Raw genomic sequence first — 72,089 nt, forward strand, 5'->3', positions numbered from 1 at the left:
AACTGCTTTAGTACATCAATGAATTTTAAAACATCTACCGGTAGTTAAAATCATCTTTCTATCTATAGAATAAACCACAAATCATAAATTTTATTTTTTAATAAATTAGTCATGTTTTTGTAAGCAATGGTATGTCCAGGCGGCGCAACCTCAAAAACAACGTTTTTTCCACCTAAGTGTAACTAAGAAAAAATATTTTGATATGACCATTTGACATCCAAAAATCCCATTAATTAAGGTTTGTGTTTAGACCCAACTGTTCCATAAGATGTGAAATCTTTACTTCATTCTGGAAGTTCTATGAAATTTCATCGTAAATTTTACATGAAGTGTCCAAACAAATATTGCTTTGAAATGACGTCAAAAAAAGGGGGGGGGGGGGCATTTTCCAACATTCTATAAACTTTTGTCCCTGGAAATACTGGTATACACCTAGGAAATGTTTTAAATTGGCTATGGAGAAATAATATGCATCCAGATTACTTGTTTTTAATGCCAAAATAGATTCAGAGAGAAAAGGAATGCAGAGTTAATGTCGATTTGTAGTCAAGGTTTGAAAAATTATTCATGTCAAATATTGACATTGATCATGTGTTTTAGCTATATTGAACTCCAAAAAACAAAATATGCTGGCACAATCAAGCGAGGATCTCTCCCAATATATAAATCAATTTGCAATAAAATATATGCATTGAAAGCCACTGTTCATGACATTGTTAAGTCATATAAACAAGATGGATTAAAGTTCTTACTCAGCTCTAGGGAATCGCATCAAAATAAGTGTACAAGGTAGAAGCGGACATTGAAAAATAATGACTTGTCGGACATCATGAAACTAAAAGGCGATGGCGCCGGGTGATCATATAATGTCATTTTTATTTTACAATAATTTGGGAAATAATGAACGTATCAAGATAAAATTTTCAATATTTCTTTTTTTGTTGGTGTTTTATGTTCCTTATAAATTTTGTAAGCTCAGACAACATAGTACTGATTTTATAGCCTCAGTCCACGAACTTTTTGATAACCCTTCGTACTTTAAAATACACTTATAAAGCATCTTATAAACTTGGATCACGTAATGTTATGACAGCATGCAGTGTAGCTATTCCAGAAAAAGTGTACAAAGTTTGAAAAAAAAAATGTGTTAAAAATTGGTTAATCAGTCAGAACGTATTTCGGTTAACCGATTAGCAATTCTGTATTCTATTGCCATCCCTAATAAATACAGGTTCCTCAAACGTCATAAACGTTCGACGTAATTTCTCTGTGAGGTCAGAAAGATTCTTTTCCTTTTGATCTGTCAAACCTCTCAATCTCTCAAACTTTTATGAAGATTCATTGAACTTTAAGAGATTAAGAGTCATTTATTTTTAGCTCTACTGGTCAGAGACCAGAAGAGCTTATGCGATAGTAATGTGTCCGTCGTCCGTCCGTCTGTCTGTCTGTCCGTCTGTCTGTCTGTAAACAATTTTTCAAAATGCTACTCCTCCTACAGTTTTGGTCCGATTTCAATATAACTTGGCACTCAAGTAGACTACACTAAGATACATAATTTTATGCATCGGTTTTTGATTTCGATGAACGGTGTTGCCGTGGTTACTAAAAATAGAAATTTCTTTGAAATTCTTTCAAAATGCTACTCCTACAGTTTTGGTCCAATTTCAATATTACTTGGCACACAAGTAGACTACACTAAAATACATATTCTGTGCATCGGTTTTTGATTTCGATGAACGGTGTTGCCGTGGTAACTAAAAATAGAAATTTCTTTGAAATTCTTTCAAAATGCTACTCCTCCTACAGATTTGGTCCGATTTCAGTATAACTTGGCACACAAGTAGACTACACTAAGATACATAATTCTGTGCATCGGTTTTTAATTTCGATAAACGGTGTTGCCGTGGTTACTAAAAATAGAAATTTCTGTGAAATTCTTTCAAAATGCTACTCCTCCTACAGTTTTGGTCCAATTTCATTATAACTTGGCACACAAGTAGACTACACAAAGATACATAATTTCTGTGCATCGGTTTTTGATTTCGATGAATGGTGTTGCCTTGGTTACTAGAAATAGAAATTTCTTTGAAATTCTTTCAAAATGCTACTCCTTCTACAGATTTGGTACGATTTCAGTATAACTTGGCACACAAGTAGACTACACTAAGATACATAATTCTATGCATCGGTTTTTGATTTCGATAAACGGTGTTGCCGTGGTTACTAAAAGTAGAAATTTCTGTGAAATTCTTTCAAAATGCTACTCCTCCTACAGTTTTGGTCTGATTTTGATATAACTTGGCATACAAGTAGACTACACTAAGATACATAATTCTGTGCATCGGTTTTTGATTTCAATGAACAATGTTGCCATGGTTACTAAAAATAGAAATTTCTGTGAAATTCTTTCAAAATGCTACTCCTCCTACAGTTTTGGTCTGATTTCAGTATAACTTGGCACACAAGTAGACTACACTAAGATACATAATTCTGTGCATTGGTGTTTTTAGCTCTACTGGTCAGAGACCAGAAGAGCTTATGCGATACTGAAAGATATTTCATATATTTTGCTACTTAGTTGTTTCATTTCCGTCCGTCTGTCTGTCTGTCTGTCCTGAAAGTCTGTCTGTCTGTAAACAATTTTTCAAAATGCTACTCCTCCTACAGTTTTGGTCTGATTTCAATATAACTTGGCACACAAGTAGACTACACTAAGGTTCATAATTCTGTGTATTGGTTTTTGATTTCGATTAAAGGTGTTGTCGTTGTTACTAAAAATAGAAATTTCTTAGAAATTCTTTCAAAATGCTACTCCTCCTACAGTTTTGGTCTGATTTCAAGATAACTTGGCACACAAGTAGACTACACTAAGATACATAATTCTGTGTATCGGTTTTTGATTTTGATGAACGGTGTTGCCGTGGTTACTAAAAATAGAAATTTCTTAGAAATTCTTTCAAAATGCTACTCCTCCTACAGTTTTGGTCTGATTTCAGTATAACTTGATACACAAGTAGACTACACTAAGATACATAATTCTGTTTATCGGTTTTTGATTTCGACGAACGGTCTTGGCGTTGTTATTAAAAGTAGAAATTTCTGTGAAATTCTTTCAAAATGCTACTCCTCCTACAGTTCTGGTCTGATTTAAATATAACTTGGCACACAAGTAGACTACACTAAGATACATAATTCTGTATATCGGTTTTTGATTTCAATGAATGGTGTTGCCGTGGTTACTAAAAATAGAAATTTTTTAGAAATTCTTTCAAAATGCTACTCCTCCTACAGTTTTGGTCTGATTTCAATATAACCTGGCATACAAGTACATAATTCTGTGAATCGGTTTTTGATTTCGATGAATGGTGTTGCCGTGGTTACTAAAAATAGAAATTTCTTAGAAATTCTTTCAAAATGCTACTCTTCCTACAGTTTTGGTCTGATTTCAGTATAACTTGACACACAAGTAGACTACACTAAGATACATAATTCTGTATATCGGTTTTTGATTTCGATGAACGGTGTTGCCGTTGTTACTAAAAATAGAATTTTTTTGTGAAAATCATTCAAAAAGCTACTCCTCCTACAGTTTTGGTCAGATTTCAATATAACTTGGCACACAAGTAGACTACACTAAGATACATAATTCTATATATCGGTTTTTGATTTCGATGAACGATGTTGCCATGGTTACTAAAAATAGAAATTTCCTAGAAATTCTTTCAAAATGCTACTCCTCCTACAGTTTTGGTCTGATTTCAATATAACTTGACACACAAGTAGACTACACTAAGATACATAATTCTGTGTATCAGTTTTTGATTTCGATGAACGTTGTTGCCGTTGTTACTAAAAATAGAATTTTTTGTGAAAATCATTCAAAATGCTACTCTTCCTACAGTTTTGGTCAGATTTCAATATAACTTGGCACACAAGTAGACTACACTAAGATACATAATTCTTTGTATCGGTTTTTGATTTCGATGAACGGTGTTGCCGTTGTTACTAAAAATAGAATTTTTTGTGAAAATCATTCAAAATGCTACTCCTCCTACAGTTTTGGTCAGATTTCGATATAACTTGGGCACAAAGTAGACTACACTAAGATACATAATTCTGTGTATTGGTTTTTGATTTCGATGAACGGTGTTTCCGTGGTTACTAAAAATAGAAATTTCTTAGAAATTCTTTCAAAATGCTACTCCTCCTACAGTTCTGGTCTGATTTCAATATAACTTGGCACACAAGTAGACTACACTAAGATACATAATTCTGTGTATTGGTTTTTGATTTCGATGAATGGTGTTGCCGTGGTTACTAAAAATAGAAATTTCTTAGAAATTCTTTCAAAATGCTACTCCTCCTACAGTTTTGGTCTGATTTCAATATAACTTGACACACAAGTAGACTACACTAAGATACATAATTCTGTATATCGGTTTTTGATTTAGATGAACGATGTTGCCGTGGTTACTAAAAATAGAAATTTCTTAGAAATTCTTTCAAAATGCTACTCCTCCTACAGTTTTGGTCTGATTTCAATATAACTTGACACACAAGTAGACTACACTAAGATACATAATTCTGTGTATCGGTTTTTGATTTTGATGAACGGTGTTGCCGTGGTTACTAAAAATAGAAATTTCTGTGAAATTCAATCAAAATGCTACTTCTCCTACAGTTTTGGTCTGATTTCAATATTACTTGGCACACAAGTAGACTACACTAAGATAGATAATTCTTTAAATTGGTTTTTGATTTTGTTGAACGGTGTTGCTGTGGTTACTAAAATAGAAGTTTCTGTGAATTTTTTTCAAAATGCTACTCCTCCTACAGTTTTGGTCTGATTTCAATATAACTCTAGGGAATCTCATCAAAATGGCACACAAGTAGACTACACTAAGATACATAATTCTGTGTATCAGTTTTTCACTTCAATGAATGGTGTTGCCATGGTTATTAAAAATAGAAATTTCTGTTAAATACTCTCAAAATGCTATTCCAAATACAATTTTAGTCTGATTATAATATAATGTGGCATGCAAGTAGACTACACTAAGAACATAAAGAGACTTAAGCAAGGATCATTATTCTGTTTATTGCTGTTGAAAAGTTTCAATTTCCAACTGCTTAAGTACTTTTCTCTTCCTTTGCTATAAGTACAAACCAGTAGAGCTTCAGTCTCGACAGAGACTTCTGGTTTAATTAAAGACTAGAAAATGTAGTAAATTTTGTCTTTCAAATGTTTGGTGGATTAGATGCTTTTTAAGATGCTTTTTTAAATGTGTCTGTCTTTTTTCATTCCAACAAACTACACTTTAAAACGTGACATTTAGTTGTGACGCGGCAACACCCCTATGTTTAATGTTTTAAACATCTATAAAATGAATTACGGTAAACATTATGAAATGAAATTTTCAATTTTGATTAGATTTATTTTTATGCATCTTTTGATACATTATATTTGATAATATGATGCCAAGTATTAAAGATACAGACACAGTGACATTACTTTTGGATCAATTAACTCTCGTATAATCAATATATGTGAAAAAAAAGAAATTAAGATCTATGAGATGAGTTTAGAAGAGTTCTTTACAGTACACAATACCAATGTCAATTTGATCCTGAACAAATTCCTGTATTTTAGAACTCCTTATCAGACTTGATGACAAAGATCCAGACAGCCACTCCACGGATAATACGCTGTATCAGACCCAACATTGACAGGAAACCCCTCCATTTTGTCCCGGAATATGTGCTGGCTCAGATGAGGTACACCGGGATCACAGAGACGATCAAGATCAAGAAACATGGATACTGCTCCCGACTCAAGTTCAGGGATTTCCTAGTAGTGTAAGTATTATCCAGGGTAACCATGGATACTGTTCCTGACTCAAGTTCAGGGATTTCCTAGTAGTGTAAGTATTAACCAGGGTTACCATGGATACTGTTCCTGACTCAAGTTCAGGGATTTCCTAGTAGTGTAAGTATTAACCAGGGTTACCATGGATACTTTCCTGACTCAAGTTCAGGGATTTCCTAGTAATGTAAGTATTAACCAGGGTTACCATGGATACTGTTCCTGACTCAAGTTCAGGGATTTCCTAGTAGTGTAAGTATTAACCAGGGTTACCATGGATACTGTTCCTGACTCAAGTTCAGGGATTTCCTAGTAGTGCAAGTATTAACCAGGGTTACCATGGATACTGTTCCTGACTCAAGTACAGGGATTTCCTTGTAGTATAAGTATTAACCAGGGTTACCATGGATACTGTTCCTGACTAAGCATTAACCAGGGTTAACCAGGGTTACCGTGGATACTGCTCCTGACTTAAGTAAGGAAAATAATATGGTTACCATGAATATTGTTCTCAACTAAAGTTCAGGGACTTTATAGAAATGTAAATATTAGGAGAAATTAAAATGGTTACCATTATAGATACTGCTCAGTTAACAATGAATACTTCTACTCAAGTACAGGGATTTTCAAGTTGTGTATAGAAAAAAAGTTGCAGCGTCACCATAAATGCTACTCCTGACTTGCGTGACTTTTTAGTTACCTGGTAGTACCAAAAACTTCATTAACTATTTAACCATTCCTTTTACTTTTTTCTTTAGTTATAGTGTTTTTTTTTAAATTTTGCTGTACATTATATGTTGGATATTGTCATGATAATTTTGAATATTGTATTGACGGTAAACTTTATCTCCAGAATATAAAATTGGATATGATCAGTCATGTAGCTTGCTGTAAAAAAATCAGTATGAAAAGAAAACAGAAGATTAAGATTCTATTTTAATTTTTTTCCTTTGTTTTAAAAAAAAAACTTTGTTTCCTTATCTGCCACCATATTAAAGTTATTTTGCTATGTGAAAGCACAGGTATGAGACACTCAGGACCTTCCTTGTACCACCTCACAGCATGAATCAATGTTTTACACAGAAATATATAGGAAAAATCTTTGAAAATCTTGGACTCAATACAAACTCTGCCAGAGAAAGGTAACACAACTATTGGAAGTATAGGAGTTCTTGATTTATCAGAATTGTTTGGAAAAAATCTGTGGGTTTCATAAACTTGTTAGAAAGTTTCACTAGTTATTTTGTAAAAAAAAAAAATAAAAAAATAAAGAACCACTAAATAAAAAACTGAAATAAAAAAGGAAATTATGAATATTGAATAAATTTTTTAAAAATTCACAAGATGACATATTCCCCAAAAATTTGTATTGCTGGGAAAGCAAATTTTACACAGAAATATATGAAATTTTGTTTTTTATAAATAAAAAGACAAATGCATCACATGAACTTAATTTCTTGTATATCTCTCAAGATTAATAATCCCTCAATTTGTTTACACTTGTAAACTTTTTGCTTTTGTGGTGTTTTATAAAAAAAATATGAAAATTAAAATTATAATAACCAATTTCAGATTACCTTTTGATGGGGTATTGACAGATTTCAAATCACCTATTTGAATTTTTTTTGGCCATAAATGCTAAGAGGGTTATCTCTTGTCTGAGGGTCATTGAACCTTAATTAATGCAAACTTTGTGTGCTGTGCTCTTGAATTTGCTGTAATGATTAAAATATAATTTTCATGATAATTTTGAATATTTATGTTTAATCTTTGAATCTTCACAGAATATAAAATTGGATATGATCAGTCATGTAGCTTGCTGTAAAAAAATCAGTATGAAAAGAAAACAGAAGATTAAGATTCTATTTTAATTTTTTTCCTTTGTTTTAAAAAACAGAAACTTTGTTTCCTTATCTGCCACCTATATTAAAGTTATTTTGCTATGTGGCGACAGGTATGAGACACTGAGGACCTTCCTTGTACCACCTCACAGCATGATCCCCGACGAACAGAAATGTCAGGAAGTCATCCGCTACTGTGGACTCAATACAAACTCTGCCAGTCACAAGGTAACACAACTATTGTCTGTATAGGAGTTCCTGATTTATCAGAATTGTTTGGAAAAAATCTGTGGGTTTCATAAACTTGTTAGAAAGTTTCAGCTAGTTATTTTGCCAAAAAAAAAAAAAAAAAAAAAGGAAAAGTATAAAAATAAATAAATAAATTAAAAAGGAAATTATGAATATTAAATAAATTTTTTAAAAGTTCACAAGATGACATATTCCCCAAAAATTTGTATTGCTTGGAGCATTTTCCCACAGGGATTGAAATTTTGTTTTTTATAAATAAAAAGACAAATGCATCACATGAACTTAATTCCTTGTATATCTCTCAAGATTAATAATCCCTCAATCTGTTTACACCTGTAAACTTTTTGCTTTTGTGGTGTTTTATAAAAAAAATATGAAAATTAAAATTATAATAACCAATTTCAGATTACCTTTTGATGCAAAATTGACAGAAATCACCTATTTGAATTTTTTTTGGCCATAAATGCTAAGAGGGTTATCTCTTGTCTGAGGGTCATTGAACCTTAATTAATGCAAACTTTGTCGTGCTGTGCTCTTGAATCTCTGTAATGATTAATAATATAATTTTCAAATGTTATTAATTTATGTTTAATCTTTGAATCTTCACAGATAGGAAAATCTAAGGTGTTTTTCCATGAGGAAGATTTAAGGAAAATTGACCAAGTGTCCAATGAAGTAAAGAAGAAAATTGTCCTTTGTCAGTCAGGTATGGGAGGGTTATTTTAGTCAAGGTCAAATAGGTCAAGGTCATCATAGTCCAGGATCAGATCCTTTTCAGATACTGTGGTTTTATCAATTTTCATTGGCAGCAATTTTTGTGTATTTTGTAAAAAGACCGTTTTCAAGGATATGTAATTTTGTGGATAAAAACATTGCCTATACAAATGAATAACATATTTCTTAAGTCAATGAACATTTAATTTTGTGGATCTGCTAAACAACAAATTCCTCGAAAATTGATGCTCAAAGAATATTGATAAAGCCACAGTACACCAACACCTATTTGTCATCTCTGTCAATCAAAGTCATCATATATAGATTTTTGTAAATTTTAAGTCAATAGTCAAATTTTGTATTTCAATTAATTTTCAAAGTATAAAAGAGCAAAAATGAGCATGTCTGACAGTCTGAATTTTGATGAGTTAAACAATTTCTTAATGTTATATAATCTGCCTTTCCAAAGATTTTGAGATTCAATATTGTTTTTAAAGCTATCAGAAGATATTTGGCCAAGAAAAAATTTGCTGAGCTTCAGAGAATTTCTATGGTGAAGAATGAAACAAAAGTCCAAGAAATGTGTCACCAGATGGCACTCCAGCATGATAAGGTGACTTCCTGGATACAGTTTCAGCAGGAACATGATGAGGTCAAAGTTCACAAGAATCCAGTAAACTCAGAGTAAGAGTCCTAAAGAGTAAATCAGAATGGTGCTGGTGTTCTTGAGAAATGAGAGATCCAAATTGTCAAATCTAAGTGCAGATATATTTGTGTTGGTTTAAAATTCTTAAGTCCATGGTAAGGGATAAAATTTAGGTTTTGGGGGAAACTACCCTTTCTGGAGAAATTGGGAAATTCAGAAGGAGGGCTGGGGGCCACTCCAGATCTCCAGAGGGTGCAGGGCGAGCATAATATTGGGGGACCCAACTGAATTTCATCATTTTTATGATCATTTAGAGTGGGTAAATTAGCAAATGAAAATCATATTTTACATCTTCTGAACATTTTTACTTTAAATTTCCATTTTTTAGGAAGGAAAAATTTATTTGAGTTTTTATGTTTATCATTGTCAAAGAAATTTTTTACTCTGTCATCAAAAGGGGAAAATGGGATATTCAGGGGGAGGTTTCTTTTGGGGAAAAATAATGAATATCGGTGGTTAATATGCCTTTAGATTAATCCCTGATTGTGTTCAGGACACAAATGGTAACAATTGAGGCCTTTTATGAAGAAATGTGTGAGCAAAATCTTCTTTTGTTTTCTACAAAGACAACAGGGTTAGATATAAAATTCAAATACAGTCATCTTTAATTGTTAATCAGTGAGAATTGATTCAGGGAAAGGTTGATAATTTTTTATGTTGAGTTTAAAATAAAAAAAAACAACCAAACTGAAAAACACGGCTTCAAATTGTAAAGAAAAATAAATCACATCACTGTATAGTAAGACATCCATTAAGTTTTGAATAAGTTTAAAGCCATTTGGTGTAAGCTAGGAGCAGAGTCTACTCATTTTATATTTGCATGTTTTAATGTAATTAGTGTTCATTCTAATTGGACAAAGTGGAAATAATTTTTTAGAAATTAGTAGGTAAGAAGAGAAAAAGCTAAAGCATGCTCATAAAGCTATTTTTATAGTTCAGTCAAACATAATCTGGTCTAACCTTTTGAATTTGATAACTTGTGATGCTGAAAGAGGGACAACTCTGATGACAACTTTTCAATTCCAGCATTCTTTTGATGCTCGTCTATTAAAAGAAATGAATATGCTAAAGAAAAGCATTTCCTCTCTTATTCTTTTCAGATATTGATAAGTTATAAGGTGTTAATGTAGCTGTATATTTGTGTTTTTCAGAGAAGCAGCTTTGCAGGAATCTCTGGATAGTCTGGATGATATTCTGGACCAGTATGACCAAGTGACAGGAAATCAGTCTGGTCAGTGTCACACTTATATCTCAATCATTGTCTATCTGTCTGTATGACAGGAAACAGATCTGGTCAGTGTCATACTTATATCTCAATCATTGCTGTCTAACTGTCTGTATGTCAGAACACCGGTCCATTCAGTGTCATACTTATATCTCAATCATTGTCTGTCTATCTGTCTGTATGTCAGAACACCGGTCCATTCAGTGTCATACTTATATCTCAATCATTGTCTGTCTATCTGTCTGTATGACAGGAAATAGATCTGGTCAGTGTCATACTTATATCTCAATCATTGTCTGTCTATCTGTCTGTATGACAGGAAACAGATCTGGTCAGTGCCATACTTATATCTCAATCATTGTCTGTCTATCTGTCTGTATGTCAGAACACCGGTCCATTCAGTGTCATACTTATATCTCAATCATTGTCTGTCTATCTGTCTGTATGACAGGAAATAGATCTGGTCAGTGTCATACTTATATCTCAATCATTGTCTGTCTATCTGTCTGTATGACAGGAAACAGATCTGGTCAGTGTCATACTTATATCTCAATCATTGTCTGTCTATCTGTCTGTATGTCAGAACACCGGTCCAGTCAGTGTCATACTTATATCTCAATCATTGTCTGTCTATCTGTCTGTATGTCAGGAAACAGATCTGGTCAGTGTCATACTTATATCTCAATCATTGTCTGTCTATCTGTCTGTATGTCAGGACACGTTCCAGTCAGTGTCATACTTATATCTCAATCATTGTCGTCTGTCTATCTGTCTGTATGACAGGAAACAGATCTGGTCAGTGTCATACTTATATCTCAATCATTGCTGTCTAACTGTCTGTATGACAGGAAACAGATCTGGTCAGTGCCATACTTATATCTCAATCATTGTCTGTCTATCTGTCTGTATGTCAGAACACCGGTCCATTCAGTGTCATACTTATATCTCAATCATTGTCTGTCTATCTGTCTGTATGTCAGAACACCGGTCCATTCAGTGTCATACATATCTCAATCATTGTCTGTCTAACTGTCTGTATGACAGGAAACAGGTCTGGTCAGTGTCATACTTATATCTCAGTCATTGTCTGTCTGTGTATCTGTATGTCAGGAAACAGGTCTGGTCAGTGTCATACTTATATCTCAATCATTGTCTGTCTATCTGTCTGTATGTCAGAACACCGGTCCATTCAGTGTCATACATATCTCAATCATTGTCTGTCTAACTGTCTTTATGACAGGAAACAGATCTGGTCAGTGTCATACTTATATCTCAATCATTGCTGTCTAACTGTCTGTATGACAGGAAACAGATCTGGTCAGTGCCATACTTATATCTCAGTCATTGTCTGTCTAACTGTTTGTATGACAGGAAACAGATCCGATCAGTGTCATACTTATATCTCAGTCATTGTCTGTCTATCTGTCTGTATGACAGGAAACAGATATGGTTATAGTGTCATACTTATATCGCAGTCATTGTCTGTCTAACTGTTTGTATGACAGGAAACAGATCCGATCAGTGTCATACTTATATCTCAATCATTGTCTGTCTATCTGTCTGTATGTCAGGAAACAGATCTGATCAGTGTCATACTTATATCTCAATCATTGTCTGTCTATCTGTCTGTATGACAGGAAACAGATCTGGTCAGTGTCATACTTATATCTCAATCATTGTCTGTCTAACTGTCTGTATGACAGGAAACAGGTCTGGTCAGTGTCATACTTATATCTCAATCATTGTCTGTCTAACTGTCTGTATGACAGGAAACAGGTCTGGTCAGTGTCATACTTATATCTCAGTCATTGTCTGTCTATCTGTCTGTATGACAGGAAATAGATCTGGTCAGTGTCATACTTATATCTCAATCATTGTCTGTCTATCTGTCTGTATGACAGGAAATAGATCTGGTCAGTGTCATACTTATATCTCAATCATTGTCTGTCTATCTGTCTGTATGACAGGAAACAGGTCTGGTCAGTGTCATACTTATATCTCAATCATTGTCTGTCTATCTGTCTGTATGACAGGAAACAGATCTGGTCAGTGTCATACTTATATCTCAATCATTGTCTGTCTATCTGTCTGTATGACAGGAAACAGATCTGATCAGTGTCATACTTATATCTCAATCATTGTCTGTCTATCTGTCTGTATGACAATAAACAGATCTGGTCAGTGTCATACTTATATCTCAATCATTGTCTGTCTATCTGTCTGTATGACAGGAAACAGATCTGATCAGTGTCATACTTATATCTCAATCATTGTCTGTCTATCTGTCTGTATGACAGGAAACAGGTCTGGTCAGTGTCATACTTATATCTCAATCATTGTCTGTCTAACTGTCCGTATGACAATAAACAGATCTGGTCAGTGTCATACTTATATCTCAATCATTGTCTGTCTATCTGTCTGTATGACAGGAGACAGGTCTGGTCAGTGTCATACTTATATCTCAATCATTGTCTGTCTAACTGTCTGTATGACAGGAAACAGATCTGGTCAGTGTCATACTTATATCTCAATCATTGTCTGTCTATCTGTCTGTATGACAATAAACAGATCTGGTCAGTGTCATACTTATATCTCAATCATTGTCTGTCTATCTGTCTGTATGACAGGAAACAGGTCTGGTCAGTGTCATACTTATATCTCAATCATTGCCTGTCTAACTGTCGGTATGACAGGAAACTGGTTGGTCAGTGTCATACTTATATCTCAATCATTGTCTGTCTGTTTGTATGACAGGAAACAGGTCTGGTCAGTGTCATACTTATATCTCAGTCATTGTCTGTCTAACTGTCTGTATGTCAGGAAACAGATCTGGTCAGTGTCATACTTATATCTCAATCATTGTCTGTCTGTGTATCTGTATGACAGGAAACAGGTCTGGTCAGTGTCATACTTATATCTCAATCATTGCCTGTCTTACTGTTGGTATGACAGGAAACTGGTTGGTCAGTGTCATACTTATATCTCAATCATTGTCTGTCTAACTGTCTGTATGACAGGAAACAGATCTGGTCAGTGTCATACTTATATCTCAGTCATTGTCTGTCTGTGTATCTGTATGACAGGAAACAGATCTGGTCAGTGTCATTTTTATATCTCAATCATTGTCTGTCTAACTGTTTGTATGACAGGAAACAGATCCGATCAGTGTCATACTTATATCTCAATTGTTGTCTGTCTGTTTGTATGACAGGAAACAGATCTGGTCAGTGTCATTTTTATATCTCAATCATTGTCTGTCTAACTGTTTGTATGACAGGAAACAGATCCGATCAGTGTCATACTTATATCTCAATCATTGTCTGTCTATCTGTTTGTATGACAGGAAACAGATCTGGTCAGTGTCATTTTTATATCTCAATCATTGTCTGTCTAACTGTCTGTATGACAGGAAACCGGTCTGGTCAGTGTCATACTTATATCTCAATCATTGTCTGTCTGATCTGTATGACAGGAAACAGATCTGGTTAGTGTCATACTTATATCTCAATCATTGTCTGTCTGACTGTCTGTATGACAGGAAAGCAGTCAGTGTCATACTTATATCTCAATCATTGTCTGTCTGACTGTCTGTATGACAGGAAACAGATCTGGTTAGTGTCATACCTATATCTCAATCATTGTCTGTCTAACTGTCCGTATGACAATAAACAGATCTGGTCAGTGTCATACTTATATCTCAATCATTGTCTGTCTAACTGTCTGTATGACAATAAACAGATCTGGTCAGTGTCATACTTATATCTCAATCATTGTCTGTACAACTGTCTGTATGACAAAACACTACATTTATCATCCTTTAAAATATCATCTTTGTATATCTCTCAAAGTTGAGAAAAGAGTGTGAGTTGAGTCAGATGACTCTCAAGCCCTTTATGCCTTTGGTTTTATTTGCTTCAAAAAACAGAAGGTTGTCCCATTTAATTAATATGAGACTTTGCACATTACTAGAAAATTCAGCACAATCTTCTGAAATATTGGCTGTTTACCTTTGAAGTATTGAAGGACTTGGGTTGAACATTATAAATTTCAATCTGATATCTCATTTAATGAAATTCATGACTACCAAAGTGAAATGTAAAAGGTTAATTTTTTTGGCCATCCTTGTGTAATGGACTTTTAGCATTGTTACTAAATCCTTCTGGATGATCTAAAATGTTTTCCAGCAAGCATAATGTATTTTTGATGGAGTTTAAGAAGATAGCTGTTACACATATTTTGAAACCAAACTAAAAATAAATGAAGTCTCATTAAATACCGTCATATCTGGTTCTCTTTGATATGCATTGGTTGAGGGGTGGTCTTTCCGAATCTATTCTAACCATTTCGACTAATTCTCTTTTCAGTTACTTTTCATACAGTTATTTCGTGACATTGGACCAAGACAATAACAGAAACAAACTTGATCAGATTAACCCCAGTAAAAGGTTTACGAAGTCTGAAAATACAGTCAATAAAAAGAAGACTTTATTTGTTTTGGCGTGCTTGTCATGGCCATTTAATAATAAATTAGATATAACACAATGTATGCGCCGATCATTATGATTATATGGCAGCATAGGTAAATGAATATAGATGATGAGCAAGAGAAATACCACCTTGATCCAAGGAGTCTGGAAAAAACAGTACCCCCCGGAGACAGCATTCTTTGCAAAATTATGCCTAACAAAGTCAATAGCCACACGCAACTGGAACATTGAAGGTCCGCAAAGCACATCAACATCGAAGGTCCGCAAAGCACATCAACAAGCTGGTGGATCCTATTCAAGATTCGATCCATGCCATGACGCTGAAACGAGAAATTAAAAGAAAACGAAAAAACAACCGGAAAAAAAACCCAGTTGTAATGAAAATGCATTAGAAGAATGGCAGAGGTGCTAAAGGGGGATAAAATATAAAATTAAGGGGAGGGAGGGTGGGTTTTAAAAAATCTTTGCGTCTGCTTCGTTCAATTTACAGATTCAAAAGGAATATTCTAGAAGACATGCGCATACAAGAAATATCAAGATTTTTTTTAAGCACCGAGCCCGATGATTTATGACGTTCAATGTTAAGAAACTAAGAGTTATCTATCTTTGCATGTAAAACATTAAGCTGCACGAAATAACCAGGTTTATCCATATTGGATAAACCCCATTATTTCGTGACATGGACCAAGACAATAACAGAAACAAACTTGATCAGATTAACCCCAGTAAAAGGTTTACGAAGTCTGAAAATACAGTCAATAAAAAGAAGACTTTATTTGTTTTGGCGTGCTTGTCATGGCCATTTAATAATAAATTAGATATAACACAATGTATGCGCCGATCATTATGATTATATGGCAGCATAGGTAAATGAATATAGATGATGAGCAAGAGAAATACCACCTTGATCCAAGGAGTCTGGAAAAAACAGTACCCCCCGGAGACAGCATTCTTTGCAAAATTATGCCAAATGGGTCAAGGGACAAAGTCACGTGACCCATCCGCCACAAACTAAAATTGGGGCGGCAATTTTGCGGCCCAAAGTAACAACAGCACAAATCGTGCACAAATTAGGTACAAATCGTACCAAAATATATGTATTAAGCCAAATGGGTCAAGGGACATAGTCGCATGACCCATCCGTCTCAAACTAAAATTGGCACCCAGATCAACAATAAAAGCACAAATCGTGCATAAATTAGGTACAAATCGCACCAAATAACCAAATTGGTAAGTGAAAGGCACAAATTGCGCCTTAAGATTGAAATTTGAAAATTAATGCAAATTGCATTGAAAATGATAAATGTGCAACTCGCACACAATGGGGCTCATGACAAGCATCGCAGAAATGTTCACAAAACAAAATTACACAATTGATATCATTTCTCAAAGTATAAATAAAATTGTTTCCCAAATCTGAAAAACTCCAGTATCTCCCTTGCAATGCGTCCTAATATGTGGATAACTGATTGATGCACCACGACCCTTAAACTTACTTACCACAAATGTAGCACATGCACTATTAATCCTATGTCTACACTTCTGTCATTCTAAATTTGCAAGGCAATTTATCAATTATTTTGAGGCAAAATATGTGACCATATATGTAATAAAAGTTTGTGGGAATACTAAGTAAATGTCAAAGCAACATTTGAATTTCAAAGTTGTGTCATAATATAAAACATATATATAAACAGAAGGTAAATTTACAACAATGGTCTTATGTAAGATTTGCAGGCTGCTGACTGTAGGGTTCTATCAATTTATCGACACGTATCAATATACAAGAAACATATCGTATCGAAAATTTACTTCCAATACGTATCGGACAGGCATTTTTTCTTCTAATTCTGTTAAAAAGATTGGAACTTCAATCACCAAAGATCATATTTCACTAATTAAATCTGTTAAATAATCATTCAATTTTTTAAGGCAATAACACAGTTTTTAGAATTATTACTAAAGCATAGACAATTTTAATTTAAAATGTTGATTTTACAGTCATTAAAAGTTTTGATTTGATAGTCATTAAAAGTTTTAATTTGAGGTTTAAGTTGTAATGACAATGAAACACTTAATTTTTATGAAATTCATATGTTAAATGATTTATAAGCCTTTTATGATTGACTTGTAATAGAATCCAATATATCGCATATATCTTTAGAAAAAAAAAATTATTGTATCGTATCGTATCTAATTTTTTTTTTAATTTTGCTCAATACACAGCCCTGGCGCCCAACTGCCACCTTCCGATCTGCGTAATATTTTCCTCTGTAAACACTTTTGTATACAAGTGGGTTGCAACCCCAATGTGAAAAATCAGTACGTCTTAACTTCAGTTGACTGAATATTCAAAAACTGCAAAGCTTTGTTTAAAGTTTATACAATGTATAACGACCATATTTTGTACCTAAGAAATAAATAGTCCAATATTTTAAATCATGGTAGCAAAATATTTTGATTGATTAATTTTTATTGTTCTACGCCAAGTCGGCAATATTTTAGTCATAATTTGAAGATGTTGTCAAACGAAAATGTTCCAACAAGGAATTTACATGTTGATTACTAACCAATTAATTGCACCTTGATTTTAATATTAAAGTCTATGGACAGCGCATATGTGTTTGAAAGATATTTTAAGAAGTAATCTGAATTTCAAACTAATCCGAGTATTATCTCTTGATGAAAATATGCGTTTGTTTGTTTATTAAAATATGATATAAAGTGAATAATACCGAAGAAATTTAGATAAATAATTTTTTTTTTTTTTTAATCAAGGCCAGGTAACTCTTAGAAACTTTCAATGTGCAAAATGACCGTCTCTGTACATGTTATTAGTCTAGCGAATTTTGGTTCATTTCACTTTTATCTTTATCTAAAATTGTCGAAAATCCCTTCATTATACATTGAATACCTTAAGATGGACGGAAACTGATATTGGGATAAGGGTTTCGAGTTTAAATGTGAAAATTGAGACGCCCTATCAATATTTGTACATAATACAGCAAAATTCTGCAAAGATTGAAACAATCATATTGTAATATTTTTCAAAATGCAAACATGTTCCCGAACCAGTTTGGCCAGTCTAAAATGTTGTAACAAAAAACTTGAATGGTATCACAAGAGACAATTATATGCTTGATACCCAAAGCCACTATTTTACTCACTTTTAGTAATGCAAAGAAAGCTCATGTAAAAGCAGACTTAAATGAAGCCGCTTCAAAATCATGTAAAAGCAAACTTAAATAAAGCAGCTTCAAAATCATGTAAAAGCAGACTTAAATAAAGCAGCTTCAAAATCAGAACACAAATCTGGCAAAACACTGACAATGTTATCCAACATAGGTAATATAATAGTTTTCTTATATCCTGAGACGCATTAGTTATTACATCTCTTGTAACCAACCCATATCTTATTAATAATAAATGAATCGATTGGATTCTGTCAACCATGCAAGTTGATGACAAAACTGATTCCTGATAAATAACATTTGACGGTAGAAAAGCCATAATACTCTGACATATATATGCTATAAAATTAATCATATGATCAAAAGGAGGGGACCAGATCTGCTGAAATGATACCTGTTGCCTGAAATCGAAAAAAGACTTTTGCTTTCTGTATTTTGAGATACACCAGTTTGAAGGAGACTGGCTACAGCTGGCTCCTAAATAGTTAGATGCAAAACTGAATAGGTACATGTACATGGAGGTAAAAGGTACTGTAATGAAACCTGGTCCACATAAACCGAGAAATAGTATATGGAATTTATTTATTATCATTATTTTATAATATACCTTGTATATGTTGCTTTTAAATGTACATTAAACTTAAAAAATCTGCATAACTAACATCCCGACTAATGCCATAATTCTTTTTTTGGATGATTTGTGATTAAATTGCTATAAACCAAAGAAAAATTGTCAATATGAAGTTTCTCTTTTTTTTTTTTTTTTTTTTTTTTTTTTTTTAATTTAATTTAAACTTTCAGCCCAGATCATAATCCTTAGTACAACAGATACAATTTCTAGGAAGGCGATATCCCTGCATTACTCCTCAGGCCAGTCAACCGCTCAATGTGGGCAAGACCAATGTTTACTAAACACCACACGTAACCATTGAACTATCTAAATAAAATTGAAGTGCATTAATTTTATAGATTATTCCTGCCATACACGACTAGGAAATGGTGTGACGTGTCCTACAATTAAAATTCCCAAGAAATAAAATTAATATTAATTACAAATCAATAAGTCTAGAATACCTTATTTTTATTTATTTATTTAATCATTTTGGGAGTCGTTTAGAAAAACAAAATATTGTTAAACGTTTAAATATTCGATTAATTCAGTTATTAAAAAATTAATTCTATGTACATGTATAATTTAGTGTATATTTAAAGAAATTAAATGTTTATGTACACATGTAATGGGACGAGTTTTTTTTTTTTTTTTTTAACAAACCCCGATATTTTCATTGAAAATTATATAAAAATGGCATTACTAGATCACCGTAGAAAACATAACGAACGATGGAAATCCCAAATTATTACTATGTGAAGCCTAGATGGATAGTTTATAGACTATTTATGCAGGGTTTTGGTTTTTTAAATCAAGTTTGTAATTCTGGTTTAAACCACGACGGATACACGTGCATTAGATTTAGGCAAATTCCCAAATGTGCAGAAATACACAAAACACTCGATATTGGTTTTGGCAAATAGCAATGGTGGAAAAAAGGTATCATATTTTGTGAAAAACATGCATAGGGTTCCCTTTGATAACAAATATGACGTCATTTGAATGTTGCATTGTATGGAAATTCGTAAAAATTAAAAATATGATAATTAATAAAAGGATTTGGGTCAAATTAAACTGTACCTCGATTATGTTGAGCTGAATTAGCAGGTAACAGGTAAACTAAGGAAGTTACAGTGACTCTGAGTCAGGTGCCTGCTCGACAATGGCGACATCATGTTCAGAACTGCATGAGTTTCTACAGCTAGGCCTTCTCTATGTTTTAGGTCTGGATACGGAACTTCTTGTGATTTCTCTGAAATAAGGTCTTCTGGCCTTCGAAGCTCTTGATACACGTAACATATTTACTTGTATTTGACAATAAATCAACAGATGATGATCGATTAATTCTTTTAAAAAATCTTTGCGTCTGCTTCGTTCAATTTACAGATTCAAAAGGAATATTCTAGAAGACATGCGCATACAAGAAATATCAAGATTTTTTTTAAGCACCGAGCCCGATGATTTATGACGTTCAATGTTAAGAAACTAAGAGTTATCTATCTTTGCATGTAAAACATTAAGCTGCACGAAATAACCAGGTTTATCCATATTGGATAAACCCCATTATTGTCAACCACTTCTTGAACAACCATAACAAGATTTCTATCTTTCTGAAAATAAGTTTTCTTTTTAAATATTTTTCATGGTTGTATACCCTTTACTATAAGTAATGTCATCAATCCAGTCCAAACATTAAATTCCATTATGTTCCTTAATGGGCCGTACATATTACCAGTATCATGAAATGTTATTTTTTTGGCCTTTACAGTAATTGACTTTTACATATTAGACACCAAAAATTTCATAAAAACTGATGTCAGATTATTGAAAATTTCACAGATACTCGTAATGCTGAAAATAAGCTTACTTCAACTAGAAACTAGTAACTATAAGCCCTGTCAGGACCAAACTGGCATGGATGATGCATCAAGGTATGGACACTATCAGACTTGCTTTGGATGCTGGGTCTGACCTATATTTTCAAGATGAGTGACCAGGTTAAAGTTTTTTAAGCAAGTCCATTTGCAAGCAATTAAGTCTTGTCAAAAGAAATACACTTGTGAAATTATGAATGTCATATATAGCCCCATCCATTCAAAAGTTATACACCCAAATTTTACGGCGGGGGTGAGCTTCTCTTTTTTGGTATCAATCACATTTTACATGTATTGGGAATTGATGGTTAAAAAGAATAGTGAAAATTTTTAATAAAATACAGTGCATCATTTTCATACATGTTGCTTCAAGTCTACAATTTATGTTTGGGTTGCCTCATTAAATTACATCTAAGTGTGAGATATATATACTATAATGTGAGGATTTGTTAGGGAGTGTGAATGAGATTATCCATAAAGAATGTGTAAGTGAGAATAGAGTACTCATGTACTAATTAGTGATAATTTGGGTGAGTTTTTGTTTATTCTGATTTGATGAGGGGTTGGAAAGGTTTCAGCCCCCCCCCCCCCCCACCCCAACTGCTACTTCAGGAGAGGATCCAGGTGTACAGCTGATTCTAATGGATCACAGCTGACATTTGGTTAAATCAATCCTCCAGTTTCCCGGTAAACATCTGCTGACTCTATCTTAGATATTTATTTTCAATGCACTGAAGCATGACCGTTTTTGCTCCATTAATTGCTGAGAGCACTCCACAGAGAAGACAGCTAATGACATTACAGCAGGATCAATAATGACAAACGCAGTAGCTCCCACAATCCATACAGTCAACTCTCCCTAGCATGTGCATCTTACTGCATGAGGGACCTCCCCCTGTCGCTGTGGAATGGTACGGCCCACTTAAATATCTGTGGGACTGTTAGAAAGCACATGTCAGTAATTATAGAAAATTGAAGAAATACAGACTGTGGTGTATTGGTGCACAGCTCTTTGTTGTCACTGGGTCATCTGGGGTCATATGGTGTATTATCCAGGGATTGTCACTTATATATATGTACAGGTAAGTCAAGGGACTCTTATGGGGAGGGACCAGAGGCTGTGGGGGGCCCTTTGTTCCTGTCATTGATTTCTGAATTCTGTAACTGGTGTCTCCTCTTCTTATTCTCACATTCCAGGATCAGATCAATGTCATTTAAAACTGGTCAGTAATGCACAGTGTGTTTATCATGTGTATAAAGCTAATATCAGCAGGCCTAAAAAAAAGCATATAACCTGCAACTTATTGGTGAGTTTCTTGATGATAAAAGAGTTTTAAAGCATCAGACTTTATATGTGACATTGTAAGATGAGAGGCTTGGCTTTGTTACATTTTGCCAGGATTTACAGATTTTCCGGAGGAGATGTGTATTGATTTCCATTATCATGACATGAAAGCTGCTGCATGAAATTCTTTCAGACATGTTTCTTGTATCAATCCATCAAATCTGGCATTGAGGGCATAGGGTAACACAGACAAACATGTACATCTGTAATGGAAACTGCAATATTTTTTTTTCTTTTTAATTTATTACAAATAAAATAGAGAATATTTTTTTTTTGTCTTTTTAATTTCTTGACTGAATGGAGAATGTTAAATTAAATTTAAATGTTCATTGTTTAAAGTCTAGAAGGCTCTGTAGTAATGGGACAGGTGTATTGTATCAGTTGTTAATTCATTCTGGTGATTTTAACAACATCCAGACTTCTAATTATGCTGACAAGGCTGGGGCTTCCATAGGAATGTCTTTGATCATAAAAAGATAAGTCTGAAGCATGTTTGTATGTTAGGCACAATACAGCAGCTCTTATGAAAAATGAAGAAATCTGGAGTAACAATAATTTGTAGGATAATTATCTTGCTTAGAAAATACCTTATACATTATAAAAAAAGTTTCAACATTAAAAAGTTTCAATATTTACTAATTCAACAAAAAATAAATTGATAAAAAATGAAAATGTAAAATATAAGAAGAGAGTCATTTATTAAGTACATGTATTAATAATTCAATAACTGCCTGTGAAACGAGAAAAACGTCAGGAAGTAGGTTACACTGACTTTATTTTTACTTACGGTATGAAGAAAACAAAGTACACAAGTGTTGTTTGTGTCTCAAATAAGAGAAGAAAACTCTCCTTAGAATGTGTTTTCTTTGTGGGAAGGAAACACTCTAAATGTTTTAACACAGGATAAAAATGTGTCGGGGATTTCCGTAGTTTGTCAAGTTGTTCTCGGCTTCTCTGCAAAAGTGTAAGATTAAAATCTGCTTTAAAATAAAAAACAAATTTCAGAATATCAATAAATTTTAGAATCTGCCAGTTGTTTTTTATCACCAGATTGTTGCATTAGGATGAATCTAGTTCAGCTGGGCTTTCAGAAGGGTTCGGGTAGACCCATCATCTGTCCAGGTATTTTACTGTTAATTTTGGAAAATATGTATCATCTATAAATTCCAAACTACATACAGTAATTACACAAGGTGATGTACTTGTACATGTAATGTGTAGAAGTATGGGCTTTAAGGACCATGGATATCGCCCTGGATAGCTCGGTGGTTAGAGCACCTGACTGCAGGGGTCCCGGATACGATTCCCGGTCCAGCCATATGTTTTCTTCGTGCATTTCTCCTTTCCTACTACATTTGGTGGCCAGTGTGGGGGTCTTGTTCAGGTTACAGTGTATGTGTAAATTAGTGTGGATATTGGCCTGGATAGCTCAGTGATTAGATCATGTAATGCAAGGGTCCCAGGTTTGATTCATGGTCCAGCCATATGTTTTCTTCATGCATTTCTCCTTTCCTACTACAAATGCAATATTTATGAAAGACTTGGTCATCTTTGATGGCTGTTAGCTGCTTTTGATGTGAGCAATAAATCTAAGGGAAGATGATGAAGTCATGTTCCTTATAGATGTACTGTTGACAAACAAAATACTCACCTGTTATATAACTGAAATTCAAAACACAGTATTAAAAACAGTATTAAAATGTTTATGTTATTTTCAAAAATGTGAAATACTATATTCAGAATTTAAAAAGCAGTTTTCCTGGCTGTAATTATATTAAAGCTCATTATATGGAGGATTCAAACAAAAGACAAATGATCAAATTTTATAATTTTATCAAATTTTTATGATAATTGTATATCTTTTATAGTTCTGTAATATATATTTGTATGATATTACATATATAACTTTCTGTTATTTCCTTTCCATTGTCAATGTGTCAACAAAATACTGTAGCATCTAAGTATATAACATTACTGTGTGACTGTGTATACAATTTTTTGTTTAGTTTATTTCTCTCACTGCGTAATAGTGGTAAAAGTAGCTCATAAAAGTAAATTGTTTAAAACAGTGGCCTGATTCAGAGTGCTGTGTTGTGTTTTAATCAGCTACTGAGACAGCTGAGATACAATTGTGTGTGAACATTTAGATAAATGTGACTGAAACTGAGATGATGTGATTATTGATAATTTACAACTAGATATTAGAATAAACGTAAAGCTCAGGTAGAGTATGATGATGGACAACATTGAACCTCTAATTTTTTTTTAACCTGGAATCTTGATTACAGGAATATTATAAGGCCATGCAAGCTTAAAAAATTCTTTGTTTGCTGTTGCCAACCTATATTTTTTAGAGTGGGTCTGTACGTACAATGTAGGTATGATTTTTTTTTTCCTTTAGATTTTATTTATCAATTTTTAATTTTGTTAGAGTACAAATCAAAAAAAAAATTTATAGGGTTACTTAATGTAAATAAAGCTGTAATTCTTTTATGCAACTAAATTATTGACAGAAACAAAAGTCAAAAAATAGAAAATTATATTGTTTAAAAAGTGTCAATATCATATTTATTTGAAACTTCCAAAAAAAAATTCTTTTCAAATAATGGCTACAAGTCGGGTGCATTTTTAGTGGGTCGTTAGGCAACTGCAAACAAATCATTTTTAATTTTTTAATAACTTTCAATCCTTTTACATGTTGAGGATTATGTTAATGTGTTTAGTCTTTATAATGGTTATCATAGTTTTTCGATATCAAATTCAGTGTATTACATTGAGGCACTGACAGATTTAGAGGGGGAGCATGGCCCCCCTTTTGTGTCCAAAATAAACATAAGATTTAATAAATCAATTTTTTGGTGTGGCTGTGGACCCTAACCCTGATGTAAAATTGGTCAGCCCTTCCCTCTTTTCAAGATTCTTGGATCCGTCACTGGATGGTAACAATGATTATAGTGATGACGTTTAATTTTAGATGATAATGATGATATTTATTTTTGTTTCAGAAGATGACAGCAGTGATGAGGACTCATCTTACGCTGATGTCGCCAATGTAATGTCAGATATGAGTGTTCAGCAGAGACGTGGGTTACCTGCCCCTCCCTGCGGGGCGTTTATCTCCCCTGACGCCCCACCCCTCAGTCCCAGGGAGATGTACTCCCAGTCAGGAACCCCACCCCTCAGTCCCAGGGAAATGTATGCCCATTCAGGAATTTATGATGTCATTCCAGGGGAAAAGGTAAAACAACATAGAACACCCTGAAATAAGTAGATTATTGTTATTTTTTTCTGCCAAGTAGTACAGAATTTACATACTCAAAACAGTAAGAGATCTTATCTCTCTTCATGATTTAAAAAGAAGATTGCATGAAAAAGATTTTTTTAATTTATTTTAACAAAGTGTGTACTTAAGTATCTCGAAGGGAAAATGTGTATTTTTCCTCATTCTCTGCTGAAAAGAATTTGAATTTTAGGTCACCTGAGTTACTCAGTTGACTTATGGCTTTCTGATTTGTGTTGTGAATTGTGCATTTTCACTTCAAGCTTTTTATATTAAACCACTCAACCAATTTCAATCAGTTTTGGCATATAGCATCTATGGGTGAAGAGGAACAAAAATTAGGAATTTCCTTGTCCCTGCCCACCCACTGAACCCTAGGGTCTAAGGAGTGGGGCAAAAACCACTAGCAGACCTGCTGAGTGTATAGTTATGAATGGTGCTTCTTTTTAAATTCTGAATGTTATGACCTAGCTGGTTTAAAACACGAACCAAATTCAATAGTTGGAAAGTTATTATATGATACTCAGGTGACCTATAAGGCTCTTGGTCCTCTTGTAAATTGTCATAGCTACTGTAATTAGGAATTGAATATATTATAATAATGATTTCTCATTTTGATCTTTGGGAATTTCAGTCCACAAAAAGACCTGCCCCACCAAGAAGAAGTGCCAGTACACGTCTGAGCTCAGGAAGGGATCGGGTAAGATAATCCTGATATTACAAGACTGTATAAGCAGTTGATGGAATTGAAGAAGAAAATTTTGCTATGGAAATACTAAATAAGCTCAGGATGGGATCAAGTAACTGAAGGTATTTTTGCTGTTACAATACTAAATAAGATTGGGATGGGATTGAGTAAGAAAATTTTGCTATAACAGTACTAAATAAGCTCGGGATGGGATCCGGTAAGATAATTTTGATGTTACAAAATAAAACTAAGGTCTGGTAGGGGTTGATAAAGTTACTTTTAGTCTGTTACAAGACTAATCTCATAGATGTTATAGGGATTGGCGGAGTTACTTTTGTCTTGACAAGACAGAGGTTTGGTAGCTAGGGAACAGTTGAGTTACTTTTGTTCTTTACAACACTCAGCTTTAATATATGAAAGGATGGAGACAGCATGTAAAATTGTAGCAAAGGATGAGCTTTGCTTAAAAGAAGGCATCCTTTTTTATATATTCTTAAAAGAGGGTTTGATTTATCCTCATGATGATAGTGTGAGTCAACTCAACCTCATAACTTGAATACTATTAGGTCTAGGATTATCAAACTTTGTTAGCTCACCTCAACGGTGTGTCGCGCACAAAAAGTAGGTCGCTATGACCTTTAATAAAGATGCTATGGCCAAATATGGAAAAATCCCAAATCATAAGGTTAAGTTTTTTGGAGCAGTTTTCTTGGCAAAATTACTTCTGTGTAGAAGGTGTGTAGACATGCATGGAAGTCACTGTGTTTTATGTGTGTTTTTTAAAAAAACAAAGTCTTTTAAATTCTTAATTGCAATTTCAAAAAAGGAAATATAGTTGTTAAAAAATGTTTTTGGAAAAGGTTATTTTTTCATTTTTTGTGCAAATGTTTTTGGTGTGGGTTTCATTTCCAAGTAACTATAAGCCCTATGAGAATTTGATACAGAAATTTGCATGTCAAATTAGAGAGAAATTAATGGGTTTATTGTCGGGTGCTGAAGCAACCTATATTTTGATGGAGCTGTAATCTAAATTAAATCTCTTGGGAGTTGGGCAAAAAGAAATAACTATAAGCCCTATGTTGACCAAACTTGCATGGTGTAATGTAATTAAAAACAAATTGGTGTTTTAGTGATATGATCTAAAACTAAATTTTATTGTATAACAGATTAAAAGTTTTTATATGTGTTCATTTGAAAAAAAAATTATATTTCAATTTTTATATATTTGCATGGATGATACTATAGCCAAATATGAAAAATCCTGGCTTGCTTCATAACTAGAAAACTCTGACCTACATTTTCCAGTTGAGTGAACAGGTTAAAGTTTTTGGTGTAGGTGTGTCATTTCCAAGTTCTATAAGCACTATGTTGACCAAACTTATGGATGAATTTAAAAAAAACTACAAAGTTTTTTAAATTTTTAATCTGACCTAAATTTTAGTTGTATCGAACAGGTTAAAAAATGTTTTTGGTAAAAGGTTTTTTTGCATTATATACTTTAAGCAATATGTTGACCAAACTTGCATGGATGATACATCTAAGGATGCACACTACCAGGCTTGCTTCAAGAAGAATTTTGAATCTGACCTACATTTTCAAATTAGAGAGAAATTAAAAGTTTTTGGTGCAGGTTTCATTTCCAAGGAACTATGAGTTCTTTAATGACCAGTCTTGCATGGATGATAAAAGAAATGGATGCATACTTGCTTGTGTTAATTAAGAGTGCTGAATCTGACCTATCTTTTTGTGGATGTAATTAAAAATGTTGATGTTTTAGTGTATGATTAAAAATAAATTAGTATTGTATAATGAGCAAACTTATTATACATGTAAGGATGCAAAAAAATGGATGTTTCAATTTTTATATATTTGACATACATTTTTCAGATAATAGACAAGGTAAAAGTTATGTTTGATTTTTATCAAAAACTATAAGGCTTATATAACATTGTATAAACCAAACTTGCACAAATGCTGCATCAAGAGATGAAAACTCTAACACAAATTTGCTTCAGATGCTGGATTTTCATTACATTTTCATGAAGAAGAAGTAGTTTAAATTTTTTATGTAGGTCTATTTCAAAGTATCAGATCAAAATTGCTTTAAAATATTTTCATTTTTGGAATGTTACTTTATATATTGGTTAATTGTGTGACTTTGCCTTATGATAAAGACAACAATCGTTGAGGTGAGCTCTGTAATCTCTGATTACCTATTTTTATAAATACATGTATTTTCAGTCAGTTAAAAAACATGTTACTCCAGTTATAAAAGCATTTTAAGTTGTATATTTTTTATTTACTTTAAATATAAAACTGATAGGTTTACAGGCTCCCCTCATTCGATTAACCTTGCTGAATTTTTTTTAACTGGTTGAGTAATAATTGCACTGAACTCATATGAGATTTGTTTGGTAATATCTAAAATGATCATGTCTCCTCATTAAGTTAACAAAAAATTGAGTTTATATTTAAAAACTAATTTTAAATTTTACCAAGTGAAAATTTCCTTAAAATTTGATAATTTTTATTCGAATTGTTCAAAGTTTTAAATTGCTATATTTTAGATATTCCTTAAAGGAATTCCCAAATCTTTTACCGTATACACAATACAAACCTTAATGTACTTGATGTACTTCATCTTGATCTTGCTTGACATTTATCATTGTAAAGATAAACTTATCAAAAGAAGTGGCTTAAATCTTTTTTAGAAGTTCACAAGTTAATCAAATTGTTATCTATTTTTTATGAGGGATATTTCTCAAGATGAAAATTGATGCTTTTGATAAATTGGTATGAGTTTTTCACCCCCCAAAAGAATACTGCACTTTATTCGTAGCTGAAAAAAAAATTAACATTTAATATAAGTATAGTTTGAAACTTAAACAAAAAAAAAATGCGAATTATGTAAACAAGTTTTTGTATTCAAACAAATTTATTTCCAGATTTCAACTTCTAGCGATGATCCCGTTTTCTTGGACGACCATAGACAAAGCAGTCGCCATTCACATCACCAGACATCGGGCTTATCAACATCCCCCCAACAATTACGTCATCCCCAGGGTAGAAGAGACTCATCACCAGGGAAGCCTCTCCCCTCCCCAAACCAGTCACGACCCTTCTCCTATGTGTCAGCCCTACCCACCTCTCCACAGCATGCAAATTTAACCTCGCCAGGATCACCAACATACGAACCAATCCAACAAGCTTATCCACACAACGGACATCATTCTAATGGTTACCATGGACACCCTATGTCTTCCAATCAGGATGTCAGGCCAGTTCAGCCTTCCCATAGTGCTCAGTACCAGAGGACCTCAACAGGGGGTTCCCCCAGCTCACCACGGAGGCAGTCCATTCCTGTAACACCAATTACCCCACCCCACCACACAAGAAAGGGGCACTATCCACTGAGTGTAAACCCTGTACCTCACTCCCAATATAATATGTTTCATGGCCAAGCACCAGTAGGACCTTCTACTAAAAAACACAGAGTCCCAAGCTTTCCTGCCCCTCCCCAACCTCATTTTGACAGTATTAGATCCCATGGAGGTATGCGGTCCCCCTCTCCTCCCTTACCCCCACCACCCTTGGAAATGGGCAGAAACCAGAGAGTTCCCAGTCAGCATTTTGAATCGAGACAGATTCCAGCACAAGAACCCCCCACACCACCCCCTATCTCTAAAATCCCAGGGACCAGGTCCTCTGTGTCCACATTTGAGCTGGGTATGAGAAGAAGGGAGGGGTCTGTGGACACCAGTCCCTTACAGTCCCCCACCCATCTCACCGGTCAGTCTGGTCTGGCCGCCCAACTCAACAAAGTCCAGCTTAAAGCAGCAACCAATGAACAACAGGAAAAGAAAACTTCCAAACAGGTTGCCATGGGGATAGCTGCGGAGCTAGGGAAAGTACATCTGCGGTCCAATCCTAAAGAGGTAGCTAAAACTAGGTCACCAGAAGAGAGTCGAGAAACATCACCAGAAGTGCTGCTCTTAAAACTTAACCCAGTCAAGAAAACAGGTATTTGACAAAAGATTTATAAATTAAAAAAAAAAATGTTGAATTAATTCTTTGAAAGTGCAAGATGAAAATTTGTTCACTCAATGAATTTATGATGTCATTGAATTGTTTTATTTTCAGAAAGAATCAAGAGTACCCCAGAGAAAGAAACTGAAGCAGGGGTGAATTTTAAGGCAGTGTTAAAATCAACAGGGGGACCAAAACCATGGGAGAAAGGTAGTCTCAAATTTAGAGACAACACATTGAATGACAATAAATATGAATTCATGATTGTTAAAATTTATTAACAAATTTTAACCTGTGAATTTTATCGCTGCTCCTTTTAACCCCCTAGATACCTCACCTCCTGCAAATTCCGAGACCTTGGATGTTGACGTGAATGTGATGACGTCATCGCTGGATGAGGTACCTCTCCCTCCTCCCCCTCTAGAAGACGATCCTTTTAATGAACTCCCCCTCCCTCCCCCACCCCTGGAGGAGGATGACCAGCTCCCTCCCCCTGTCAGTGAAGCCCCAGTACCAGGAGTACAGGAGAATCTCAAGAAAAGAAAGATTTTTGAAAAAGAGAAGAAAGGTTGGTATGTTGTGACTCAATGTTGATAAGGGAAATAACTGTACTGTAGAAAACAGAAGAGGGGTTGACTGATTTTGTCAGGGGGAATTATGAACCTGCAAGAGAACAAAAAAACGCATGTATGAATGTATATTGATTTTGTCAAGGAAAATAATTCTACAAGAAAGTTATAAAGGGTAGATATTAGGTGTAACAAGAAAAAGAGCTCTGCAACAGACTTTAATCAAAGAATAATTTTAGCTATCCTTCATATTTAATATTCATTTATTTTTACAGTTTTCTTTTTAATCTTGAAAATTACTTTCCATGAGTTGATGTTTTAAAGATACATGCCTGCGGCAGTGAATTCAGATTTTGTTTCATTGTTGGGGTAATTTGCAAATAATCAAAATAGTCTTATTCTCCTGTGGAGTGTTACATACCTACATGCTTCTTTATGTTTTTGGATGCATAGTTTCAATAATTTTTCTTTTTCTAAAAAAAAAAAATGTTTAACTGGCAATTGTAATTTATAAGCTAAATATCTTGCACAGCATCTGCCCCTATGGCTTCATTCATGAGTCATTGAAACTTCTGTTAATTATTTTAAGTGTTATTTTAAGACCTGAGTTAATTCAGTACTCTTGTATACTGACTGCCATGTGTCGGAAAATCAGTTTGATGGATGGGAATTCTAAAATTCTCCAACTTCAAAATGTCTTGATCATGTATCTTAAATGAACAAAAAATATTTTACCCAGGTACTTTAAATAATCGGCATGTATTCAGATAATGTTAGACCACATAATCATTGTTAGAAGTAGAACTTCTTATGAGTATATTACCAATCAATTTACTCTACTACACTTGCACTTACTTGTAAAATAATTTTTTTTGATAGGAATTAAATCTCAGTAATTCCCATCCATACCTGTATCATTATAAAGTAGTAGAATCTATCTGACAGATTATCAGTTATTTAGCTGCTGTTGCTGGGATAAGGGGAGAGCACTGGTCTGATATTTTTGTCTTATCTGTGATTATCCCCCCTGCTGTGATCCATCAGATCAGAGGGTAAAGCTGGGGCTCCCATGGGGGCTTCAGGACATGAGTGAGTACTGAAGATCTGACCCATATGCTGGCCACAGTAGTAGGTCAAGTACTTATAATGTCTAAACTGTTGCCAAGTAGAGCTTTCAGTGAATCAGAGATAAATGACAGTTATGTTAACTTAACCCCACATATTCCTTTGAAGGTGTGTGCACTTCTTTATGTTTGATCATAATGCAGCTCAGAAGTTATTTAATTTATACATAGCAATATTTCTTTAAGGCCTATTTAAATATATTATAAGCTAATATATTACTATAGTTAGAGTCATTAAGATATAGTGAATTCTCTCACTGTTTGTGAAAGAGAGTCAAGATAAGAAATCTCTGTTATATTCTGTGAATTCTGCCACTGTCTGGAAAATTACCAAAATGTAGTTCTCCCCTCTGAAGCCTCACTCTCACTATTCCTCCCAAGTTACCGTAGCGATCTGATGTCAGAGAAGTCAGACATATTTGGGATACCTGGATTCTTATTTGTTTCTTTCCTGATTTTATTTTATTCACTAAAAATTCCCAGTGGATTTATTTAATTAGATACTGAAGGTGAGTGCTGACCTTGTGTTTGAGAATTCCAGAACCTTTGAGTTTTTTAGCCATTTGTTGTTTGATTCGTAAGGTGTGAACGTTCTTCAGGCCACTGGGAGAAACTCCGATTATTTCTGTCAGGGCATAGACCTACACTAATTTAGACCAGTGTATTTTCTCTTTTTATGTAATTTTACAAGAAATAGATATAGTGATTAGTGTTGCTTTTATTGAGATCTTCTGTAAAAGAGGAGAAATGATTAATAATTTTAACCTTTGATGTTCAGTGATGACATGATGAAAGTAAGTTAGTGACATGTTGATTTGAAAAAAAAAATATTGATATCCAAAATAATTTAAACTTTCAAAAGAATAAATATATTTAAATTGAAACACCATAATAATCATGAATTCAAATTGGTAATTGCTAATTAAATGATTAATGTTTTCATTTGAAAATGTGGTGTTTTGAATGAACATGATGAAGGCAGAAATCGTGACCCACCCATTGAGATTGTCTGTCTGTCTGTCAGACTGTGGTAAATTTTCCAGCTTCCTGTCTTGGGAATCATTACATAACCCCCTCCTGTTTCATGCTGTAACACTGTTATCTAAGACAGAGGGGTTTGTGTTTTTCCCTGCTGAATTGTCTGTCAGCTATATTTAGCTACCCCCAGCCTTTCTAAGGATGGGGAAACATTAAGTCATTTTATTGCAATTTCAAGAATTTCAGGAAACAGAAAAAAGGGGAGGAATACAATTTTGGATATTTTTGTAGTAGGTTTGGAGAACTGATTTTTACTGAGGTGTTGGTTTGTTTACCAGTGGGTAAATTCCTAGTGAAACACACAGCTGTAGTGATGGATAGCTGATGTTAGAATTGACTGGGATAAAAACCTGATGATTTATTAGAAATAGCTTAGGTATAGGGACCAGTTAAGTTTGTTAAATGAGCCAAACTGTTCTGTAAGGCAATCCATTTCACAGACAATGATTTCTGCAACACTTGTGCAGTTTTATCACTGTGAAGAAGTGTGTTAATGTAAAGGGAGTATAGATCTAGGGGAATTACAGCATATACAGTATGTAAGTGAATGTAGGTGTTCATTTGGAATGCTGAAGATTTGTACTTAATTATCCATGGTTTGAAGTGTTTACTTACAGTGCATTTAAGGATATATCAGTTCAGTGGCCACTGAATTATTCACTAGGGGGCACTGGTCAGAACCTAGTATCCTCCTAGACAGACAGTCCAAGATACGTCTGTGTTTGTTTATAGCAGGAAGTCTAGATAATACATGTGTAGAACAAATCTCCAATAAGTGAGATGTACTGTTAATCTGTTCCTCTCTGTAACGTTACACATGTTTTATATTAACATACCACAAGGCACGGCAATAGCTAATATAATATACTATGTGTAATAGGGTGGGGGTTGTTATAACAGACCTCTGGTAGTGGTAGAGTTCTTGTTTTTAAAATAAAGATGGATTATACAGCTAATTGTTGTTTGTGGGGGTGTGGTGCTTCTTGAAAAATAAACAGTTATAATAGATTTTGCTAAAATGTGAAGAATGGATAGCTTTGGATGTCCTTGACTTTTATAGTGAATAATGTAAAGTATTGTCTATTTGTATATATATATATATATATATATATATATATATATATATATATATATATATATATATATATATATAAGATTCTGTGGTCTCTATAAGGATGATTAAAGCTTCCTCAATCCAGGAAATATCTGGAACTATAGATCTGGCTTATATATATTTGTAGTTTTCCTTAAAAACATAGATTTAGTTGATTGAGTAGATGCATTCTCTGAAAAAAGAAAATTGTTCTGACGGATTTCCCTCGACAGATTTTGGCGTCAAGTAGCCTAATTCTTCTGATGAAGGGTATACATGTATATCATATTTAGGATGGTCATTTCTGTGAAGAAAAATATCAAAGGGAATTTCTTAATCATGGTTAAATAGATTTGCTCTGAGTTTAGAAACATGAAACAGGGCTCGACATTAACGCTTGTCCGCTTGTCCGGTACCAATGAAAAAAAATTTCGGACAAGTGAATATTGCTGGGCACTTGTCCGATTGGACAAGTGATTTTTCTATGTAAAGAAGTCTTCAAATAATAATAATCATAAAAAACAACTTTTGTAAAATTTATCGAATAAAAACGGAAGCAGTACATAAACCCGAATTTCGATCCCGATATGAATCGCTATGTAAGTTCACACTTGATCGGGATCGATGTTCATTAATTGCAGCCATACTATTGCATGGCGTGGATCTTATGACGTTTGTGAGTTTAAAATATATTTGATTGATTTTACAGATTCACTTGCGAACATTTATGCTTGTCAGGACAGGAAATCAAGATAAAATTTTGTTTTATATGTGTTTGTCTTATTTTTCAATAACAACATTTATAAATCAAGCACATTTAATTTTTTAATTTCTGTAATTGTTTTCAAGTTGATAGGATAAGATATTCATTGAAAAATTTTCAAACAAGTGAAGTTGAAGTTCGGACAAGTAAATATCTTGGGTCACTTGTCTGAATGGACAAGTAGGAAAAAAAGTTAATGTCGAGCCCTGATGAAATGCACATCAAGATACTGCATTGATGTTAAGCCTTGAACCATATTCTTTGAAGTCAAGAGGAGATGAAATTTGAACAAAGCACAGATTTTCTCTAGATCTCTGGCAAATTTTCTGTAGACCCCCAACTGATGAAATTATTTTATATTATTTTGTTTGAATACTAATTTTATTTGATGTGTAATTTTCTGGTCAAATTGTTCTGTGACAGTGAGAATTAACATACCTTAGGTTTCCTAAAGAAAGAGGAACATGAAGTCATTTCTGACTTTGTTGTAATTATATCAGGATTTGGGAGGGGGGATCGGTTGATTGTATATATTGTTTAATTGTCCCATTCGAGAATTTTTTACTCATATGGAGACGTCACTGTGTGCCAGTGAAGGGCTTCAAAGAACTATATGCAGTATATTACATAAATTTGCCCCCACAAATGTCAAATTTTGAAAACTTCCTGAAATGTGCTGAATTCAATAAATTGTATGAGAAATATATATTAACAGAACATAATATAGTTTCAAAGCAGTTTATTCACAATTTTTGTTTTTATGACGTCACAAACTAGTCTGATTTTATATCCTTTTTCAGAAAGAGGACAAAATGGACGAAATTTCAACAATTTTAGCTTTAAAATTTATAGAGCGCAAGTTTGTTCAGGAACAATATTTACATATTTCATTGATATTATCAGTCTACACATTATATCAAAATATTGATCCTGAACACGCATGCGCTCGGTGACTTTTACTCAAAATATCGACGAAATATGTGCATTTTTCTGTAGAATTCATAAAAAACTGAAATTTACGTCATGTTTGTGACGTCATTACGTACATATGACGTCATTAATTATAAAACTATTCAGTGCTTTTAAGTCAGCATATACTCCCCTGTTTAAGAACTTAATTAAATATATCCCCATCAAAGTTTGATTTGGGGGGCAAATATTGGTTATTACCGAATAAAGTTCTTTAGACTTATACTCGGCACTCAGGGACATTGAGAAGTGAGGGTTCATCATGCCAGTGCCTACCGTGACACGGGACCTATGTATTAAGGTCATATTGGAAAGACCCGTGACTTAGAGTGCCGAGCGCTTGGCCAAGGAACAATCACTACCTACGTTGATGTCTTAGGTTTGATGTGTTTCTGTGAATGAGAATCAAACATGGTCCTGCCGATCAGAAAGCGAACGCTCTACCACTAGGCTACGGTGACCAGGTGGGGGAGGGACAACTCTTACATCGTATTGTAGTAAGTTTGGAGAATTTTAGTTCAGAACTGTTTACTCAAGATGTTGAAATTTGTTTACAGGAATTCCTATTGAACCATTGCTGAATCAAAGCTACATAGATTTAATTAGAATTTCAGATATTGGCTGTTCACTCTCTTGTAGCTATGATACTTATGGGAGTCTTCAACAAAAAAATCTGCAGTGAGGCAGCAAATCTGGCAGAAAGTAAATCATATTAAGAAATCTTGACTTTCCCCCCACACGAGTGTTTGGTGGCCCACAACCCTGAGTGATAAGATGGAGTAACAGTAAATAACTGCAGGTATCAATAAACTGTCAGCCAGGAATAAATACTCACAGCAGAATATATATACATCCAGCATGGCAGACAGGATTTACACAGTTTGTACAATTTATGGTTCTTCACTAGAACATTGTAACACCTGGGTCTGAACCTTCAGGAAGGGAACCTACGTAGAGGAAGATTCATTTGGTTCTGTTGTGCTGTAATTGCTTTTAGATGATTTACCCTTATTATGAAGTTACATGTACTACAGATCACTCTACACATGTAAATTTTTAATGTTTTATGGTACAATACTATTGGGGCTAGCTATATTTATCATTTAATTTATCACATCAAATTATGGTAGCTAAAAAATGACAAAAATTTGCTTGAACAAATTACAGATTTTATTTCAAATTTTGGATGTTGTATCCTAAATATTTTATCTATAAAACTTGCTTTGTGCCTCTCACTGGATTCTCTATTTTATTGTGCCAATATTTAAGTTCTGAATTGTATTAATTTACTTTTGTATACATAGATTTTTGAAAGATCTTAATCATAAATCATTTTATGTAAATCATAAAAATTGTTTAATAATTAAGAAACAATTTTTTTCTTTGCTTGGTTTTTAAGCATAATAATTCTCTGATTTGCTCAGATAAAGGGGATTAGGTTCCAAGTTCTTTCAGGAGTCTGGCAGTAAGACCTCATTCTCTACAGCTTTGATCATACTTGAGGATGTTGAATGTCAACATAGTGAACAGTGGTCCTTCTGATGAAATTTTGTAAACTGATTCCTGGGCCTTAAAACTGAAAAGAGCTCACGTTTGATATGTCTCACTCTTACCACTATTAATCCCTTTCAAAAAAGTGAGACTGAGATGAAAATTGAACTCTTCTCAGTTTTTTTGCCCTGGAGCCTGGGGGTCCATTGTCATTGGAGATGCTTAGCAGGAAAAACTCTCTCTCTCTCTCTCTCTCTCTCTCTCTCTCTCTCTCTCATGGCTACCAGTAATTGGCAATAAGTTGAGTACAGGTCTGAATTTACAGTCTTTTTCTCAGACAATCTACCCTATCATCTAGATAAATTCATTTCATTTAGTCCACCATTAGCTCTAGAATCATGCTCTTCACATCATTTTAGTATTCACACGACAAATGTTACTCATGATGAATTCAGCATGATTATGAGTACCCTTTTGCATTAATGTGAATATGAAATCTGCCTGTCAAGTGCTATAAGATTAACATGCAGCAGTCAACAATAAACTATTGATCTAGGTATTAATAAAAAAAGCATAAAAAAAAATAGGAATGTATATTGATATTGTAAATCGAGGTTGTCATAGAAACAGAAATACAATATACCTTACATTTTCATCTTGCACTGATTCTTTGGGATTATTTGTGTGGATTATTTGAGGAAGATTGTGGGATAATCTGTAAGCTGGTGTTGGTATACATTTTTCTATTTTAAGAGATCATTAACTTGTCCTGTAGTAATGACAGGTGATATAACTGGAGGGTTTTATCATTTTATTTATATATGGGTGTGGCAGGGTGTGTAGATCTTGCATGGGTCAGCTTCTGAATCAGCACTCTTCTCGTACCGTAAATCAATGTCATATACTAGATAAAATAGATTTTATTGAGTAATGTATATAATTTAATTAATTCCATCCTCCTAATATATACCTACACTAGTTGTAAGTAAAGAATGCAGCCCCACTTTTCTTGTGGCATATTTTAGGGATATTTACAAAGATGTTTAATCTTTATGCCACTCTACTGAAAGGAAATGTAAAATAGTTATAATGGTGTTTATCCTTCAGAAATGCACATGCAATAATCAGTTCAATTAACAGTGTATGAAGCTGGATCTATATTGAGGCTGACATTTCTGTATTACTTCCAGTAATGTTCCTTACCGTGTTGTCTTGGATCCAGGTTCTTAATGAAGCAGAAAAGTAATGGATAATAAATAGACAGGACTCGTAGTGATATATTTAGAGCACAAAAACCATGATTTATCTTACAAGGCTTAGATACACAATCTTTTAAGTAAGACAGCTGTTATAAGCATCTGGAGTTGTCTGCCCTTACATTACAAAGAAAGTCACTTTCCGTATGAACGGATGAAGTCTCAGTATATGATGGCTTTGACTTTACAGAGTGAATGACCTGGATTGTATTGGTAATCAAATGCTTCTAATAAAATATCATGGTGCATAATAGTATGATATGTCTGGATTCATGCACTCTGGAGAATTGTGGCTGAGTAATTACTGTAAGACTTTCATTAATTTATAAAAAATTCTGTTTTTCAGATACTGGTGACAATATGGACATTGATCTTGATGAAATTGGTAAGTACAAATGAAAATTTTCTCTGTTAATGATGTATTGAATAAAATATATAATAAATTGTAAGAATATCTATAACTTAAAAATTTAAGTATGAAGAAAAAAACAATACAGTCAAAGAATTAGGATTTTTATAAAATCTGTAGAGCCTAATTAGGGGTGGGACTGAATTTTTAAACATAATATTGTGTACTCATGGACATCAAGAAGTCAAACTGTTGGAAATTCATGCCACCTGGGTCAAGGGTTCTATAGAACTGGGTGATGGTCTATTTATTATATAGCAAAATTTTTTATCATTCCCTATAAATTAGCAGAAAAAAATTAACCAAATTGTTATGATGAGTTGGGATGCCTCTAAAAAATTTGAAATTCATTGCCCCTGAGTCAGGCATTATGATGTTAAAGCAGGTGGGGCTCTATTCCATATACATGTATTGTTAAAATGCATCAGTGCCTCTTCCAAAATTGTGAATGTCATGGCCCCCTGATTTATAGATTCTGGTGCTAGGGGTGTCAGGACAGGTTTATGATTATGTTTTGAACATTTACTACTTCTTTGCAAATTTTCTACTCTGAGTTGTGATAAGCAAGGATACTTCTTCCTATGTTGTAAAATTCATGGCCCAGGTTTTGAGGTTTCAGTGAAGGACATGGCCTTATTAAAGCATAAATTCCTTAAAAATAACCTCCTCTCCCTATGTTTATTTAGCAGACAAACCACATTGCATTGTAATATTGAGCAAGCTAGATGTCCCTTTCAAAAATTAATTAATTTGGAAATTAATGGATCCTTCATCATGGGATTGGGTGTAAGGCAAGGGCTCTATTGAAAACATAGTGCAAGTTCATTTTAAATTTTTTTTGAAAATCAAGGCCCTTAAATGGGTCTCTTGTAATTTTGTTTTTTTGTTCATTATATACACTCAAATGTCCTTATTTCAGACTACAGTCAAATTCCTGGCTATGTTCCCATTACAAATGCTGTTCCAAACTGGAAGAAAGATATGATTATAAAGAAAAATGAAGAGAAAGTTAGAGAATATGTGGTAATGTATAAGTGTGTTCATTGACTTATCAGAACTTGGCTATTTAGGCCTGTCATGAATTACAGCAAAACTTGTTTATAGTGAATTCACGGATATAGCGAAGTTATTTTGAATCCCCAGCTATATAAATTTAATGAATTCCTTATATGGTTATAACGAATTACGGATATAGCGAAGTAATTTCATAGGTCCCAGTGACTTCGTTATAACTGAGTTTTACGGTACATTGTTCAACTGTCTGTCCGTACATGTGTGTCCATCAACAGTTCTTACTGTAACATTTTCAAATGGATAGTTATGGCCTGTTGGTTCTTCTTTTCTGATACTTGTACATGATTTTGTGAAAATACATGTTACAGTTACTCTTATCACTTTACAATTTAATTACAGTATTTATTATAGATATTGCCTGGTTCAGGTATGGTTAATGATCCCAATCTTTTGTCAGAGATGGCTTGTCAAGTATGATTGTACTGAGAGTCTATTGAAGGTCACATAAGACTTTCTTTCTTTAATAAGTTTTCAATCTATAGCAACAGGTGGACAATCATTGGGAGACTTTTTTGATGTGTCTTCATGATAGCATTGTTTGGCATCTGAGGACTAGATAGGCAATTCTTCCTACAGTGACTGTAAATGAAGAGAATATGATTTTAGTCCCCTTTACTCTGTAGTAGATCATTCAGAATTATCTCCCTTTTTTGTGTTACAGGAAGAGCTGAGGCGGAAAAAAGCCGAAGCAATGAAGTGGAAAGATGTTCCGGAGTGGAAGAGGAAAATGTTGGAGAAGAAGGAGAAAGAAAAGCGAGAACAGGAAGAAGCCATGACACAAGCAGTAAGAGTTGTCCTCCCTGATACAGCATTATCTCCCCTCCCACTAATTTCCCAAAGTTTTTTGCAATTGTCAGTGTGGGATGCTGAATATGTTATGATGCATGGTCTAATAATAATGAATTGATTCAGGTGTTCCAAATTTATTTTAAATTATTCAAAGTTTTTTTTTTTTAAAATAAAATGGATACAATTTGTCAAACATGCCAGCAACTTTATTTGATCTTAATTTTAGGTATGATATTAATAAAACTAGATTATTCCAATTTTGCTAATGTGCAGCATTGATTTCCAAGGCCAGAATTACAAACTTTAATAATGAAGTGTAATGCCAGCAACTTTATTTGATCTTAATTTTAGGTATGATATTAATAAAACTAGATTATTCCAATTTTGCTAATGTGCAGCATTGATTTCACTGGGCCAGAAAAGCTGAAACTTATATGGAAGCATCCTGGTATAGTGTAGATTCTAAATTGTTCAAATAATGACCCCCGGGGGGTGGGTGGGGCCACAATGGGGAATCAAAGTTTTATAAAGAAATATATAGGAAAAATCTTTGAAAATTTTCTTCTTTAGAACCACAGAATTATATGGACATGGAAGTGTAGTGAAAATTGTTAAATGTGTTTGAAAATCTTCTTCTCAAGAACCAGACAAGTGTAGATTCTAAATTGTTCAAATCATGACCCCCGGGGGATAGAAATATATAGGAAAGAACCACTAATAATGAAGTGTAATGTGTCACCACTCAGAAACTTATGTTTTGTTTGAGTAAATTGTTCAATTCATGTCAGTAAGGTTTAGGTTATTCAAACAAGGTGTTAATTGTGGCCTCTTGATTTTTTATAATAATTTTTTTTTTAGAAAGTGTAATATATTAAATATCAGAGGATCATATTAAAACCTTTCAATCCTTAATCATAAAATTGGGGTGTGGGGCCTTGGGGTTATTTTTAGATATAAATCAAATAAAATGTTTCTAGAGCTGGCAGTTGTACTTTTTACCAGTAATTCTATGCTACACCTGTGAAGTTCCTGATAAAGTTAGGTTAAATGATGACTGTGTGTGACCCAGAACTAATGAGTGAGATTGACGCAAATAAAATGGCACGGCTTCATCCAGGAAAGAGATTTTTGACTGGATTGTTTGATGGTTTGAAATTTAAATAAGTAAAATTTAATTTAAAGAAGAGCAGGAAACAAAATTTGTCAGAGGGAAGGGAAATATGATTGACATTACTTACTTAGGGAAAAAGATACTGTAGAAGTACTTTTTTTCATGCAGTATTTACTCGGGTACTTTACGTTTGTACATGTTGTAGGCATTCACAAATTCTCCACCAAAATTTATCAATCTTGCTTAATCATGTTAATATACATGTACATGTAACTAAGGCATATAGTGAGAGTCTAAGAAATCCATATATATGAGAGTCTAAGAATTTTCTGCCTGCGGATTAAAATAGAAATAGAGATTCTGCTGAAGTATGACCTCATGGAACAATGTACTTTTACAATATTTTGTAATTAAAAGAGAATTAATATGCATTGTTTTGTTTTTAATGTAGAAAACTGTACTTATAGATGTTTGAATGAGTTGACTTTGAGATGAATTACTAAATGCATGTATTAACTAACTAGCTGAATGTTGTTTATTAAGTAGCTGTAGACTGCATTGTGACACGTTTTACTTGCAGGCTCAGCAGAAAGAGAAGGCCAAGGCCGCCAAAGTAAGCTTTATTCTTCTGTTACATGTATATCTACATTTAATGCACTGAATCACAGTAGGGGAACCAAGGAGGGGAACTAGAGAACAATGTCTGACCAAGCCATCGATAAGAAATTGTGGTGTTTTTAGGTCTTAATTGTTCTGCATAATAAAAAATTGTGAGTCATTACCAGATTATACTTCACTGTTTACAAAACATTTTTTTTTCTGAAAATGACTGCTTGAATTTTTCAACAAATTGCCAACAAATTACATGTATTTGATATTGTGCATAAATATCCTTAATTAAAATACAATTTGAAGGGCAACATGACATTTGTTGTAGATATTTTAAGTGTATTAATGATTTTCAATTGAGTAAAAATCTCATCTTATTGATGATTGTTTGAGCAGACATATGTTTTATAACCCTAGCTTTGTTTCCCTACAATTAATACTACATATAAACCAATTATATTACAGAAATACACCAATAATGCTTATTTAAAGAAAAGAAGAAAATTCAGCTATTATTTTTAAATATCATATTTGCAAAATATGCTCTTGTATGATAAATTTTGTTTTAAGGACCTTAAAACATTATGTAAAGAAAAGCTGATTTCTGTTTTGATTTTAAAATAAATTAATTACATTACTTATCAATATATTCTAGTAAGAATTTTTTAAGGAACTTTCCTTTGTAAGTTTTGGTTTACTGTTTTTGATGCTTTTGAAAAGCAGTGATGGACAATTTTTTACTGTTCAGAAGTTTTTTGACTATACTTTTGTGACCCAATATTACTTTGATCTTTTGGGACATCTTTGGTCCATGATTACCCACACAGACTATCTATCTTGTTATGGACTTCCTTGAATTCTGTACTCTTTACCAATCCAAGACCAAGTGTATTGCTATTACACCCCTTCAATTGGTCCTTGCTTGTCTACTGTATGAGCTCTTCTTTTCTATCAAGAAAAACAGACCATTTTCTACTTCTTTTCTTTTATAAATCCCAGCAATGATTTCCTTACCATGCCTGCATGATGTTCTCTACTGGTTTCTTTCTTTGGTTTCAGATTTTGTTTATATGATATTTTCCAGCAGTTGTTCATTTTCATTCTAGGCCGCCAAGTCATTACAGGTTGTCTTTGAAGTGTAATCTTGATATGTTTATCAATTTGAAATAATCCAACCAGCAAAAAACTAGGATTAAAACACTTTTTCTCTTTGAAAAGGAATCTGAATTTATATTTTGTAATATATTTGTTTTAAATGTATTCATTTATAAATGACCTCATAAATGTTTGAGATAAATTATTTTTATATCATATGTAACTCAAGACTTATTTTCTGGGTGTGACTATGTAACAGCTCCGTGACATTTCTATGTTTCTACGTCTCTTACTGCATTCTTTTTTGTTAAGCAATGCCAGGAAATATCTGACGATTCAGTAATTCTCTGTGATGTTTTTACTTTCCTCTGGTTGTCGGTACAAATTCACTACATCCTACACAAGCTTTGCTCTGGATTCTATCTGGTGTTCTGTTCAGACAATGAACCATTAACACCAAGTCCTGTGTTACAGAGCTCTGTTACATCTTTATCTTTTGACAGATTCCTATCCCTCTATCTCTTCCCTCCCCCATTTTATTAATATTAGAAGTTTAACACCACAGAATGGCTTTTATCCAGGACATTGTTCCAAGAATCTTTAGTTAACAATGGACTCTTTTTACGCAGCTATCTCAACTTTCATTCTTGGTTATGATTAAGTATTTCTCACATTTTGATGGATGTGGTGGCTCTTTCAAGACAGCTCAGTTCACTTTTCATGTCAATCTTGGCTTGGTATTTTACATCCTTATATTTATCTCAGTGATCTATATCAGTCTTGGTTAAGCATTTTACACAGTTAAGTATTCTTTTTTGGGTTGAGTATTTTACTGTCTAATGATTGTAGCCAGCTCTGACCTGGGTTGAGGTATTTTGTGTTGTCTCCTCCAGTTTACCTGTATATGTTAGCTCACCTTTGTTGGGAGCTAGCTCGAACCCTCTGATTGTAGTGTCTTGTTGATGTGGGTTTTTTGCATCTGCCTCTTTCTTTTTCAGCTTTATAGTGTATTTATGACACAGTCATGAACAACCTTATGATGATAATTGTTGGTCACTATAGTCACCCATGTGACCCTACAATGTCTGTTTTTGTCTGTCCCTTGTCACATCTTCAACTTCTTAACTAGAACTACTTGGCAAATTTCAAACAAATTATTCCAAAACATTTGAAAGCTTCTGATCACACATTTTGTGCCGTCCTTCCATCTGTCTGTCTGGCTGTCAATACGTAAACTTTTCATATTTTCAACATCTTCTCCAGAGTCACTGGGCCAATTTTAACCAAAGTTGGTACAAAGCATCCTTGGGAGAAGGAAGGTTTGAATTTTAAAATGAAGGGTCATTCCCCTATCAAGGGGAGATAATCAAAAATAGACAAATATAGGGTGGGGTTATTAAAATATCTTCTCAGGAACCACTGGCCCAGAAAAGCTGAAACTTAATATGTGGAAGCTTATTGAGGTAGTTTAGATTCAAATAATGGCCCCTTGGATAGTTTGGAGATGGAATAGGGAATCAAAGTATTAAAGGTGAAATCTGATTTTTAAGAAAGCAGGACCAAAGTGTCTCAGGTGAGCATTGTGGTCTATTGGCCTCTTGTATAGTGATGATTTTAGTCAATGGTGAACCCATGACCTCTTTGGATAATATGGCCTCTGGAGCAGGGTTAAGCCATGTAAGAAATGAAATGAAAATTTCAAGTTTGTTTACACCTTAGCTCCTAGTAAAGTTGACACCAAGCCTAAATATACTGTTATTCAATGTTGTTATTAGAAATTGGACTTAAATTTGGTAATAACACTAAGGGATTCGGTGTTATTACATTCAATTATTGGGAGATGCTGAATCAAGTATGAATTTTGGCCCATGGGCCTGTAAATGTTTCCCAGTACAACCTTTCTGTATAACAAGTCACCATATTGTAAATCACTTTTGTATCCAAATACCTTGTTACCAATTGTTATGTTTGTATGTCAACAATATTACGATATAATTTTCACTGTAATACATGTAGTGTAACTCACACTCTGATAATATTAAATGTCACCATTGTAATGTAGTCTATGTTTTGTAACTATTTCTCTGTTGTAGGTAAAACCTGTGTTACAGAAACGCCAATCCTTCGATGACACCCAAACCAGCAATAATAATAATGCCTCCCCTGTTACTAAGAAACCTGTTTCTCCTGTTACTAAGCAACCCACAACCCCACCTATTGCTAAGCAACCAGATAAATCACCTGTAACCAAGAAACCAGAGACACCACCTGTTACTAATACTCCAAAGAATTCAGCTAAAGTCACAAATGATGTAAGCTCTGGGCCATAAGTGGGGGATATGGTATTAAACATGCTTAAATTTGAAAACAACATAATGTAATTTATGTGCAATATCTTACTTTATAGCACTCTCTTTTATTTGTACACAAAACTCAAAATAATTTTGTTTAGGAGACACTTTTTTTAACTTTTTTTGAAACAAATATGGAGGAAAACATATGGTCTTGTTCAGCAAAGTTTGATGAAGTTGGTTTTTGTTAGGTCAAATATAAGAAAAAGTAAAATGCAGGTAAGAGAGACAGTTTGGTCTGGAATAACAAATATGGCAGCAATAACAAAATAACAGAGCAGTGTGAAGCCTTTCCCATATAAACTGCTGGAGAGCATGCCTGAACATATCTGCTCATTCTGACTGATTTTCTTCTGTGTGAAGAGTTTTAATGACGGAAAAGTGTTCTTTGAATATGTATTTATTTGATTTCATGTAAGTTTTAAACAAGAATAGTTTTGAAAAATGGAACTGAATAATGTTTTGCATATTAGATGGGGCAGATGCTTTTGTCAGTGATGGAAAAGCATTTCAGCTCAACAAACCTTAAAAATCAAATATTTAATATTTGTAAATAGACAATAGTAAAATGTAACTGAAAGTTGTTGACTTTGAAGTCAGAGAGAACCATTTTGAATCATGTGATCACTGTTTAGGATGAGTCACATGATGAATGTGTCAAAGATGGATCACATGATGAATGTGTCAAGGATGGGTCACATGATGAATGTGTCAAGGATGGGTCACATGATGAATGTGTCAAAGATGGGTCACATGATGAATGTGTCAAGGATGGGTCACATGATGAATGTGTCAAGGATGGGTCACATGAAAAACAGGCTTTGGAAGGATTTATTGAGCAATGTTCTAAGGAAGGGTCACATGACCGTTGTGATAAGGAAGGGTCACATGACCAACATGATGAGGATAAATCACATGATCAGTGCAGGGAATATGAATCATATTACCAATATACTGAGGAAGAGTCACATGACCAATGTACAGAAAACATTTTGTGTGACAAATGTGTTGATGAATACTGTGATGAGTCGCATGATCAATGTGATAAAGATAGGTCATGTGACCAGATTGTTGATAATGTAAGAATTTTTCGTTCATCTTGATGCTTATGCCCATCTATTTGCGAGAGACATGAATTGGCTGATGAGTATTGTTCCTGCCTAGTAATGTATATTCATTGACCCGAATATAGATCATACAGAATGCATTATGAGTCAGTGTTTATATGTGCGAGATGACAACCTGAATACTGCAGCTGTCATTTAATGCATCACACGCACTTCCTTTAAACTTCTTTGTCTATACATGTACAACCACCCTTGTCAAACCCTGTTTTCTTCTCATTATTCACATTAAAACATATCACCAATGTATTATCATTTACCAGGGTTTATAGTGACCAGATGCAACAACTTGGACACAACATGTGGTATTGAATTATGATATTCTCTCTCTATTTCAGCTAATATTATCCCAGTATTGAATAAAGTCTTTGTACATGTATTTTTCAAACAGCATGGATTTTATGAATGCATGGAACGAAGCATGAATAACTAAAAATTCTTATCCCAATGTTAATTCCTACCAATAAGATTGTGTATGAGTCATGATTTTACTAATTTTCAAGTTTAATAAAAAATGGAACTATTGATAAGTATAGTTCCAGATTCTCCTTTGTCTGTATTCCTAAATATCTGATTTTGAACTGTTGTTTATTTAATATACATAAATATATTTATGAAGATAAATATTTATAAATTTTATTTATTGAATATTTGCTGCATTTGAAGGTTTTCAAGAATAATGGAATTTGCAGGTATCTCTAGTAAGGAAGTTGTCTCCCTTTTATGAATTTGAATTTCCCTGCTTTCAGGAACGTGAGCAGGAGGAGAGAAAGAGAGAACAAAAAAGACAGCAGATTGAAAGACAGGCACAAATGGAAAAAGAATTGGAAGGCATTCCAGCATGGAAGCGTGAAATCATGATGAAAAAAGGGGCAGCACCAACAAACTGGGGGGATGAAAGGGAGGAGATAAATCGAGATGACGACGAAGAAAATGAGGAAAATCATGAATGAACCAATTCCAACAAATTAGGTCATTTTATTTTTATATATATATAAGTCATAATGATTCCTACACAATGACTCTGTTGTCTTTAAGAAGACAACTGTATATGATGTAAACAGGATATGTTTATGGTCTGCCAATTCCTTGTCATTTGTTGACCTGTCTACAGATGTATGGAATGGGAAGGGGTAGGGATGGGGGGTGCTGGAGATTACGTATCTTAGAAATGGATACTTTCATGATATTTTGCATAAAATGCTGTTTAAAAAAATATTTGTAATGATAATTAAATTTGTCAAGATAAATCTTAATATATTATGCCTTAATTTTTAGTATTAAATTATTAATGTTTGATTTTATCTGTATACTTGATAATGACACAAGTATGGTATTACTGATAAACAAATCATAATCTATATGCATAGAACGAATCTGCTCAAAAATTTATATTTCTCAATTTTTTAAAAGAAAATAATTGTATTTTAAATATGGTAATTAGTCGCATCAAGTTTCATTAATGCAACCTTTACAAGTAATATACTCTCAGATACTAGTACCTTTTATTATATTTTTTTTGTGTTTTGCTTTAAAGTTTGATGCTATAAAGTGCCTTTCCCCCGGCTGCCATCGATATTATTTAGTGTTCACAAGGCTTTCTATCATTTATTTTAAAGAAATGTACAGTAGTCTATGTTCTGCTAGGGTACATATTTCTTATGACGTACCTACAGATTTTGAATTGTATTTGACATGTACATGTACGAATGAAAGTCATGTAGGATTTGTAAGTAAAGGATGATCATGTAAGAAATTTTCATTTCATGGAAATCTAGATGGTAACCCTATTTAAATCATATTCTCTCTTTTTATAATAAGAGAGATATACTTCTATATATCTAAGAGTTCCATTGTTAGTGAATAAAAAGAAAATTTCAACTGAAGGGACAATTTTTTTTTTAAAAAGGGCACCATTTTCAACTCATAAGGCAAAACATTTTCAAATTGGATGTACCTTTTTCATCTTTAATGATCCTTGCATAAATATTTGAATGTATTGTAATTGATGTTTTAGTTTCTGTACTGTATAGTCTGTGTGCTGATAAGTTGTATATCTTTTTTATTTGTTAAAAAAATTCAAAATTTGCAGTATTACAAGAAATTATCAACACACAAGAGGAGGTAACTGTGAAATTCATTTGATTTTAACTTTAAAACCTGATTTAAAGAAGATGCATTATATATTGTATTTGTCAGTTTTGTGTGAAAGGACAGGAGAATATTATACTGGTTTTCTCTGAATATTTGAAAGTAGAATAATATGAAAGCAGGTACAAATGTACATATAAATTATTTCATTGACTCTTTTTTACCTTGTCACTCATTACAATGCTTCAACAGATGATTGCCAAATAACAATTGTGACTGATTTTATTTTGTTGGTATACTAATTTTTGCTTTAGAAGATGCTTTAGCATGTAAGGAGTTTATAAATACTGTGAAATGCAGTTTTATATGTATTTTAAATTTAAATGGTGCTTTATATTGATATATTTTACATTTTGTTTTTCATATTATCATAGCATAGAAAACCTTTATTAGAATAGCTTTATAGAGTCCAGAAATACAGAAATTTTTTACGTTTGATGGAATATCTAGTTCTTCTATTTACTTCAACTGTCAGTATATATATATACATGTATCTTTCTTTTCTTTAACTAGAAAGAAATTTAAAATTTGGTTTGACAGTCCAGTTTTTGAATAACACATATACATTGTATATACATTAATTTTCTTATGGAACAGTTTATGCAGAGCATTATTATAATATTATAATAATGGATGTTCATTCTATGTAATGGAACTCATTGGTCAAATAAAGGTCTTCTTACCCTCTGTTTTTCTATTAGTTTTACTATATTGATTTGGATTAACTTGACAACCGATTAGTTCAAAGTTGTTCTGAATATATCATGAATGGACCATCAACTAGACAGTGCACAATTAATTCAATTCCTTAAAATACATAGAAGGGGGGCATTCTAAACAACAAAACCCAGTATTAAAAACAAACCACTTAATTTGGACAAAAGTGAGACCATGATTGGAAAGGGGAGGGGGTAAATTTTGACAGGACTTCAATCATTACATTTTAGGCCGCAAATAACCTTGGGTTTTCTTGTAACCTCTAATCTTAGAATCCTTTAAACTTGAACAGAATATCTATTTGATTGCTAAACATTTCTTTTTAAATAGTTGAATCCACACTTTTCAAAAGTTATGTCCCTTGGCCACCATCTTGGGGGATAAACCCATAGAATCCTCACAGTACCCTTTGTAGTTTTCAGGTTTGTAACTTTGTCATTTACTGGGGAAAACTGGTGCATAGTGTACATACTGATTGCCCCATGTTGGGGCTACCCACACATCCAAAGAAAACGATTCAAACACAGTGGATTCATCATAGCCCACCCAAATGTTTGGTATCATAAAGAGGAGAATTGTTTCTTTCCCTTTGACCTTTTGGTTGACCCCTCAAAGGGAAACAACTTTCGTAAAGTGTGGATTGATCTCTATGGCAATGGCCTCAAAGTCTTTCATTACATTTCTGATGATTGAATGATTGAAATAAAAATGTAATGATTGAGGTCCTGTCAAGATTGACCCCCTTACCAGTCATGGTCTCACTTTTATCCCAAGTGGTTACAGGTGGCCACAACGCTCACCTAGTTCATTACTTCAAAATATGCTTAAGCAAGCTCTAAACACTGCACGCTAAAGCCTCTATTTGTAGGGTAGTTTTATGCATTAGAGTGATCTGCCCTCAGAAGTAGGATAGAAAAATGGTTATTTACAAATATTAAAAATTACAAAATTTAATTTGATTGCCGATGTCCCCCCCCCCTCCCCGGAGGAGAAGAAGATTTTTCTTTATACTGCCTTGTTACACCTAGATTGGCCATTCGGCTCACCTCGGCAGATTCCGGTCCCCTAAATCTAATCGCCCGAGGTGATCCTAGTGCGTGACTGGCCAATGTGACTTCAATACACTGGGTGAAAAAAAAAACATTCACTAATCTATATACTACCTTAGAATGTTGCCATCTTTAAAAAAGTCTTTTAAAAAAGCAAATGATTATTAGTCCTTAATAATACTTTGCTTTTTTAAAGATTTTTTTTCTCATATAGACCTTTGAAAGCCTTGATTGTCATTGTGGCTTCACCCCCCCCCCCTTCCACCCCTCCTGTGGATCAAAATTTGATATGACTTCAGTCTTGTATCTTCACTACCTAAGGACGTTGCCATAAAGATGTTATTTACCATGCTTTGTTGTTCTTGAGAAGATTTTTCCCGTAATATTAAATGTACATGTATTCCTACGTTAATCTTTGATTGCCTATTGTGGCCTTTGCGCTCTCCTTGAGAGGGAGCATAATTCGAACAAACCTAAATCTGCAATTCCTTAAGGTTCTTCCACATAAATATGACTAATCAGGGCTTTGGTTTTCTTGGGAAGGATATTTCTAAGATTTTCTATATAATCCCGTATATGCAAAACTTTGAACACTCGCTGAAGTCGGCCGATCGACTCATACCCTAAGGGTCATGATTTGAAAATATGTGATGTAGTGAAGCTTAATTTCGATTTACTTTTATCTTTTTGTTTTGCCTGGTGATATCTGAGAAAAAGATTTTGAACAAGAGGCCTATGGGCCCTATAGGTCACCTGAGCATCATGCAACAACTTTCCAACAGGTGCCTGACAAATAGGTGGTGAACACACAACCCCCCTCAGATCTTGAAATTGAATTAACTACATGTATTATGGATTCTATCATCGAATTTCAACAAACATATTGTAGAATTTAAATTTTAAAGATTGACACTTTTTTGTTTGAAAGCTTGTTTGTTGGTTTACGTCCCTTCGAAAAATCTTCACTCATATTGAGACTATTTGCAGGTGAAAGGCAAAGCCCTCTACCAGGGGGAGATAATCAAGAAAATGTAAAAATAAGGGGGTGTCCTTAAAAAATCTTTTTACGAACCTTTGGTCCAGAGGATGAAACTTATGCGGAAGCTTCCTGTGATAGTATAAGTTCTTCATTGTTCAAATCAGCCCCCCCCCCCACTCTGATCTAGGGTGGGGCAACATTAGGGAGTCAAAGTTTTACAATGAAATATATTCTGGGATAGTGAAGATTCTAAAATATTGAAAAAATGTCCCCCAGGGGTAGGGTTAGGCCACAATAAGGAAAGAACAACAGGGTCAAATTTACTTAGAGCGTTGAGGTTCATGGGCCTCGTGTTTTAAAAATATCTATCACCCTAGTGTGTTGGATACCTCGTACCAAAATTATTTGATATAAACAGCAAAGACAGACAAATGGACATTTCAGTCAGAAAAAGCTCACATAAATCTTCACTTCAAGTGAGCTAAATATCACCTTTTTTTTTTTAGCTGTGTTGAATCTTTAGTATGATCTCATCCAGTGATCGACAAACAATATTATACAGACGGACCCATGATAAATGCTGCAGATAATGCTTACATTTGTATAAAATTCGGACCCCCCCCCCCCCCCGGGCCGTGTCCTGGACTCTATAGGGGCTTCAATGCAGCCTCCAGACCCCCTGCCGCCTACCTCTACTACCCACCCACCCCCTCCACCTTAATGAAAGTCCTGGTGTGTTCGCCACCCTGGGGAATTATTTTGTGAATGGATTTTTAACATGATGTACCCTCGGTACATAAGATATTTAGCATGCATAATTAATTGATTATCAAATTTTATTCTAGAACTTGAATATTTGGTTGATTTGCATTTAGAAAAAACTTGAATTCAATGATTGCTTTTTATGAACTGAATTGTCTTAAATCTTTTTCTCTTCTAAATTAGGCAGCAATGAGTTTGAACGTTTTTGCATATGAATTTTTTTACGCTTTAAAAAAATGTGAGTTTTGAAGTCATTTCGCTAGGAGACACTACATGTATTATTCGCAAGAACGTCAATTTCGCGAAAGATTTTTAAAATGCTCACATGTAAAACTTTTATCCGCTTTTATTTTGAATTTGAATCTGAAATCTCCGCTAATTGAGCAAGTAAGGATGCTTGCAAATTAATATATTGAACTTTCTGACAGATTTTATTTTAACAAATGAACTTGCAAAATATGACTTATTCAATTTTTTAAAAATCCAAATTTTGTAGAGGACAGGCTGTTATTAAGAAAAAACATTTAAAGATGTGTCCCTATATATTTCCATGTACTTGGTCCCACAATCTGACCAAGGTGCCTGACAAATAGATGATGACACCCCCTCCAATATGGAAATTTATATTGAATTAATGATTATGAATTCTATCATCGAATTTTGGCAAATATATTGTGAAATTTAAATTTTAAATTGACACTTTTATTGAAATGGTTTGATACACTTTAATAACCTTGTCTATAAGTACATGTATATATATATTTTTAAAGAAATAAGTACTCGTACATGGTACCTTATGGCACGCCAAATTCACAAAAATGAGATAATCATAGTTTCACAATCGATAAACCAGGTTTATCGGTTGTAAACTATAGTTTACAAACCGTAAACTATAGTTAACAACGTTAATCTATATTTCACATCTGTAAACCATAGTTAACGCGATAATCTCAGGCACGTAGTGCCAGGGGGGGCTGGCCCCCCACTTTTTCTCCCGACATTACCTTTACTATAGAAAATGTTTACTGAAAGGAGCCCCCCCCCCCCCACATTTCAGCACAGCACAGTGTTATAAAGAAAATTTACCCCAAAAAGTGTGAATTGAAAGATAGTCGGTCTTGAAAAAAGTTGGCCACTACCCCCCCCCCCCCCCCCCCCCCCCCCCCCCCCCCCCCACGAAATAGGATTTTCGACTTTGGGCAACTTTTAATCTTTCGGGTTTTTTTTTGTTTTTTTTTTTTGCTTGTCAACTTTTTCAGGTAAGTAAAAAAAAAATTTTACACTTTCAAAAACCTAGCTTGTCTATAAGAAAACAATATTTGCATGTATATATATGTAAATTATAGTTTTTAACTATATAACGAATATAACAACTCTTAACTATAGTTTACGATTGTAAACTATAGTTTACAAACGTGAATCTATGTTTATCAACAAAATCTATTGTTAACGCTTATTAAACTATAGTTAACAACCGTTAAATATAGTTTTACAGATGAAAACTATACTTAACGAATCGTTAACTATACTTAACGAATCGTTAACTATAGTTTACGGTTTGTAAACTATAGTTTACAGTCGATAAACCTAGTTTATAAAATGTGAAACTAGGACTGTGAACTTGGTGTGTCTATTTTTCTCATTGGGAGATGCTACCGAAGATACCTTGCTATAACCTTGAAACATTTGATGCTATGGCTTAAATATTTCACATTAGTATTTATTATGACATGGTCTTCTACAGGGTATCTATACTTTAACCTTGGCCTTGGGGATTGATCCTTGGTCTCAACTTTTGAATGGTTTATTCTGGGGGTTTTATATTTCACAGGTAGTCCTTTCTTTCAAGTACTACATCTCTCATTTCTTGCCATTGAAGTTTGACTAGAATTTGAAAAACTTAAACCTTCGCCAAAAGCTGTCATTCGAGGATATCAGTGGGTTTCACAAACATATCTTGTCTTCTGGCTTGCTCCTCTCGTAGAAGCACCACCAACAGATAATTTAAGCAGAAACTAGAGGTACTGTGAGCAATGAGCCCACTTAATGATACCCCCGCCTCCCATATGAATATAATGGCAGTGTCCATGTTTTGCTATGGGAAACCCAAAATATTTGTCGGATCAAAAAGTAAAATAGAAAGTGCACAATGACAATATGTAAAAAAAGATTCTGTGAAAGTCTCATCCAATTTCATTCAGTGGTATGAGAGGAGTTCCAGATAAGAAATGGGTACCCCAAAGCGTAACAGACGGACGGACGGACATCCCGATTACAATATTCCTTCCTCTTTTCAAGCGGGGGATAATAAATCACTTGACACTTTCAATGCCTGTGATTTATGTGATTGGTTGATAGATAGGGAAAACGATCCAGAATTGTATTTTCCAAAGAAGTCTATAAATGCACCGCAGCTCCAGTAGAAGCGAGTTGACCCCGGTCATCCTTTATGTTGATTTTTAATCAACTGTGTGTGTAGATACAAAATTGTTTTGGCAAAAAATTCCAGACCTTTGAAAGAAGAGTCCAGTCTTTTTTATTGTACTCTCCGCTTGAAAAGCGGAAGGGTATATAGTAATCGGTATTTCCGTCCGTCTGTCCGTTACGCTTTGGGGTACCCATCTCTTATCCGCAATTCCTCTCATACCACTGAATGAAATTTGATGAAACTTTCACAGAATCTTTATTACATTTTGCCATTGTCCTATTTTACTTTTTGATCTGACTCATATTTTGGGTTTCCCCCAACAAAACATGGACACTTGACTTCTATATTCAATTCATATTAATATGGGAGGAGGGGGTATCATTTTGTGAGCTCATTGCTCGCAGTACATCTAGTTTTAATTCAGCTTTTATATAATGTATATAATCAGAGACATAAATACGTAATCCCTGATATAATTAATTATCACAGAAAAATGCAAAGCTCGTCGAATTTTTCCTTTCTTTCTTTCTTTCTTTCTTCAGTGATGTGTAACAGAAACTGTAAGAGTTAATGATCTTTTCATTGTATCAAATATTCATATGATTAATTATATTATCCTTTATAACTGTTAAATGCTATTGAAAAACATTATACATGTTCAGATATAGTTTTGTCCAGCATGAAGTTTTATAAATGCAGCTAGCCAATATTACATCACAAAGATGCAGCTTTAATTGATTTGTAACGCGATTCAGTTTCCGTACGTCACAAAATTACCCTTCTCCTATTCCATAGTCTAACATGTGCTCCGAAATGAGTACGCAAGAAAAATAGTGCATCATATATAACAGTAAAGTGATGGCAATTAAAAAGTTGTGTTTAAGACACAATTCGTATTTTTCAAATTGATTTTTAATACTTCTTTAAATTTTTAGGTTTTACTTTAAAGAGGAAGTAATTTATCATCGTATCCTAACTTCCTGTCGGCGCATTAATATAAGAGCCCTCTCGCACTGTATCTCGTTTTCCTGGTTGACGGTTGTTGCGAACGGTTGAAAACTTTTTCATCAAAATGAGTTGGGATGGATGGCTGCCCGTCGTGCAAAGTGATGGAACAAATACCTGTGCTCACGAATGTGGAATTTATGATACTCAAGGCAACGTTTGGGCAAAAACAGCCAACTGTAATGTAAGTCAACGTGGTGAAGAACGCCCCCCAAATGGTCAGCCGCCGGCAAATTTTTAGCGGGTTGATGACCCACCTTTTAAATGTCCTGCGATTTAATCAAAATGAATTATTTGTTTTAAATTGATATGAACTTATGCGCTTTTTAGTAAATGCAGAGGAAGAATTTAAATGTTAAACAGTACTTCAAAAAGTATTACGATATTTAAGTGGCGGATTCGTAGGAGTGGATGTAACAAATTAAAGTTATATTTTTTATCATAATTATTTCTTTTATCTTTTTAGTTAACAACGACCGACTTTACAGACCTGAATAAGTTATTTGCTTCAGGGATGGATTCTGGTGTCACAAGTGTAACTTTAAACGGCAAAAAATATATCATAATAAATGCAGATAAAGATGCAAAAACTATAGAAGGAAAATGTGGCCCGGGAGGCTTTTGTGCAGCAAGAGGTCAAACTTGTAAGTGGTTTTCCTTTTTCATGCAGCAAATACTTAGTTTATTAACCCTATTTTCCGTGTAAAGCATCCATTGTTTAGCCCAACATGAGGAAGTAATTCAGTAATGTTTCAAAGTTATTTTAATATATAAAACTTGCAAGAAACAGACCCTTTGGCAGGTTGTGTGGAAGTATGTTACATTGTGAAAAGGAAGGGAAGCTGACACAAGAAAATAAGTCAAAAGAAAATTGTAGAGACAATTGTTCAATATAACCAGACATGAAACATAAAGCCAGTTTAATAAAGGAATTAACGTTCAAAATCATGCAAGCATCAGAGAACTGAATGCTTTAAGCACTTGTGGAAAAATAATGTTCTTTAGTGGAACAAAGTCAGCAATATTCCCAGCTTTACGTATGGATGAGAGCCAAATATACATATTTTGAAGTGTGAAAAATTTTATTTTTACTATTGATATTCATTTGTAGTAAAAAAAAAATGATTTTGATAAAAAAAAAATGATTTGATAAGAGGTCTTAATTTTCAGATTTAGGGAGAGGAAATTATTTATGCACTGAATATTATATAATGAGTGTTTCAGTGCACACTCATTTATGAGTATCAGATATTTGTTGTAAAGTTCAGAGGGAAAAGGGGGCGGCGGGGGGGGGTATCAAACAAAATTAAGTATTTAGCCATTATTTCTTGGTGTATGTGATTTTACAATATTCTTTTCTTGTTGTTTCAGTCACTGTCGTAGGCTTTTACAATGATGCATCTGTACAACCAGGAAACAACAAGAAGCAAGTAGAACACGCAAAAGGCAAGCTTGCTGAAGCCCTCGGCCAAAACTAGAGAGACATTTCTTACACCAATACTGTTCATGCTGGTTTCTGTTCTGTACATTTCAGTGGACTTGTAGGATATCAACTGTTTAACAAGTAGTCTCCATCTTGCCAGAAAGAAATGTTTCAGGGATATTATAAGCTTCCAGAAATCCTTGACAGCGAAGGATAATTTTTTTTTGTTTTTTTTTTTAAGTTTTCAGTGCAATTGACATTCAGGGGGTTTTGTTGCCGTAATTTTGTTTTGAGTAGAAATTGAGTTTCATTTTCGTGAAATTAATTGTTGGTAAGTTATAGAAAAAGATATTAGATTTGATTTCAGGAAACCAAGTTTTGCTTTTGTTTTTTTTTTTAATTTACATGTTAGTTGTTTTGGAAATTTTGTTTTCAGCAGTGATTACAAGTTCACTGTACTGCCTAGTCATATACCACAAGTAATCATTTGTAAAGCAAGCATTTAATGTAATTTACATATATAGGTCATTTAACACCATTCCAGAGAGTCCCATTCCAGTTTGACATGGGTGCAACGGAATTGAGATCTTTTATTACTTACTATCAACATGTTTATGAGTACATGTATATTCTGAAATAAACCATTGATTTGCACAATGACCATAAAGAGATTGTTCGATTTCAGTAGAATAGACATTCAACTTCTTTTGTTATTCTTTTGAACAATAAATTATCCTATCTTTGTAATAAACTTTTTTTTCCATCTTGAGAAAATTAAACAGTTACACTGATCCTTGGTCAGTATTTCTTGTAAGGTGAAGGATTTGTTGTTGATGAAGGCTCTAACAAACCTGTAACATAATAGGAGAGTATATATTGTAACCACTCCGAAGGAATCTTGATTTCTAACTTCACAACATCATTGTCTGAGATGACAGTTATGGATGCTTCAGTCTTGTTTTTCCTGGTATTTAGAGAAAATTTCGTACTTGGCAGAGAATCATCAGATTTACTGATGTTGATCCCTGTGTCAGAGTAACGTGTACTTTGTACTGTTACACCAGCTGTCACCTCAAAATACACCAGTACAATTAGTACTTAAATACAATAGGGAAGCAACGAATGGTACGTGCGGCATTTCTACAAAGTGGATGTGATCATGTCAGTTATCATGAAATTCGCATACCTGGTTAATTAAATATTGGATCTTTACTGGTATTCTGATGAGATACTTTGACAATAATGGGAAATTTTAGAGATTTTCATGAAGCACTGCAGTGACAGAATATAATGCGTTGTTACTCTCCCTATTACCACTGTCACAGGATATATCCCTCAGAGGGCCGGAATAAAGTTGATGACAAGAGCTGCAAGTCATGGCAACATTTTCTAGTACTCAGATTTATGAAAACAGGCCCCAGATATAAAGTTTTCAATAAGTCAAGCTAATGTATTAGAGAGATGATATTAAATTTTTCAAAAAATTAACAAATATGGTATGCACAAACATTTATTGACTTTCAGAGGACGAACAATGCGTTATTCTGGGTTTTCAACTTGTCCATTCAATGTTTCACACTTGAATTTAAAATTCAATGAATGCATGATGAATGTACAAAATATGTTGAATATATGGATTCACTGATCAAACTACAAGAACCAGTCAAGATAGCTTGACCTAGAGGTCACAGGTGAAGGTCATCCAGATGAATGCTGTTCTTTATAATGGCGGTACTCTGGCTTTAACTCCCACATGTTTCGATGGGGTGCCTTCATGTTGTAGGTACAAATCTCCTTCAAAATTTCTTTCAAATAAGTCTGAAAAAAGATAAAGATTAAAAAGGCATTGCCAAATAATACATATGACATGAAACTCAAGAGTGGGCAGGAAGTCCACCAATTTGATGATGGCAAAAGTGCCTAGTCAGCTGTATTATGTAAAGGACTAAATCAGCTGTTTTGTATTGGGGAAGAATGTTGAATCAGTTTCCTGTTCATGTCTTTAGACAACCCAAAAATTATTTAATATAAAAGTTAAATTAGTCTTGAGGAGTACATACAACAGATGAGACAGATTGGGGGAGGGGGGAGGCTGCTAAAAGTATGAAATTTCCAGTTGGACTGAGGCTTCATCAGTTGATGACGTAATTCTCAAAGTATAAAAATAAGGTCATTACACTCGATGAGTTGATGTGACGAACAGGAAACTGAGGTCCTGAAATGTCTTGGTGTGTCAACAAAGGGTACATGGTAATTATCTAGATTAGCTTTCTCAGTTCAGTGTCATTTGTGGATTGGCATATCGTAAATCCTGGATGAATTAACATGTCTTGTCTGAAGCAGTACTCTCATGATAATAAAGTGTCCAAAGTCACAGCCTGTGATGACTGGACACATACCATTAAGTCATTTAAACACACCTCTAACAAATACAATTTCTAATACTGATTTGTTTAGTAAAATATCTGCTGCTTGTCCTCTGGTACTACTATTAACTTTATTTTTTTTAATAGTTTTTATGTGTTTGATTAAATATAAATGTATCTAGTAATTGGCTGAACATTGTTCAATACTAACAGGAAATGAGGCTAGCTTTTATTCATTTTACGAGAGTCCTGCACACACTACATAATTTGATGAATAAGGGAAGTAGAAAATTCTAGATACACCAATTCCTCGTCAACGGGAAGTTATAGAGAATAGATATTTATTAACGAGACTAAACTGGGGGTGGAACAGGAAAGAACAACCAGGAATCTTGCACAAGAAAGCTTTTTAAAAAAAAAAAAAAAAAAAAACTTTCTGGAAAAGGATATATATAATATGTTAATTTCAATAATGCTAGTGTCCGAGCCAGCTAGCTTCACATTTTAAAATCATTCTCATCTATACTCTTTTTTTTGTATGAACACAAAAAAGGCCCATAGCTCCCAAGTGAAAAAAAATCCTCAAACAAATCACTTTAAGAAATCACTAATGAATCAGTGATTTGAAGATGATTTGTAAGTGATGCAAATTCCCATGCAAATGAGCTAACAAATCACTCTTAATAAATTGTAAGCAAATCACCCTGAAATCACATCGAAATCACTTTGAATAAATTGTGTAGAAATCACTTCTGTTGAACAAATCGCAACCAAATCACTCTGAATAAATTGCAAACAAATCATTTCAAATAAATTGCAAACAAATCACTTCAGTTTAACAAATCACTTTCAAATCACACCAGGTGGATACACACATGTGTGCATGATGCTCATGTAACCATTTCTCAAATATTTGAAAAAAATGCATATTTGTTGTACATTAACAAAAAACTTTGGCAAGAATGTTTTTAAATATAAACTTTTACTAGGATGAGTCCTCATTAAGATGGCATCACGTACTTTAGCTATCCACACATGTACTTGGCTCCAAATTCAGAATATGATATAAGCATTAATTGTTGACTTTTAGAAGTTGGTAAATTTTTTCCTATGTGAAATACCAGTAAATATTTGTCTAGATACTTTAAAAAAACCATTGCTTTGCTGAAGCTTATAGCTTTACATAGATTTTGGTTTAAACATTAATTGCCACACACCAACTTTGTTGTTTGTAGAAGAACAATAAATTGCATGTAAACATATGGAATATTAACTGAATCTAAGGAGGAAATGATAGCATAATGCAGTTATACATACCTTAAAACTATATTCTACATGGTTATGGAAAAAACATCAGTTTCAACAAAAGAAGAGAGGTATGAATCTAGAGCAGCACAATCTAACACCTTTCATTTCAATTCAAATCTGATTAATGAAAATTGGCGGTAGAGTTTCTAATACTGACCAATCAGCAAGCCAGGCAGAAGTTATAAAGTAAATCATTCTCAAATCACTCTGATGAAGGACCATGAGTTCAACAAATCATTTCCAAATCTGACTAACAAATCATCTTCAAATCACTTCGAAGAAAGACTAAGTTCAAGAAATCATTTTCAAATCACCTTGAAGAACGGCTAAGTTCAACAAATCATGAAGAAATCACTGTAGCAATTTCGTAAGTTTAACAAATCACTCAGAAATTGTCTGAAATGGGAAAGAAATCACAAGCAAATCACCATTTCATAACAAATCATACACAAATCATAGTCATCATTTTGGTAGAAAATGATTTGTGCATGATTTGTTAGATGAATTGCTTACAAATCACTGAAACAAATCACTTTAATAAGTGATTTTAAAGCAATTTGTAGGCAATTTGTAAGTGATTTGTTTGAAAAAAATTTCACTTGGTCAGGCCATGATGGTAACCTGAATATGACAGGTTAACGTTTCTCACACTACAACCAACTCAGCCCACATTCTGAAACTCAGGACCTCTTATGTATGTCTTCAACAATTGCATAACTGACCTTTTTCTAAAACATAACATTCACTGTTTCTAATTCACATTTGAATTCACTGTTTCTTGGAATTTGGGACTTCCTTTAAATCTAGATTGGGAAAATGGTTAACAGTAGATGCATAACTGTTCAATATTAAGATGCAAAGAGTTTCCTTCTGAATGTTCAAGATTTTCAAGTATATGACTCAACTCTGGGACTGAATAGCCCCTCCCAAGGGCTTGAATTCAGGACACAAAAATCTTTTTTATTTGACAAAATGTCTCTCTGCTCTTGGTGAAGTTTTTTTTTCTAGAAACCATATTTTTAAAAAAATTCTATCTATAGTGAGCATTTAAAGTTGCTTTTCCTTGAAATACTCATAGTCAATACTTGCAGTAAATCATCAGTAAGCTCTTTAGAACTTAATATGGAAGTTCCTTGTGTCTAGGCATGTACTTGTTCAGATAAATCTTGTGTATTATAATAATACTGGTACATGAATCTATATATTTCATAAATACAGATCATGTTCAGTTATCTGAAATGTAAAATGTACTAATCAAGAAGGTGTGTTCCTTGCACATTACACTAGTAAGATGAGTGAAATGACTTTCAAAATAGTATAATAAAACAAAGATAAAATCAAAGACTTAGTAATTATATATAACTAACCTTGACAAACCTTATCTATATTGCAAGGTCCCAAACAAATGTTCTGGAAGTGTGCATATCTTGATGCAATATTTATGCAGTTTGGTCTGGATAGGATTCTTTGCTATTTATAGGAATGAACTTGCAATTGAGAAAATAGCTATTCAATCAAGTAGAAAATGAACTTTAGCAAATTCACCATCTAAAGCATGCCAGGTAACATGCATATTTAGATGCATCATCAATGTTAAGTTTGTTGTTTAGGTGGTGTTAATTATTTGAAAATGCGCCTGCTCCAAAAACTTAAACCTGCTGGCCATTCTTCTGGAATATATATTGATTGAAAATGCAGCATCTAAACCTGAATGGTTCAATGAAACATACCAGTTAGATGTCACCAAATAAAATACACCATACCTTCCAAAGATAAATTGGAACAGTGCAACTAATAGTACAGGAATGTAAACTATCGCTTTCTAAAAATCAAAGAATTTAATTATCTATTTAAAAAGTTTATTTTCTAAGAAAGTTAATTATATTAGATTTTTGAAATTCAACCAAGAGACACATGCATCCAGAAGATGAAAATGAAGTTCAGGAAATGAAAATAAATACACATATATGCTGTATGAAAAGTTGGCAGCTACTGAACTTTTGTGGGAAGCACTGACAGACTTTTACAGTTGTTGCAAGTCAGCATTTCTCACAAAAGTCCACTAGTATGTGTTCTGGAGAGGAGAGGGCTTACTGGGGCAAATACGGTAATAACATACCTGTATTACAGGTAATACTTATTAGGTACTTTCAAATATAATAAGGACAATATTATGTCCTTTGCAAAAACTCCATAAAAGTTAATTTCAACAGATATTCTTACTGCAGTGGGCCCTATTTCTCTATGGCTAGGTCCTGTATTTGAAGATAGCTATAGGTTATACACAATCTGTATGTATCATATATCAACATTTAAATGGGTCTTTTTAGTATTACACAACCATTCCAAGGAATCTACAAATAAAATCTCTTCCTTGTTCAATGGGATATTTTTAATACTTCAAAGGTCTATCATATGAGAATATTAATGATAGTCATACATGTATTTCTTTCTGAGTCACAGTTTTTAATTAGCATTATAGATTCAGTTTCAAACCATTTTGACAGCCAAAAAAAATTAGTGAGGACAAGCAACACTTATATGTCCCCATCTGATCTACATCTTTAAAACTTATTAAGTAGTCTGCAATATTCATATGATATAGGACATTCACAACCTGCATTTATAGGACAACAGCATTGGCTGTTTCTTTCAGTCATATACCCATGCATAAACAGCACATAAATATCTAGCCTTTTTATCTGCCTAACTTAAAACCAACTGAATAAGAAGGTACCTAAGATTAACACTTGGGTTTTATGTTGAGTAAGCGGTGCACATCGATGACCTGGATATGGGGTAACTAACACCCACACATGACCTTTGACACCTGGTGACCTCCTATCTGTAAGCCCATAGCTACATGCATTATTTGTTTTTGGTAATAAATAAACCTGTGGTGATTATGTTAAAAGGCTACATAAGTCCCTATGGATATATATGCTTGAAATTTTAGCAACTGATCTTAAAATTCTACAAATATACCATCCCTTATCATTTTTTACCAGGCATTTGGAAGTTGGGGGATACTTCATTCTACCCCATATATTGACCGCTAATCCGGAAATCTATAAACAGGTTTACAATTTTTTAAAAGATCACAGTCCAAATTTAAACCATTAGGGTATTTAAATTCAGACAAGTGAGTTATCAGAGGTACACATAATAAGCCGTGTGCACAGAACGACCCACAAAAGTCTAATTTTGAAAACTTCCTGAAATGTGCTGAATTCAATAAATTGTATGGGATAATATAAATTAACAGAAAATATTGTAGTGTCAAAGCAGTGTATTAACAATTTTTGTTTTTATGACGTCACAAACTAGTTTATTTTATATCTTTTTTGAAAGAGGACAAAATGGACAAAATTTTTCAATTTTAGCTTCAAAATTTATATGAGCACAAGTTTGTTCAGGAAAATATTGACATATTTCATTGATATTATCATTCTACACATTATATCAAAATATTGATCCTGAACACACATTTCAGTGACTTTTACTCAAAATATCGACGAAATATGTACATTTTTCTGTAAAATTCATAAAAAACTGAAATTTACGTCATGTTTGTGATGTCATTACGTACATATAATTACTTATGAAAATATTCAGTGATTTGAAGTCAGCATATACTCCCCTGTTTAAGAACTTAATTAAATATATCTCCATCAAAGTTTGATTTGGGGGGCAAATATTGGTTAGTACCGAATAAAGTTCTTTACAACTTCATTCCTTATTGTAGCACTAACGTTATTCCAATTTTGGTTGTTATTTGATTATTTCTCCATTTCAACTAAAAAGCAAAAATGTTCAAAATATTGCATACCGTAAATCTGGAAATTTTTACGTCCATTTTATTTTGCGAATTTGGGTCAAAATGCTGGCGATTAATTTTTACGTTTTGCGAATGACCACTGCTTTGTTTCTATTTTCTTTTGGTGATTTATTTTTAAGAAAAATATTTTTGCAAATGCAATGAACTCGCAACTTTGCTAAATATTTATCCACAGCAAAAATTTCCAGATTTACGGTACTTCCCATGTGATAGGCATAAAAAGATAATTGCAGCAAAATGTCACCTGAGTGACTAAGGTGATCCTGAGAAAAAAACACCTGAAGCCCCAAAGTACTTGACTATTATCAGAGAGATCTAGATTTTTTTTCAAACATAAATACATAACTGTCACAAAAATAGAAAAAATACTACCGGTACATGTATATATTCTACAATCTGCACATAAAATCAACTGACTTGTTTTATTTCCCCCTTTTTTTACCACCAGGGAATATGCCTTTAAAAAACAAAATTTCAAACTGAGTAAGATACAATAGGTTGTGGGTTGACAAGAGGAACACTTAGCACATCTCCTTGTGGTACTTCAGCCTTTGTCATGCTGGTATGATAGCCCCGAGACAAGAATGTACCGTATATAGATTAACAGGGCTCTCTGGAAATTACATCACTGTATAGTCAGAGACATTTTAGAGTTCATTCCCAGATAACACTGCGTGAAGCAATGGAGAAAAAGACACAAAATTTTCTTAATTACAAAAACCTACGTGTAACAAAGTCATCATCTTCTCTAGCCACGAGTGATGATCCACTCCTCTTTCTCTTGTGAAAAAAGATGATATCAGGAGCCGGCCTAACTCTTGGCTAGAGAAGATGATAATTCAGAGTTATGTGACAGCGCGCTGGTCTGTCTTAGACATAATTTGGCGGTGCACGTTCATTTTGGGAATTTACCTCAAGGGTTTGGGGAATGTTAGGAAACACATAAGTCCAAATTTGTAGGGTAACAATGACAGTTTATTAAAGTAAGAATGAATTCCAACAATATAAACACACATAAGATGCAAGTCCAAGTCCTAACTAAATTTTAGATAAATTAAGTTGGCCTAAATAGAAATAAACTCTTTAAAGTTTCTTAGTCTAATTTCCTACATGGTTCTTAACACATTCGCTCACAAGCTCTGTCACTCTACTTCTGCATATCCTATCTGTATTCTCAACTACATATTTTATTAACTAATTGTAAGGAATTACTCAATGTGAAAATAGCCATAGGCAGAACTTATCACATAAGCAATTTAAACAATAGACTACTCAGGTGTCATCCTTTGATGCCAGGAAGTCAAAGAAGGTTTATTTTATTAACATAACACCTAATCAGTGACCATTACCATCAGGCAGTTTGAGTGTCAATAATTAACAATTACTAAGAAAGCATTAAATATTTGAGGGGATTAAGAATTAGCCAGATGTTGTGTTGGTTTAGCTTCACTATTTGTGGACAAATAAATTTTGATATTAAGAATTATCAAAGTAAATGAATTTGATGCATGATATGAACAATTATTAAGTAAAACAATAAAATATAAGTAAAATAAGTATCAAAAGTGAAATGGGAGCCATTTCACTGGTGATATGCTCCCCCTACTTCACTTGAAGATTTCTCCTGAAATCTTAAAATATTTAGTTATATATTAATATCATTGTCATAGTTTCAAAAAGTTTCATTGTTTATGTCACCCTACTTTTTTTTAACTATTAAAACTACATATATATACACAAATTTATCCGAGAGTCTTACCAGGTTAAATTTCTTAAAGAAAATGTCATTAACCTAAAGGTATTGTAGGGTCAGAAAATATTAAGAACAAAAAAAATCAACTAGAAATATTTACATAAATAGCTTCCTAATCTGGTAGGAATTCTGCTAGAATGAATGCAAGTAATATGATGTATTTTACATAATATATACAAGGGCCCATAATAAAATCTTTGAAGATGAAATAATGATTATTAGACTTGCATGTACAAGGCAATAAAATAAACATTGAAAACAAATAAGCATGCTAGTAAAAGTGTCCATTGAAAATTTTTTTCTTGAATGATGCTTCTGAGTTCCTTTTAAGGGTCCTTTGAAATAAATTGTTGCACAACAAGCACAATGATATAGTTCACAAAGTTCAATGTTTCATTTTGATATTTTGAAATAAGAATTGTCCTTTGAAACGCTTCTGGATTTGAATATTTGCATTGAAAAAGTTCTTCGAAATGATTCTTTGGTATGTCCTTTGATAATTGCTTCTGAGTTTCTTTTGAAATTGCTTTGTTGGCTGCTTGCACTTAATCCTAACATCCCATCGGGGGGAGTTCCATCAGGATTCAGCTACAGTTATCATGACATCCCAATAGGGAGTTCCATCATGATGTAAAAGCAGTCAATAATCACGACATCCCAGCAGGGAGTTCCATCATGAGGAATGATCACCATGACATCCACAATTTGGATTGGAGTTCCATCATGGTGATATTGTACTGAGGCAGAAGTCATAACATCCTTATGAAGGAGTTCCATCATGACCAAAAATTGACAGTCAGCTATGACATCCGTGGATATACAAGGAGTTCCATCATAGCACAATTTGATGATCTAGAAGAAAAGAAGTGTTCATCAGAATGATTTCCTGCAAACTTAGGAAAGTAAACATGTATCAGGCACAAATTATTTGTAGTCAGGAAGAGTGGCAACTGGCAAGAAAGTACAACCACTAAAAATCTACATGTGACACAAGAAATTGACCTACAAACTACTGGTATTTAAATTGAAATGGAAAACTTTTGAAAATAACTTAAGGTCTGAGAAAGAGTTGGTAAAATTTTACGATTCCAGATTTATTCTAACAGAAAATGTAATGAGAAATTTTAACTGAAATGAAGCATTACACCGTTCCTCAGCAATTTAAGAAACAAAAATAGTTTCCGCTGGTTCATGACTCACAGGTGTTCTAATGCCATCCAGTATATTACTGATCTGAAATTGTCAATATTTATATATTTAAAGGGAGAGGTTATATTAAAAATATTGGTGGAGGGTGAAAAATAAGGAGTTAACTTTTAAGGGGGGTATAATATTTTTCCTATGTCCTTAGAAAATTGTGATAATGTGCGGCGCCTCACATTATCTAGCACTGATGAACAGGGCACAGAAAAAACACTACATTGCCTAAATTATAGAAAGTCAAAAAGAGGAGCAAAAAAAATTATCATGTGATAATCTTAAAAATGAAATGGGGTAAAAATCAATTTAAAAGTCAGCATCAGGGTGAAAGAGTTTTGTATGATTGCGAAGTTTGATTTTGAAAGCAAGGATTCCCTCATCAGAAGAATAACAAGTTGGTAACCATTTGGCTTTTTCTGGTGTAAAGTGATGCCAAAAGAAAGTGGGTCTGTTTGGAAATGCATTGACAGAAGAAATCGGGATGTATTGGCAACGGTTTCTGTTTATTTGTCCATTTGTTCTCTTGTGAGTTTCTGCAATTTCATGGTCTAATTTATTGAAGAAGGCTTTTAATAAATGGCCTGCAACTTCTCTTGAACGTTTGTAACCTATACCTGCCTGGTAGTTTCCATTGTCATCAGATAGAAGGAAGCCAAAGTTGGTTTCTTTCCGATCAATCATTGCTGCGATGATTTTTTGTTTGCTCCTTTGCATTAGGTTTATGGTTTGAATTGTTCCTTGTTGGTCAAAAAATTTCTTGTTTTTCAATCGCTTTCTTTTCTTTCCCTTGGCATTGTAAAGGGAGTGGAAATTGTCTTTCAGTTCTTTTGGAATTTGACTGCCATCTTGCCATGAAGTTTGAGATTCATCTTTGAACTTTAGTTTGTAAATGGGTTTACCTTGGTACAAACTGTACTCGAGAATTTTCTCAATTTCCTCGCCAGAAAATAACCTGGTTTTGATCCGCGTATTGTTTTGCTTTGACGTAACAGTTTGCTTTGACGTATTCTTTTGCGTTGATTCTTTGTGTTTGTTCTTTGGTTTCGATGCTAGTGGATGGGGTGGTTGATTTTGTTGCTCAGGAACTGCATCTGGAATGCTGTGGTCCTCGTTAAGATTATCGTCTCCATCAATTTCTTCATCTGAGAGATCCTGATTATCAGTATTGTGAGGTTGCTGAACATCTTCAGCATTATCATCTACTATTTCCTCAGGATTGAGCATGACGTCTTGATATTCTGGTAGGAAGTAGTAAGGTCTGTCATTGGGGCTGTGATAATCTTTCAATCTCTTAGCGTGGACCAAACTTTTTAGAATTTTGTGGTCTGAGTCTCTTCTAAGTTTAAAAGTGTGGTTTGGTCCCTGATAAATGATTGAATATGGACCAACCCATTTCTGTAAAAGCTTTGGAGATTTTCCTTTGGGAACATGACTACAGTACAGCCATACTTTGGATCCGACCATGAAATCTGGCTCCTGTGCATTCTTGTCATGTTGCTGGGTGTATTTTTGTTGATGGAGTCTGATGTTTTCTGCAGCAATTTCTCTGCACATTTTCAGTTGCTCTAGAACACGCATTAGATGAAGCTTTGGTTCTTGTGCCATGGACGGCTTAGGTATTAAAGCAACATCAACAGGAAGACGCATTTTCTGTCCAAACAACAATTGAAATGGTGAGAACATTGTAGACTGAGTAGCAGGTGCTGATCTGTATGCCATAAGGACAGCTGGAATGAATTTCACCCAGTCTGATTGGTCTTTGTTGCAGTATGTCCTTAATGTTTGACTGATGAAGGAGTTCATTCTTTCACAAGCTGCATTTGTCTGTGGGTGATAGGCACTGGTATAGTGTCTGGTGACCTCAAAAAGTTCACAGAGAGCTTGAACGAGTTTCGACATAAAATTTTGTCCTCTGTCGGAGATGAGCGTTCTCGGTGCTCCATATCTAGCAAATATCTCGGCAAAAAGTACTCTGGCAACCTCAGTGGCTTCCATGGACTTTAAAGGAAAAGCCTCGCACCATTTGGAAAAACTGTCAACAACTAATAGAAGGTACCGGTCTTTGTTTGGTGTTATTGGTAGTTCTAAGAAATCCATGTGCCATCTGGTAAATATATCCTCAACGGGAAGTGGCGTCAAAGGAATTGGTCTCTGATGTTTTGAGTTCTTAGACTGCTGGCAGGTTTCACAAGTTTTAATATATTTTTCAATGTCTGCATACATATTTGGCCAGTAGTATTTTGCACGAATGGTAGCATATGTGCGTTCATGTCCTTGATGTCCACCACCAGCAATGCAGTCATGAAATGAAAGTAGTATGTAATTTCGCAGGGGTGTGGGGACACAAAGTTGCTTCACAAGGCTCTGGTCTGGTGAATGATTTCTCGTGCGTTCCTTGTAAAAGTGAAACAGAAGTCCATTGGTCGTTTCGAAATGGAAAGATTTAGCAACAATTGCAGTAGCCTGTTTTATATTTTGTGGCAAGGTTTCTGATTTCTTGTAGTTGATAATTGCTTGAAAGTCAGGGCAATATTCTTGTAGGTGTTGTAGATTGGGATTGTCTGAGACAACATCATCATGCTGATCTGCTGCATTCAAGGCAACAATATCAGGTTTCCTAGGTGCTGTGTCTTCTGGATATTCAAATGTGGCTGCAATAAACTGTTTTCTAGTACATTCAATGGATCCGATGGCAGGTAGGTCCTCATCAGAGTGCATTCGTGGTGGAGTTGTAGGAGGATAATCTCGACGAGATAGACAGTCTGCGTTTAGGTTTTTCGTTCCAGGACGATGTTGTATTTTGAACTTGTACTGCTGAAGAAACAGAGCCCAACGTCCTAGTCTACCTGTCGCATCTTTGGTGTTGTCCAACCATCGTAGTTATGTTGTCTGTGTAAACTGTAAACTCGGCACTAGTTAGGTAAGCCTTGAATGTTTTGATCGCTTCAATCAAAGCTAGCCCTTCTTTATGGTTGATGTGCCATCGCTTTTCTTGTTCCCGTAGTGCGTCCTCCAAAGGCAATCACATTTTCCAGTCCTTGTGAGTTGATTTGCCCCAGGACATATCCTATAGCAGCATCAGAAGCATCAACAGATAGAACAAAGGGTTTGCCAAAGTCTGGAAATGCTAGAATAGGTGCAGTTTTCAACTTTTTCTTCAAAAAGTTGAAAGCATCAGTGTGTTCTTGTTTCCACTGGAATTTGATGTTTTTCTTCAGGAGATTTAACAATGGAGCACAAATTTTGCTGTAGTCTTTGATGAATTTCCTGTAGTAGTTGCACATTCCGAGGAAGCTGCGGACCTGTTTGGTATTTCGTGGCTGTGGAAAGTCAGCAACTGCGGAAATGTTAGCTCGGTCTACCTCGACACCTTTGTCAGAGATAATGTGTCCAAGATATTTGACTTCTTGGGCAGCAAAATGGCATTTAGCAGGCTTAAGAGTTAGATTGGCTTTACAGAGTTTTTGAAAAATGAGGTCTAAATGTTGTAAATGTTCATCAAAATTTTTAGAGAAAACCAAAATGTCATCAATGTAAATGAGAGCAATTTTCCAGTTCAGCTCCTGAAGCACTTTTGTCATTAGCATCTGGTAGCTTGTTGGAGCATTTGTTAAGCCGAAAGGTAGCCGTTTAAATTGATATAGTCCTTGGTGTGTAATGAAGGCAGTTTTGTGTTTTGTTTTCTCGTCCAAAGGCACTTGCCAGAAACCACTAGCTAAATCTAACACACTGAAAATTTTGGATTTTGAGTCGGCTGTTGTGTCAAACACTTCGTCAAGTTTTGGAATGGGGAGAGAGATATTGTTTATTCGCAATGGGGACTTGATTTTTTGATGTGTTCAGGGTCCAGTGACTCAAGAGGTATTTTAACACTTTTTAATGACAAAGTAGAAGTCAAAATTTCAAAAGTCAAACTTGATCCCCTTGGAAATTATATTGTTTCAAGTATCTTCATTGACAATAGATATTCTATTACACTAGTAAATTTATATGGCCCAAACAAAGATAATCCTGATTTTTATATTGATCTTGCAAATATCATTGATGATTTTGAAGATGATTTTGTTATAGTCTGTGGGGACTGGAATCTTGTACAAGATTATGATCTTGATTGTTACAACTATGTGCGTGAGAATAATACAAAAA

The 72,089-nt window shown here is 33.9% G+C and overlaps 3 protein-coding genes across 3 annotated transcripts in view; 2 read left to right on the forward strand and 1 right to left on the reverse strand.

Annotated features, from left to right (window-relative positions):
* The first annotated feature begins 5,472 nt into the window (after positions 1–5,472).
* LOC134231334 (serine/arginine repetitive matrix protein 1-like) lies at positions 5,473–49,804 on the forward strand. Its single transcript, XM_062713288.1, has 18 exons — positions 5,473–5,532; positions 5,651–5,856; positions 7,818–7,932; positions 8,563–8,659; positions 9,165–9,351; positions 10,525–10,604; positions 25,111–25,343; positions 26,020–26,085; positions 29,019–30,093; positions 30,214–30,309; positions 30,428–30,667; positions 38,749–38,787; positions 39,731–39,834; positions 40,547–40,669; positions 42,366–42,398; positions 45,583–45,801; positions 46,530–46,919; positions 47,714–49,804. Exons 1-18 carry the CDS (start codon positions 5,473–5,475, stop codon positions 47,915–47,917), a joined length of 3,567 nt encoding a protein of 1,188 aa, XP_062569272.1. The 3' UTR covers positions 47,918–49,804.
* Positions 49,805–56,046: 6,242 nt separating this feature from the next.
* LOC134231331 (profilin-1-like) lies at positions 56,047–57,704 on the forward strand. Its single transcript, XM_062713284.1, has 3 exons — positions 56,047–56,239; positions 56,522–56,699; positions 57,427–57,704. The coding sequence occupies exons 1-3, from the start codon at positions 56,123–56,125 to the stop codon at positions 57,531–57,533; spliced, it is 402 nt and encodes a 133-aa protein (XP_062569268.1). The 5' UTR covers positions 56,047–56,122; the 3' UTR covers positions 57,534–57,704.
* A 1,268-nt stretch (positions 57,705–58,972) lies between these two features.
* The window catches only part of LOC134231329 (general transcription factor IIF subunit 2-like), a 43,970-nt gene continuing 30,853 nt past the window's right edge, over positions 58,973–72,089 (reverse strand). The window contains exon 8 of the mRNA XM_062713279.1: positions 58,973–59,296. Coding sequence (XP_062569263.1) covers positions 59,177–59,296 — 120 coding nt within the window. The 3' untranslated portion in view covers positions 58,973–59,176. The remainder of the gene's footprint in view (positions 59,297–72,089) is intronic.

The sequence above is a fragment of the Saccostrea cucullata genome, unplaced genomic scaffold (genome assembly GCF_032062105.1).
Source record: "Saccostrea cucullata isolate Sc308-1 unplaced genomic scaffold, CSIRO_AGI_Scuc_v1 ctg32, whole genome shotgun sequence".
Taxonomy (NCBI): Eukaryota; Metazoa; Mollusca; class Bivalvia; order Ostreida; family Ostreidae; genus Saccostrea; species Saccostrea cuccullata.

What these genes read in the sequence shown, in the direction of transcription:
- LOC134231331 (XM_062713284.1), top strand. Translation starts at nt 56,123, where the DNA reads ATGAGTTGGGATGGATGGCTGCCCGTCGTGCAAAGTGATGGAACAAAT. An exon ending in CAAAAACAGCCAACTGTAAT is followed by an intron (nt 56,240 to 56,521) that starts GTAAGTCAACGT and finishes TTATCTTTTTAG; the next exon opens with TTAACAACGACCGACTTTAC. An exon ending in TGCAGCAAGAGGTCAAACTT is followed by an intron (nt 56,700 to 57,426) that starts GTAAGTGGTTTT and finishes TTGTTGTTTCAG; the next exon opens with TCACTGTCGTAGGCTTTTAC.
- LOC134231334 (XM_062713288.1), top strand. Translation starts at nt 5,473, where the DNA reads ATGATGCCAAGTATTAAAGATACAGACACAGTGACATTACTTTTGGAT. An exon ending in TTTTGAAAAAGAGAAGAAAG is followed by an intron (nt 30,668 to 38,748) that starts GTTGGTATGTTG and finishes TCTGTTTTTCAG; the next exon opens with ATACTGGTGACAATATGGAC. An exon ending in CAGCTAAAGTCACAAATGAT is followed by an intron (nt 45,802 to 46,529) that starts GTAAGCTCTGGG and finishes GAATGTGTCAAG; the next exon opens with GATGGGTCACATGATGAATG.